The sequence below is a fragment of the Macaca mulatta genome, chromosome 2 (assembly GCF_049350105.2).
Source record: "Macaca mulatta isolate MMU2019108-1 chromosome 2, T2T-MMU8v2.0, whole genome shotgun sequence".
Classification (NCBI taxonomy): domain Eukaryota; kingdom Metazoa; phylum Chordata; class Mammalia; order Primates; family Cercopithecidae; genus Macaca; species Macaca mulatta.
Window position 1 is genome coordinate 194,565,718 of NC_133407.1, and position 72,089 is coordinate 194,637,806.

Here is a 72,089-nt window from a genome sequence, read left to right on the forward strand (position 1 = left end):
TCTCACTATATGCAAAAATCAACTCAAAATATCAGACCCCAAATCATGAAACTACTGGAAGAAAACTTTGGAAAAACACTTTAGTACATTGATCTGGGTTAAGCTTTTTTTAGTAAGATCTCAAAAACGGAGTCAACCAAAAAAAAAAAAAAAAAGGTAAACAAATTAAAAACGTTCTTCATATCAAAAGTAACAGTCAGCAGAGGAAGGAGACAACTTGTTGAATGGGAGAAAATGTTTGCAAACTATCCATTCAATAAGGGACTAATATCCAAAGTATACAAAGAATAGAGACAACTGAATAGAAAAAAATTCCAAAAATTGGACAAAGCATGTGAATATAGATTTTTCAGAAGTTATACAAATGGCCAACAGATATATAAAAAATGCTCACTATCACTAACGATCATGGAAATGCAAATCAAAACCACAATGAGATGTCATCTCTCTCCAGTTAGAATGACTATTACCAAAAAGACAGACAATAACAAATGTTGCTGAGAATATCAAGTAAAGGGAACTCATAAATTGTTGGTGAGAATGAGAATTAGTACAGCCATTATGAAGAAAAGTTTGGAGGTTTCTCAAAAAACTAAAAGTAGACTATTATATCATCCCCCAATCTCACTATGGCTATTTCTCCAAAGGAACAGAATTAGTAAATCAAAAGGTTACCTGCTCCTCCATATTTATTGCAGCATTATTCACAATAGCCAAGATATAAAACCAACTTGTGTCCATTACCAGACAAATGGATTAAGCAAATGTGGCATATGTGCACAATTGAATACTCATCAGCCATTAAAAATAATAAAATCCAATCATTTGCTGCAACATGAATGGAACTGGAAGTCATATTAATAAGTGAGTTAACCCAGGCACAGAAAGACAAATATCATATGTTCTCACGCATATATATAGGAGTTAAATATTTGATCCCATGGAGGTGGAGTAGAAGAGCTGCCAGCGGCTGAATAGAACAAGGGAGAATGAAGAATGGGTGCATAATGTGCACAAACATTAGATAGATGCAATATGTTCTAGTGTTCAAAAGTAAAGTAGCATGACTATAGTTAATAACAATTTATTGTGTATTTCAATATAGCTAGAAGAGAGAATTTGAATTGTTCTCAACCCAAATATATGGTAAATGCTTGAGGTGATGGATAGCCTACATACCCTAGTTTGCTCGTTATACATTGTATGCATGTATCAAAATGTCACTGTACCCCATAAATATGTACAATTATGTATCAATTAAAATTTTTAAAAATTAGATTGACCAAAAAGATAATAACAGGAGAAAAACAGACAAAAGTTTATTAACATGTGCATTGTGCATGTACATGAGGACCCTCCATGGGGTGGTTAGAACTTGAGCTTATATAGCATCTTAGCAAAGAACAATAATTTCCACAAAAAGGACAAGAAAAGGAAGATGACTTGGAGCTTCTAGGTGTGGCAAATTGTGGGAAGGTAAATATTTTGGGGAGCCAATGTTAGACAAGGGCTGGTTAGTAAGGTTTGTTATATAGATTCCTCTGTATATTCCTCTGTTTGCCATCTTTTGGCTGATAAGCATCTAGAGTTGCCTCTAGCTGTTAACTTCATCTTTTCTGGTAGAGAGTAACAAGATACCTTGACAAATTTGTGTCTTGCTTTTTGCACAAAGGGGAAGGCAGAGAAGTTTTTTCTGTATCAGCTTCTTCTTAACTGCCTGTAGCTCAAAATAAATCTTATGCCAAAGTAGTGTATTTTGGGGTGCCACATTGTGTTACGTTTTACACACAAATAAACATAAAATTTTTGTTTATTTTCAAATATATATTCTAGGCTAGCTACAGTTCATAGCACAGGGCTTTGTAGGTACTAAATGTGCAATGAATAGGTATTGAGTAAATGAATGCATAATATTTTATTATTTCTCTATTTAACCTCTACTTCTGCCCCACCTGTAGAAACAGAATGTTTCTTTATTTGACTTGAAATAATAAAATTTGCATTAGCAAGCATTGAGACCTGTGCATTTTCAACATGTCTATACTGGGTCAATCAATATTGTAAAATAGAGAGCCTGAATTTGAAGACTCAGTCATATCATCTATGAATAGGTTTGAAGTCTTAACTTTTTTCAGCTGCAGTGAAATTGTGACGTTATGGTTATATTTGTCTGACAAGATTAGGGTGAAGATTAAATGAGATAATGTAGTTAAGCAGCCCTTGCTAAATGATAAACATGCACTAACTTTTACTGCTATTGAAAAAGTATTAATAGGAGATAAAACTTTCAAATCAAGTAATCATAATAGCATGTAGATTATTCAAAATGGAGGAGAATAAAAAGTTCAGGAAGAATCTATAATGTCTAAAAATGAAGGCTACTTTAACATGTTATGACAGTTTTATAAAGGAAACATAATTGAGGCATTACAAAGAATGAGGAGGCAGATCTTTTCATACCAATATAGAAGTATTATGAAGGAAAATTAAGTGAAAAAGTGATACAGAATTGTATGTGTAATATATGGTCTTCTTTGAGATGGATCTATGTCTATTTGTAAGTACATGTTTACTTGTATAAGCATGTTTTGAACAATATGTAAGGAATTGATTATATATATATAATACATATATATTTTATTCTGGGCAAAAACGTGGTTGGTTTAGAAAAGGAGGAAGGAATAAGAATTTCTTTTACTATATATTTTGAACTTGTACACTGTTGTCTAGAGGTTAGCTATACATAATGCTGAATAACAAACCACCCCTAAATTTAATGGCTTAAATCAATGATCATTTATTCTATTTCAGGTACCTCTGGTTTGGCTAAAGTTCAATTGATCTAAGCTGGGCAGAGTCAGGCTTGAGTCCAAGATTCAGGTTGGGTTTAAGTGTATTCCCCATGTTTTTAATTTTTTGTAGACAACCTGGCTAGTCAGCACATTATCTGCCTATGGTGATGCCAGAAACATGAATCAATACCTCATCATGCCAGTATGCTTCAAGTGTTTGCTTGTGCCACAACAGTAAATATTTATTTGATTAAAGCAAGTGACATGACAAAGCCTAAAATTTAGGAGATTTAATCTACTCACCATAACACAAAACAAAGTTACGTGGCCAAAACCAGCACCTGTTGGGAGGAGAAATGTAGTCCTACTCTCTTTTCATGTGGAGGAGGGAATGATTAGTAACCTAAGCAATCATCTACTATATTTATGACTGCATCACCTGTTCAAAATATATGTAAATGAGAATTCACAAGAAAACAAAACAAAAGGGGTGGAAAAGTGTGCATCTCCAGGTTAAGCACAAGAAACAGAATACACCTAATGGCAGCAGTATCAGAATGAAGATTCATTATGTAGTTTTTTCCAGAAATGAGAAAAGCGTATTATTTAATAAACTCACCATATACGGACATTATCCAAGTATTGAGGATAACGTAAAGAGAAAATTAAAAAAGAAGGGATTTTAACTTTGAAGATCCATTGTTTTCTTCCTCTGATCTTATAGAGAAAATTAACTCTCACTAATACACAGCTACAGAATGATTTTTGTCCTTATTTCTTTAGCGTATCATTTATTATGTAAACCATTTTCAGCCTGTTTTTTGTAGGGCGTTCATTTATTTATTTCATGTTTCTACAGTTGGACATTGTTCTAATGCCCAAATTTGCATTTGTTTGTTTCTGTTCTGTTTGCAATTAAAAACAAAGCAAGAACAATAGAGATACCCTGCAGTTTCCAGACCATTTTGTGTTATTTTTCTTCCACTGTGTTTTTATTAATCTTTATTAAAGATTAAACAAATAATGGATTCATTTCAAAGGTATCTTGATTTTCAGTATTTTAAAGTGTATATATTAGAATTAAAAAATCAGTCAATTATATCAATACCATTATAGTATTTGCCATCAGTCTGGGAAATTTGTTTTATCTGAAGGGAATTTGAACAAATTTTCTCCGGAAACCATGTTATGCTGAAGGAGCTCTCTCCTCCATAGCAACTCTATCAGAGGGGACAGAAAATTACTTTGTTTAAAGATGCAGAATACCACACATGAGGCTAATCTTTGCTCTACTTTGACCAAGTCACTTAGGTTATCTTTACTGCAGCATCGTCTGCTAAATGAAGATAAGAAACTTTGTGTCCCTTCCCTAATTTTATATAAAATTATTCTTTAAAATGTGGTACATTCAGAAGGGAGTCCATATGGTAACCACTTTACCACAGTAGATGACCCAGATTTAAAGTGTTAAATAGATAAGTAGAAGAGAAAAGGTGCACCATGCTACCCATGGTGCAGCACAAATTTGTTGGCAAAATCTGGTGGCCATATGGACTTCTGTAAAGCTGTCAAAAGTATAAGTAGAAAATAAAAAAGAGTCACTATGCCCATGATATAGGCACAAATCATTCAAAACCTGTTGACCTCATAAACAGAAAGGACTAAAGAATAAATAGACTACCTTTTGGAGTTTGAATATACTAGATCCAATTTAAAAAATACACTAGATGCAATATACTAGATCCAATCTGTAGTCCCTCAATATATCTGCCTATTCCCATATCAGTCAACAAGAGGAAAATAGTCACCTGTAATGGAAATTTACAGGAGGGATGTATCAAATACAAATTTTATCAGAGAGAGTGCAGGGGCAAGGAAGACTTTATTCAAGACTATTGCAATAGAGGAGAGAGATTGAACTCAACTCTGCAGAAATAAAAGACAGGAGGGTTTTAATCAATATGTAGTCTGGTAGAAAAATACTGGAAAATTTTAATGGGAGGTTGGTCAATGTGTTTAGGCTGTGTTTGCAATTTTCCTTTATAGAATTTAGGTTCCTCCCCTCCCCTCCTGCTGAGACTAGGAGATGGGTATTATCTTTCTTGATCATTGCATTTCAAAGGAATGGCTTGAAGAAGGTCCTTCGGAAAGACATTCCTGGGTTGTAAAATTGTCAAGAGTCTGAGAGAAGATTTATATCTCAAAGAAGCAGAGATAGAATTAATAGTTACAAGTTTTGTGAAGTAGATCCTCTATAAAAGCAGATCAGGGACTTATAGTCGGGAACAAAAAAAACTCTATGAAGTTCAGACAAGCTAAAGAGAATATTAAGGCTGTCTTGGTCAGATGATAGGGTTAGTTTGATTGATAAAATAGGATGGAAGAAATCAAGGAAGACTGAGGGTAAAGAACGGAATTAACTCATTTGATTATTATTATTATTATTATTATTATTATTATACTTTAAGTTCTAGGGCACATGTGCACAATATGCAGATTTGATACATACATATACATGTGCCATGTTGGTTTGCTGCACCCGTCAAGTAATTGTTTACTTTTGGTGTTTCTCCTAAAGCTATCCCTCCCCCAGGCCCCCACCCACTGACTGGCTCTGGTGTGTGATGTTCCCTGCCTTCTGTCCAAGTGGTCTCATTGTTCAATTCACATCTGTGAGTGAGAACATGCAGTGTTTGGTTTTCTGTCCTTGTGATAATTTGCTGAGAATGATGGTTTCCAGCTTTATCCATGTCCCTGAAAAGGACATGAACTCATCCTTTTTTATGGCTGCACAGTATTCCATGGTGTATATGTGCTACATTTTCTTAATCCAGTCTATCATTGATGGACATTTGGGTTGGTTCCAAGTCTTTGCTATTGTGAATAATGCCGCAATAAACACACTTGTGCATGTGTCTTTATAGCAGCATCATTTATAACCCTTTGGGTATATACCCAGTAATGGGATTGCTGGGTCAAATGGTAATTCTAGTTCTAGATCCTTGAGGAACCGCCACATTATCTTCCACAATGGTAGAACTAGTTTACACTCCTACCAACAGTGTAAAAGCATTTCTATGTCTCCACATCCTCCCCAATATGTGTTGTTTCCTGTCTTTTTAATGATTGTCATTCTAGCTGGCATGAGATGGTATCTCAGTGTGGATTTGATTTGCATTTCTCTGATAACCAGTGATGATGAACATTTTTTCATGTGTCTGTTGGCTTCATAGACATCTTCTTTTGAGATGCGTCTGTTCATATCATTTGCCCACTTTTTGTTGGGGTTGTCTGTTTGTTTCTTGTAAATTTGTTTGAGTTCTTTGTAGATTCTGGATATTGGCCATTTGTCAGATGGATAGATTGCAAAAATTTTCTCCCATTCTGTAGGTTGACTGTTCACTCTGATGATAGTTTCTTTTGCTATGCAGAAGCTCTTTAGTTTAATTAGATCCCATTTGTCAATTTTGGCTTTTGTTACCAATGCTTTTGGTGTTTTAGTCATGAAGTCCTTCCCCGTGCCTATGTCCTGAATGGTATTGCCTAGGTTTTCTTCTAGGATTTTTTATGGTTTTAGGTCTAACATTTAAGTCTTTAATCCATCTTGAGTTAATTTTTGTATAAGGTGTAAAGAAGGGATCCAGTGTCAACTTTCTACATATGGCTAGCCAGTTTTCCCAGCACCATTTATTAAATAGGGAATCCTTTCCCCATTTCTTGTTTTTGTCAGGTTTGTCAAAGATCAGATGGTTGTAGATGTGTGGTGTTATTTCTGAGGCCTCCATTCTGTTCTATTGGTCTGTATATCTGTTTTGGTACCAGTACCATGCTGTTTGGTTACTGTAGCATTGTAGTATAGTTTGAAGTCAGGTAGCATGATGTCTCCAGCTTTGTTCTTTTTGCTTAGGATTGTCTTGGCCATGAGGGCTCTTTTTTGGTTCCATATTAACTTTAAAGTAGTTTTTTCCAATACTGTGAAAAAAAGTCATTGGTAGCTTGATGGGGATGGCACTGGATCTATAAATTACTTAGGGCAGTATGGCCATTTTCATGATATTGATTCTTCCTATCCATGAGCATGGAATATTCTTCCATTTGTCTGTGTCCTCTTTTATTTCATTGAGCAGTGGTTTGTAGTTCTCCTTGAAGAGTTCCTTCATATCCCTTGTCAGTTGGATTCCTAGGTATTTTATTCTCTTTGTAGCAGTTGTGAATGGGAGTTCATTCCTGATTTGTCTCTCTGTTTGTCTGTTATTGGTGTATAGGAAAGTCTGTGATTTTGCACATTGATTTTGTATCCTGAGACTTTACTGAAGTTGCTTATCAGCTTAAGGATATTTTGGGCTGAGATGCTGGGGTTTTCTAAGTATACAATTATATCATCTGCAAACAGGAACAATTTGACTTCCTCATTTCCTACTTGAATACCCTTTGTTTCTTTCTCTTGCCTGATTGCCCTGGCCAGAACTTTCAGCACTATGTTGAATAGGAGTGGTAAGAGGGGGCATCCTTGTCTTGTGCCAGTTTTTAAAGGGAATGCTTCCAGTTTTTGCCCATTCAGTATGATATTGGCTGTGGGTTTGTCATAAATAGCTCTTATTATTTTAAGATAGATTCCATCAATATCTAGTTTATTGAGGGTTTTTAGCATGAAGGGCTGTTGAATTTTGTCAAAGGCCTTTTCTGCATCTATTGAGATAATCATGTGGTTTCTTTCATTGGTTCTGTTTATGTGATGGATTACATTTATTGATTCGTGTATTTTGAACAAGCCTTGTATCCCAGGGATGAAGTCAACTTGATCGTGGTGGATAAGCTTTTTGATGTGCAGCTGGATTCAGTTTGCCAGTATTTTATTGAGGATTTTCGCATCAGTGTTCTTCAGGGATATTGGTCTAAAATTCTCTCTCTTTTTTTTTTTTTTTTTTTTGTGTGTCTCTGCCAGTGTTTCCTATCAGGATGATGCTGGCCTCATAAAATGAGTTAGGGAGGATTCCCTCTTCTTCTATTAATTGGAATAGTTGCAGAAGGCATGGTACCAGCTCCTCTTTGTATCTCTGGTAGAATTCGGCTGTTAATCTGTCTGTTCCTGGTCTTTTTTTGGTTGTTAGGTTATTAGCTATTGCCTCTATTTCAGAACCTGTTATTGGCCTATTCAAAGATTCAACTTCTTCCTGGTTTAGCCTTGGTATATGTATGTGTCCAGGGATTTATCCTTTTCTTCTAGATTTTCTAGTTTATTTGCATAGAGGAGTTTATAATATTCTCTGATGGGAGTTTGTATTTCTGTGGGATCAGTGGTGATATCTTTTTATTATTTTTTATTGTGTCTATTTGATTCCTCTCTCTTTTCTTCTTTATTAGTCTTGCTAGTGGTCTATCAATTTTGTTGATCTTTTCAAATAACCAGCTCCTGGTTTCATTGATTTTTTGAAGGGCTTTTTTTGGCTCTCTATCTCTTTCAGTTCTGCTCTGGTCTTAGTTATGTCTTTCCTTTTGCTAGCTTTTGAATTTGTTTGCTCTTGCTTCTCCAGTTCTTTTAATTAGGATGTTAGGGTGTCAATTTTAGATATTTCCTGTTTTCTCTTGTGGGCATTTAGTGCTATAAATTTCCCTCTACACACTGCTTTAAATGTGTCCCAGAGATTCTGGTATGTTGTGTCTTTTTTCTCCTTGGTTTCAAAGAACATCTTTATTTCTGCTTTCATTTCATTTTCTACCCAGTAGTCATTTAGGAGCAAGTTGTTCAGTTTGCATGTAGTTGTGTGGTTTTGAGACAGTTTATTAATCCTGAGTTCTAATTTGATTGTACTGTGGTCTGATAGACAGTTTGTTGTGATCTCTGTTCTTTTACATTTGCTGAGGAGTGCTTTACTTCCAATTCTGTGGTCAATTTTAGAATAAGTGCTATGTGGTGCTGAGAAGAATGTATATTCTGTTGATTTGGGGTGTAGAGTTCTGTAGATGTCTATTAGGTCTGCTTGTTGCAGAGCTGAGTTCAGGTCCTGGATATCCTTGTTAACCTTCTGTCTCATTGATCTGTCTAATATGGATAGTGGGGTGTTAAAGTTTCCCATTATTATTGTGTGGGACTCCAAGTCTCTTTGTCAGTCTCTGAGGACTTGCTTTATTAATCTGGGTGCTCCTTACTGGGTGCATGTATATTTAGAGTAGCTAGCTCTTCTTGTTGAATTACTGCTTTTACCATTATGTAATGACTTTCTTTGACTCTTTTGATCTTTGTTGGTTTAAAGTTTGTTTTATCAGAGACTCTGCAACCTCTGCTTTTTTTGCTTTCCATTTGCCTGGTAGATCTTCCTCCATCTCTTTATTTTGAGCCTGTGTGTTTCTTTGCACATGAGATGGGTCTCCTGAATACAGCACACTGATGGGCCTTGACTCTTTATCCAATTTGCCAGTCTGTGTCTTTTCATTGGGGCATTTAGCACATTTACATTTAAGGTTAGTATTGTTATGTGTGAATTTGATCCTGTCATTATGATGTTTGCTGGTTATTTTGCCCATTAATTGATACAATTTCTTCATAGCATTGATGGTCTTTACAATCTCACATGTTTTTGCAGTGGCTGATACCAGTTTTTTCTTTCCATGTTTAGTGTTTCCTTCAGGAACCCTTTTAAGGAAGGCCTAGCGATGACAAAGTCTGTCAGCATTTGCTTGTCTGTAAATGATTTCATTTCTCCTTCACTTATGAAGCTTAGTTTGGCTGGATATGAAATTCTGGGTTGAAAATTCTTTTCTTTAAAGATGTTGAATATTGGCCCCCACTCTCTTCTGGCTTGTAAGGTTTCTACCGATAGAGCCACCGTTAGTTTAATGGGCTTCCTTTTGTGGATAACTTGACCTTTCTCTCTGGCTGCCTTTAACACTTGTTGCTTTATTTCAATCTTGGTGAATCTGTCAATTATGTATCTTGGGGTTGCTCTTCTCGAGGAGTATCTTTGTGGTGTTCTCTGTATTTCATGAATTTGAATGTTGGTCTGCCTTGCTTGGTTGGGGAAGTTCTTCTGGATAATATTCTGAAGAGTGTTTTCCAGCTTGGTTCCATTCTCCCCATCACCACTCAAACCTAGATTTGATCTTTTCCCATAGTCCCATATTTCTTGAAGGCTTTGTTCACTTCTTTTCACTCTTTTTAATCTAACTTTGTTTTCTCGCTTTATTTCATTAATTTGATCTTCAATCACTGATACTCCTTCTTCCACTTGATCAAACCAGCTATGGAAGCTTGTGCATGCATCATGACATTCTCATGCCATGGTTTCAGCTCCGTCAGGTCATTTAAGGTCTTCTCTACACTGTTTATTCTAGTTAGCCATTCATCTAATCTTTTTTCAAGATTTTTAGCTTCCTTGTGATGGGTTCATACATCCTCCTTTGGCTCGAAGAAGTTCGTTATTACCGACTTTCTGAAGCCTACTTCTGTCAACTCTTCAAAGTCATTCTCTATCCAGGTTTGTTCCATTGCTGGTGAGGAGCTGCAATCCTTTGGAGGAGAAGAGATGCTCTGATTTTTAGAATTTTCAGCTTTTCTGCTCTGATTTCTCGCCATCTTTGTGGTTTTATCTACCTTTGGTCTTTGAAGTTGGTGACCTACAGATGGGGTTTTGGTGTAGATGACCTTTTTGTTGATGTTGATGCTATTCCTATCTGTTTGTTAATTTTCCTTCTAACAGTCAGGTCCCTCACGTGCAGGTCTGTTGGAGTTTGCTGGAGTTCCACTCCAGACCCTGTTTGCCTGGGTATCCCCAGTGGAGGCTGCACAACAACAAATATTGCAGAATAGTAAATATTGCTTCCTGATCCTTCCTCTGGAAGCTTTGTCACAGAGGGGCAACTGCCTATATGAGGTGTCTGTCGGCCCCTACTGGCAGGTGTCTCCCAGTTAGGCTACATGGGGGTCAGGGACTCACTTGAGGAGGCAGTCTGTCTGTTCTCAGAGCTCAAATGCCCCGTTGGGAGAATTACTGCTGTCTTCAGAGCTGTCAGACAGGGACGCTTAAGTCTGCAGAAGTTGCCTGCTTCTTTTGTTCTGCTACGCCCTGCCCACAGAGGTGGAGTCTAGAGGCAGTTGGCCTTGTTCAGCTGTGGTGGGCTCCACCCAGTTCGAGCTTCAAGGCCATGGTTGTTTACCTACTCTAGCCTCAGCAATGGCAGATGTCCCTCCCCTGCATTGCAGATTGATATCAGACTGCTGCACTAGCAGTGAGCAAGGCTCTGTGAGTGTGGACCCCACCAAGCCAGGGACTGGAGAGAATCACCTTGTCTGCCGGTTGCTAAAAGTGCGGCATTTGGGCGAGAGTGCTCTGTTTTTAAAGGTAGTCTGTCATAGCTTCCCTTGGCTAGGAAAGGGAATTCCCACAACTTCTTGCACTTCCCAGGTGTCGCGACGCCTCGTCCTTCTTCAGCTTGCCTTCTGTGGGCTGCAACCACTGTCCAACCAGTCCCAATGAGATGAACCAGGTACTTCAGTTGGAAATGCAGAAATCACCCTTATTCTGCATTGATCACGCTGGGAGCTGCAGACTGGAGCTGTTCCTGTTTGGTCATCTTGAAACACCCAGCAAAAGTCATTTGATTTTTGAAATTCATTCTATGAAATAAAATTACTCAAAACTTAATTTGCTATGTACTTGTGTCATGCATTATAAAATACAATTGGATAAAGGAGAAGTGGTTCTCATCTTTTTGGACTTTACTTCATAAAAAATGTGATACATGCACACACACACACACACACACACACACACCATACACCCCTATAACTTTAAAACCAGGTAAAACTGGGTAAGAATTCTCCCACAAAATGATACAGAAGTAAAAGGCATAATGGTTTTCAAGATGATTTCATGAGGTTAGGTAGATTTTTTACAAAACTGATTTGAACTTGGTGGTAAAAATGTTGGTTAGAGTTTCCAAAAGAACGAAATTACCTTCTACAAATATTTTTGAGAGTAAAACTTTTTTAAAAAGAAAATTTTGAATGCAATTTCAAAAATTAAGTGTCTTTGCCAGGCACGGTGACTCAGGCCTGTAATCCCAGCACTTTGGGAGGCCGAGGCGGGTGGATCAACTCAGTTTGGGGAGTTTGAGACCAGTCTGACCAACATAGAGAAACCCTATCTCTACCAAAAATACAAAATTAGCAGGTGTGATGGTACATGCCTGTAATCCCAGCTACTCAGGAGGCTGAGGCAGGAGAATCACTTGAACCCAGGAGGCGGAGATTGCAGTGAGTCGAGATTGTGCCATTGCACTCCAGTGTGGGCAACAAGAGTGGAACTCCATCTCAAAAAAAAAAAAGTGTCTGTGAGGAAAATTTATTTTAGCATCATCTTTTGATTTATTTATGTTTGAAAGTTCCTTGGAGTACCACATGTTATGCATCTGTTATCCATTGTGGATTCAAAGATAAATACTACACTATCTCCTCAAAGTACTCATGGGTGCAAGTGATAACAGGCAAATGAACAAAAAATTACAAGAGAAAATGGTAGTTGTTTTGATAATGGTGAAAATCATAAGTAGTAACACACAAAAGGAGAGATCAAATGCCTTTGTATTACAGAAAGCTTCAAAGAAGTTAAAACATTCAGAGAAGGACAAAAGTGATTTTGTAGCACTGTGCTGACAAAGCAAAGGATGAAATTCTGTTACTGCTTCATCCTAAACCATTTTGTGACTTTCCATTTTATTTAAAAATTTTAAAATTAATTTGTTGGTCTGCAGGTTCTCTATTTCTCAACCATCCTACTGTAACTCCTTTCTTCCATGCTACAAATTTCAAATTCACTGGCCTGCCCTCAGTTTCTAGAATGTGTCACACATATACCCTTGTCTGCTTTCTACATAACTGGATTCTTCTCATCCCTCCTGTCACATGATTCATGTCATAATCCCTAAGGTATCTTTCCAGAACATCCTATCTAGGTATCTCCATCACTCATTATTCTCAGTAACAACAAAGTAACATCTCTGTTCAACTTATCATCATTTATCTTTATTTTAGTTATTATTTAATTTTAACCATTAATTACTCCTTCTTCTGAAAGAGGACAGTTTTCATTCTTTAATGGAGATTTCGGGAAAAAATAAATATACAGCTTTGTCTGGTGTCTACAGGGGAAACAAAAATAAGAAGCAGAGTATTGAATATAATATAGTAACATTTGTGTTTATATTTGTGAAAAACAAAACAAAACAAAAAAAAACAAAACTGGAAAGCCAAAATGAAAACTAATAAAAACGTTTGTTTATACAGGTGGCAGGGAACAGAGGGAGAGGATAATAATGAAAGTAAGATGTTTCTGAACATATGTTGTTATTAATTCTGACTTAAGACACGCAAGATTTGTGTATATTAAAAATAAATTACATAAAAGTGCAAGTCTTAAAAATTGAGGACAAACTAAAACAATTGAACATATCAAGTTGGTGATGTAACCACACAGGCAAAAATGATTAATTTCCACAAGATTCAGAACATAGTATTGTAGCTGTACATCCTTAAAGGGGAAGATACAAAGGAAACCTAAGGCAAACTTTATTCAGTTTTATTGTTCTAGTTAGGATATCACTATGGTTATTTAAATGTTATTTTATGTGTTGTAGAGTAAAGCAAATAAAAGTTTGTATTTTCAGAATTTTTCTTGTAGGAGAAAGGAGGTAAAAGTATAAAATTCTTAAAAGTTAAGGACAAACTATAATATTGAATTTAATGTTAAGTATAAATTCAGTTTGTTGTTGTTGTTGTTAAAATTTTTCCCCAATCTCTGTCCATTGAAAATGCAATGTCAACTCAGTAGCTCTGAGCACTCACCTGTACACATCATGTTCTCTAAATATTATTCCTTACTAAAAGTATTCAGGGCTGCTTGGAAAAATAACTTGTTTTCAGCCTAGGGCAGGATATGAACAAAAAGATTGTAGAATAGTTTGCTGTGCTAGAAGTCAAGAAAGCTATCATAAGCTAGTGTTGTTGTGCCGAAAAATCACTGTGACAACTTTAAGGGGATCTTGCTGCCAAAGATTGAATCATTTAAAAATAAAAAATAATAACAACTGTAATTAATTTTAATAACAATTAACAAGTGATAACTATTAATTATATATTTTATATCCACTTAGCTAAAAATAATTTTCAGTAATATAAAAAACTGAAAATGGTGAATCTCTTTTATCATTATTGAGGATAGCGAGTGCATTAGTTACTTTACTCAGAAGATCAATAATGAAGAAAAAAAATTAGATGTTTTCCTCTTTTTTCCTCCTAGAAGTGTATTTTAACTAACAGAATATCCTTGTTTGAGAAAAAAGTTACTTTTATATTTGATTCAAGTTAATATTAGTACATATACGGGAAATACAGAAAGTCACCATTTTGGCACCACTACTTAATGATTATATTAAGCAAGAATAATAAAGTACTTAAGAAGAACACTGTTGTAAAAAGTTGATAGGGGATGCTTACTCTCAAAGATGATAAGTTTCAGCCCAAGGATTATTTATAGATTTCAATATTTAAACCAACACCAACCAACCAACCAACCAACCGTGAGTTCACAATGGAGGGAACAAGCTGCCACTTCCTGAAATATCTGGTCAATCACCAATAATGTGACAGCCAGACACCATGTGTCTCATGATGATGCAATGTGCTACCTAGAAGACCACCTCAAAAATGATTCTGCTAGAATGCTAATGTAAATCTAATCACCTTTTAGAGCTTAAAGGCTTAAAAAAGACTAGAGAAAAGTAACAGCCAAATACAATATGTAGAACTTATATGGAGCCTGATTTGAACATCAAGTACAAAGAGATATTTTTGAGAAAACTGAGAAATTTTAAAACATGAAATTGGTATTATATGATATTGAAGACTGCTGTTTTTTCAAAACATGTCCTCAAATTTATTTTACATTCCTTCCATACTCACTCCCCTCCTTGCATGTAGACTGACTTGCGGCTGCTTTCATCAATAGTGACTTCTGAAGTTAGGTCATTAAAAGTTAAGCATTCTTTGCCTAGTAATCTTGGGTTACTCACTCACAAGAGGCCGAGCTCTATCTAGGAAGTTCAAATACTCGAGACTGTCATGCTGGTGAGGATACACATAGACACTCCATTTGACAATCCAGATCGTCCCACCTAAGGAAGGGTGCATATAAGTCAGTCTTGAATAATCTAGACTGGCTCATCACCAGGTGAGTACCACTGAGTAACAATACAGAGCAAAAGAATCACCTAGCGGAGCACTGCCCAAATTTCTGACCCAGAGATCCATGAACATAACGTGGCATTTGTTTCATAACGTGAAATATGGAATGGATGTTTTAATGGAGAATAGATGACTGGAAAAACATAATTGTAAAATTTTTTGTAGGTGGATAATGGTATTAGAGCTAGGAGAATATATTTATTTGTGAGAAATGCAAATAATGTATTTAGGAGTTAAATAATGCCTGGGATTTGGATGAAGCATATATAACTAAATAATTATAATTGTTGAATCTATGTAATGTGGATAGAATAATTTATTGTATTATACTCTACTCTTTTTTGTTTGAAAAGTTTCTTTTTTGTTGTTTGAAGGACTCACAGGGACATGAGTAAAGATTTCTGTTAGAAAATTAAAGTGAGTGGGGGAAGACTATGGCTTCCTGTAATTTTAATCCAAATCCTAGAAGAAAGCACGAATTAACATAGGATTTGAAAAAAAAAGTTAAAAGATAGATTTGGGAAGAATAAAAGGTAGACTGAAAACGAGGAGATCAAAGAACCTTGACAGATATGATAAAATCACTTTGTACTGTAAATCTCTGTTTTATGTGGTGGTTCCTCCCACCACTTTGTAAAATCATTTTGGGCAAGGACATTATCTTCACCTTTGTACCCTTAGAGGCCAGCATATTGCCTGGCATAATTTGGACACTCAGTAAAAGTCACATAAAGGAAAAATAATGTTGGTGGAAATTGGGATTTTAAAAACTGTACATATTAGTTCAAAACCTCAATACTGAATCTATGGGGGAAGATCTATCATGTGTAATTGTCTGTATTCAGGGCTCTGCGCACTGGCCTGTTGGCGTGGATACTATGGAGATTCCGGATATGGCATTCATACTGTATAATGCATAACTAGAAAGGAGAAATAGAGAGAGAAATAAACATTGTAAATTAAAGTAACTTCAGCTTTCATGTAAAACAAATACAAAATATATTTAAGCATATAATAACTTCTTCACATTTTTTAAAAAAACAAATATTAAGAGATCATTTTAGCCCTCAGAATAAACAGTGAAAGATGAATCATGATAATTATAGTCATCAACATTGACAATACCATTATTTATTGAATATCAGATACTTTATAATCATTGTTGCTAAAATATGCAACATCCTCTGTAAGGGAAGTATTATTTTTTTATTTTATAGATCAGGAAATGAAAAGTCAGAGATTTAAGCATCATGTGAAATACCTCACATGCAATAAATAGGTCCGAAATGTGATAGGAACTACAGAGCTAACAACAGTTAGCAAAAACAAAGTTAATATTATCTCTTTTTCTCCATGAGAAAAATGAGATACAGAATCATGCAGTTTATAAGTGGCTAGGATATGAAGTCTGCCTAATTTGCAAATACTTGCCAATAAAGTCAAAGGTGTAACCCTATCTGTGTTACCAGATTGAATGATACTAATTTAAATATACATGCTCACAGTTGCAAATATTAATGAAAAAGTCCCAGGAAAAGTGTGTCAAAGGAACTGATAGTACTTTTATACAAGGGAAAACAAAGGCTGTAAAATATAACGTGAAAGATGGTGGCTTTCCTGAACCTGCTATGGTAATAGCTGAAATTAATTTCTCAAAAGTTGCGAAATTTGGTAGAGCCTTTTGGAGGTTGAGAATATCCCTATGAGAACAGAGGAAATTAAAAAATATAAGAGAGATGATCAAGGGTAGAGAATCCCTTCTCACCTTTCCAGATGTCACAAAGTGGTGGTTCATGTTTAAAAAATGGTATAAAGAAAAGTCCCCAGGGAAGGAAGCAAGCCAACAGCTTTAAAGAGCAAAACAGCTGCAGAAATGTTTAAAGGAGTACACAGACAAGAAACCAGGGTGAAGACTTGGATGCAGAAATCCATACAGAAATAACAGGTCTGTGAAGATAGTCAGGGTGATGAGAGAAGAGAGAGGAAGCCAGACAAAAATAAAAGCACTTCCCACAGACACCTGAGGTTGCACAAGGAAACGAGACAGAATAAAGAGCAAAAAAGGCACAGGTTAAGTTGGCGCTAAAGGAAAACAACGGCAATGCTTGTGTTGTCTGAATAATGAAAGTGGTATTTATAAAAGAACTTCAGAAACAAGAAAGGAGAAGAAACTGCGCTGATGCAGGGTGCCAACAAAAGAATAAGAAAGTGATTTATTGGAAATGATCACAGCTCAAGTAGCGAGGAACTCAAAGAAGAAATTGCTCTAATGACATATTGCAGTCAAATTAAGCACATTCTTAGATATTAATTATGACAATATTTGAAAATACTCATTACAGTGGAATTTCTAGTTGGTTATTTTTTAAGAATTGAAAAATGTGTTTTGAAAGTTGGAAATCTATGAAAGTAGACATTGATGTCAAGATTTTTTGAAGCATAGCATAGAAGACATGTGATAGGTGTTGTGGCAGGAGGGAAAAAAGCTTAGGGAGGCTAAAGAGACAGCATGATGAAGGATGAAAGTGGGAAGAACATTAATTTTATTTCAATGAAGCAAATGTTTGATCAGAAAAACAACAACACAAACAGTTTCTCTTCAAGACCATCTGTCTGAACATTGTTGAAATATGTGAAGACATTTCCCAACACCACCATCCACAGCCCATACTCAGTGGTGGGAGAAAGCGTGTGAAGACTGTGTTCTTCAAGGTGCTGGAGAAATAATACAAAACTACTTTTCTAGCTTCTCTGTGTGTGTATGATCTGAAAACTCTTTCTATGAAGATATTTATTTTATTATCATTATTTTGAGATAGGGTCTTGCTCTGTCACTCAGACTGGATTGCAGTCTCAAGCAATCCTCATGCCTCAGCCTACCGAGAAGCTGGGACTACAGATGCATGCCACAATACCTGGCTTTATTTATTTATTTATTTATTTATTTATTTATTTAATTTTGAGATGGAGTCTCTGTCACACAGGCTGGAGTGCAGTGGTGTGATCTTGGCTCACTGCAACCTCTGCCTCCTGGGTTCAGTGATTCTGCTGCCTCAAGCTCCTGAGTAACTGGGACTACAGGCATGGTTAGTCCCAGCTACTAACTGGGCCTTAGTAGCTGGGACTAACCATGCCTGGTCAATTTTTGTATTTTTAGAAGAAACGAGGTTTCACCATGTTGGCCAGGCTGGCCTCAAACTCCTAACCTCAAGTAATCCGCCTAACTCAACCTCCCAAAATGCTGAGAGAAGAGATGTGAGCCACTGTGCACTGCCTTATTTTTTATTTTTTACTTTTTAATTTAAATTTTTTAAAATTAATTTTTAGAGACAGGGTCTTGCTATGTTGCCCTGACTAGTCTCAACTCCTGTCCTTAAGTGATCCGCCCAGCTTGGCCTCTCAAACTGTTGAGATTACAGGTGTGAGCCACCACACCTAGCCCTAATTTTTTTTTTTTTCTGTGTTGCCCAGGCTGCCTTCAAACTCCTGGGCTCAAGTCATCCTCCTGCCTCAGCCTCATGAGTACCTGGGACCACCGGCTCATGTCATCATGTCTGGCTAAATACTTTTTATAAGGAGATTCTTAGGAACTTTCAGGGAAGTAAAATACAAAAATGAAAACAGGATGCTAACATTAGTGTGAAATCAATTTTATTTCGTGCAGATGACACCACTCTTTGAATTATGGGAAGAGCACAAGGATGTACAGAAACATAACTAATGTTCTCCAGAGACCTGAAGGAGAACATTTAAACAGATCAAAGCAGCAAAATCATAAACATAGGCACCAGATGCAAAAGTGGCACTGTGACATGTAGAATTCAGAAAAGAGCTCAAGGAGAATTATTGGCCTGCACTTTATAAAGGAGACAATTATGCAAAATAAAATAAGATATGGAAAAAGAAAAGAAAAATCAGTGAAGAAACTAAGGAGAAAGTTGGTATTGGAAAATAACACTAGGCTGAGTGTATGGCTTCCAGTAACAGCTTTTGTACCTTATTTCTATATACTCACCTCACAGGTATGTGGTACTTCTGGCACTGGATTTTTCAGATTCCACTGGAAAAGTAGGAAGGAGTTAAAAAAGGGCTCATATATCTGACTGAGGAAGAACTGCACAATTTACTATTGTGTTTCCGTGTTTCAAAGTGAACAGTAACAATACAGTGCTTTGGGAAATAAACTTCAAATTCTACCAGCTCATGTGAAGGAATGAGGGAGTGGGGGTGCTTTACTAAAGATAAAATATTTTTGAAGGAAGAAAAGGGCAAATTATGAAAAGGATATAGTGAAGTACATGACAGTGTAGAGTATAAAGCCTAAGACTTAAAAAGGAAAACTAGGAAAGGTACCACACTTAGAAATATCAAAGGCGATCTATATGTATAAAATAGAAATTGATGATCTTGAGGATGAAGATGTTAAAAAAGGTTTTTAAACATCTAAAGGAAGTAGTGGAACTGGGTCAAGGTAAAGATGTCTTTTTGGAATGAAGCAAACTTCTGGCTGAAATACATATAAAGTTCTTCCCAAGAGAACTAGGTATAGAAGAGACCAACAAACACACATTCACTGACTATCAAAGGCTTGGGAGTCAGATGGCTCAGGTTATACAAATGATAGTCATAATAATGGCATATGCACACATATATGCATACACATGCATGTAAATATACGTATATATGTTAGTGAACTACATACATCTTCTTTCACATATTGAATTAGTCCATTTTCATGCTGCTGATAAAGACTCACCCAAGCACAGGCAATTTGCAAAAGAAGAGGTTTAATTGGACTTACAGTTCCACATGGCTGGGTAGGCCTTACAATCAAGGCGGAAGGCAAGGAGGTGCAAGTCACATCTTATGTGGATGGTGGCAGCAAAAAGAGAGGGCTTGTGCAGAGAAACTACCATTTTTAAAACTATCAGCTCTCGTGAGACCCAATCACTGTCATGATAACAGCACAGGAAAGACCCACCCCTATAATTCAGTCATCTCCTACCAGGTCTTTCCCACAATGCATGGGAATTATGGGAGTTACAAGATGAGATTTGGGTAGGGACACAAAGCCAAACTATATCGCATGTGTTGTTTGGTGTTTACACTAATCCTTCCGGCTGGAAAGACGGTTACTTTAATTTCCATTTTGCAGGTGAAAACACTGAGTTTCCAAGAAATGTATCAACATTTCTAAGAAACAAAATAGCTGTAATCCTCCACCTCATTAGCTTTGCTTACTTGCTGGCTTAGTCTCCCTATTCCCCAGGGAAAAGCAAATCTGGGAGTGTAATAACCCAGTAATCACACTTGAGTGATACTCTGGGGGTGTGTGTGCCCACAAAGCTGCAGCTCTTTCCTGTAACCTTTCCTAGATTGATGAGTCTTTATTTGGGCCTCAGTCCCAGCTCTAATTTTCTCTCCAGTTCTGTGATGACCCTAGATCCTGCTTGACTGGGTGCCTGCTCCCTTATCCGGGTATGGATGGCTTCTTATCTTTTGAGGGCTGGGTCTTACGCCTGTCTACAAACTATTGTTTGAGGTTCTCTTTAACCAAGACAGCGTGTTTAGAACAAAGACACTGGAACATAACTGACAAGGAGTACTGCTGGTCACCCAGTATGCTGCACATTTTCATAGGGCCTACATTTGCCATGCCCTCTTGAACACAGTACATACATTTTGGGTTGCTGTCCTTGAGACAAAGACAGTTCATCACCTTCCCCAAAAATAATCCATGAGTACAGTTTATTCTGTGCCTTGCTAAGTAAATGTCATTTATACTACAAATATGAGATAGAGACAACTGTAGTGGCAGTGGAGGGAAAAAATGGACAAGTAACCATGGTAGAAGAACGACTTGGATACTTTATTGAGAGAGAAAGATATATAGAGAAAATGATGTGGTGGGAACAAAGAATCCACAAGAAAGCAGGAATGCTAAAACAATGCTACTCAAAGTGGGGTTAGTGGGACCATGCTTGTCTGCTGTTTGTTACCGTTCATCAACTAGATAAGAAATTGAGAGTAAGTATTTAGAAATCAGTCAATCAAACTTAGATTGACTAAGTAAACAAGCAAAAGTAAATTCATTTGTTGCATTTAAACTTGAAAAGCTAGGCAATACCATTCCGGACATAGGCACGGGCAAGGATTTCATGAGGAAAATGCCAAAAGCAATTGTAACACAAGTAGAAATTGACAAGTGGGATCTAATTAAACGAAAGAGCTTCTCCACAGCAAAAGAAACTATCATCCGAGTGAACAAAGGTCCTACGGAATTGGAGGAGATTTTTGCAATCTATCCACCTGACAGGTCTAATATCCAGAATCTACAAGGAACTTAAACAAATTTACAAGAAAAAAACAAAAAAAAAAATTAAAAAGTGGGCAAAGGACATGAACAGACACTTCTCAAAAGAAGACATGCATGTGACCAACGAACACATGAAAAAAAGCTCAACATCACTGATCATTAGAGAAATGCAAATCAACACCACAATGAGATACCATCTCATGCCAGTCAGAATGGTGATTACTAAAAGGTTCAGAAACAACAGATGCTGACAAGGGTGCAGAGAAAAAGGAATGCATTTTCACTGTTGGTAGGAGTGTAAATTAGTTCAACCATTGTGGAAGACAGTGTGGCAATTCTTTAAAGATCTAGAAGCAGAAATACCATATAACTGGGTATAAACCAGAAGAAATAGAAATCATTCTATTATAAAGATAAATGCACATGCAGCACCATTCACAATAGCAAAACATGGAATCAACCCAAGTGTCCATCAGTGATAGAGTGGATAAAGAAAAATGTGGTACATATACACCATGGAATATTATGCAGTGATAAAAAGGAACTAGATCATGTCCTCTGCAGGGACATGGGTGGAGCTGGAAGTCATTAACCTCAGCAAACTAACACAGGAACAGAAAACTGAACACCACATGTTCTCACTTATAAGTGGGAACTGAACCACGAGAACACATGGACATATGGGGGTGAACAACACACACGGGCCTGTTGGGCATGGGGGTGGTGGGAGAGCATCAAGAAGAATGACTAATGGATGCTGGGCTTAATGCCTTGGTGATGGGATGATCTGCACAGCAAATCACCAAGACACATGTTTACCTATGTAACAAACCTGCACATCCTGCAAATGTATCCCTGAACTTAAAATAAAAGTTGAAGAAGAAAAGATATTATATATGGATCTATATGGTGCTTGTTCAAAGTGTGAACAATATGCAAACTTATAACTCTTGGTTTAGTAAAAGTGGGAATCACGTTATGAGTATAATAATGGTTCTTTCAATGAAGAAATTTTAGAAACTTCATAATTATTTTCTTTTTCCTAATGTTTGATATGATATTTACGGGAATGGATTTTGTGGTTTTAAATGAAATAGAAAAAGTTTGGGTTTGTATTTGGTATGTCTTTTTTAATATTCCTTTTTGTTTGTTTGTTTGTTTTGAGGTGGAGTTTCTCTCTTGTCGCCCAGGCTGGAGTGCAATGGGATGATCTCTGCTCACGGCACACCCTGGCTCCCAGGTTCAAGCAATTCTCCTGCTTCAACCTCCCAAGTAGCTCGGATTACAGACATGTGCCACCACGCCTGGCTAATTTTATATTTTCAGTAGAGAAGAAGTTTCTCCATGTTGGTCAGGCTGGTCTCAAACTCCCGACCTCAGGAGATCCGCCTGCATTGGCCTCCCAAAGTGCTGGGATTACAGGCGTGAGCCACGGTGCCCAACCTAATATTCCTTTTTCTAACGATTAATTCTTACTATAATTTATGGAAGTATTGATCTACAATTGAATATAAATCTAGAAATAAAACAAACTTGTTCTTTACCACTGTATTGGGAGGCACTGAATTAGAATACAGATCTCGTAGGAGGAGGATTAATAAGAGAAGTAACTTACATTGTAAAAAGAGAATAAGTCAGTTGGACACAGTGGTGTGAGTCTGTAATGCCAGCTACTTGGAAGGTTGGGACAGGAGGATCATTTGAGCACAGGAGTTCTAGGCAAGCCTGGGCAACATAGTGAGACCCTGTGTCTAATAAATGAACAAACAAACAGACGATAGATAGATAAATAGATAGATAGATAGATAGATAGATAGATAGATAGATAGATAGAACAGTAATAGGGAAAATGATGAAACTGGAGAGTATGAAATTTATAGCAGTAGATAATTTTAACATGTTTATAGAAGTATAATATACATATAATGTTCAAAACATTTTTATGAGATGACAATGAGATATTGTACAGGCAGATCCAATTTATTGTAGATATCTGTTTCCTATACCACACCATTGCTGACGCTATGGCAAACATCCTGAGAAACGTGGAGCAATGAGATCATCTGTGTTTTCAGAAGTGAATGGAAGGAAGCGGATATCATACACAGATCAGAGGGTTTAACTATAGCTAACGTGTGCATTTATTTTTCATTTAGTTATTTCATCACTCTTTTATTAACTCATGAATCATTCAACGAATAATTGATATATTTAGTAATATTATATCTACTCATAAAAATTATCCATCATATTTATAGGTTTAGATGAAACAAAGAAAAACATAAAAAAGAATCAAATTTCCAATACCTCAGAGATAAATTGTGTTAACGTTTTTGTGTACCTTATTGCAGTTTTCTACACACACACACACACACACACAAATGTTGGTATATTATAATTTAAGAGGTTTTTGGCCAATTTATAATCATGAACAATTTCCTGATCATTTAATCATGCTCTATAACGCCATTTTAGTGGCTGCATATTTTTTTCAGTGGAGATGTGTGTGTTGTCTGACGTAAGCATTTTTTTCAGTGGATATGTGTGTGTTGTCTGACACAAGCGTAAGTAATCTGATCATTTTTTCTTTTTTGGGTATTTGCATCACTGACAATATATCATTATTTTGAAAATGCTGTGCTAGGTATACTTGAGGTGAATATGAACATATCTGTAAATATTTCTTCAAATTAATTTCTGAAAGTCCAGTATTTTGCACAGTTTGCGGGTTTCTAATATGTATTTCTATTTATAATGCTAAATTGTACTTGAGAAAAGTTTGAAACATGTTTTCCTGCTCAGCTGTTATAAATGAGTGTCCATTTCTTCATACACTTGTGAACAATGGGCGCTATTAAATTGATTTATACAAGAACAAAACAAAGACTAAAAACTCAAGGAGAATGCATGTGCGTACTTTTCAATCATATTCTCACGGGCACTTTTCTCTCTCTCTTGGCATATTAGCTGCTATGTGCCGGGTACTGGGCTCTGGTCTTTTGGTGACTCCTGGCCACTAGACTTTTCTGCAGTTGTCTTGGGGATTGAACAGAAGGTATTTCTGGGAAGAAAACGTTGGGGGTGAGGATAAGAGTACAAGATCCTGCAGGTAGAGATGATCTAGGAGGAAGGCTGGTGGAGAAGTCTGAGGAGGTGGCAAGTTTGGAAGATCACAGGCAGAGGTCGGAAACTGAGAGTCTGTGGTTGCTAGCAAGCCTTCTGTAGAAAGGGGAATTAGACGAGGAACAAGCGGTTGCAGAGAAGTGGTCCTGAAGGCAGCAATACTGAAAACAAGTTTCCTAGTAGAACTCCTTGAACTTGAAGGTAACTAGAGCAAGAAAACAACTTCTGCATCTGCTTGTGTATTGTTATTTATAACATGGAGCAGTGCTTGGAATTTTACGAAGAGAAAATCTACCATGGCCAGCATGTACCTTATTTTCCAGTATAAATGAACAGAAATGGTGTGGGGATATTAATCAATCACCTATTAATGCAAATAAATGTGTGCCTGTTGCTTTTTTTTCCGATAAGAGATACAAAATAATTTAGTCTTAAAAAAGAGAAACTGTAATTTGGTCTGTGTTTACAATTCTTTCGGATGTGGGTTACACTGGAATATCAGAGTTCCTCTTTCTTGTTCCGAAAATAGAGACCTGAGGAAATATATTGGACATAGGGGAAGGAAAACACCGACATTTGTAAGAGGATTAGGGACTGGGGCTGGTATTGCCAGGTTGGCATACCTTACTTCCAAATAAGGTTTTGCCTGAGGTTGTGGCTTAGCGGAAAATGAGAAGACAACAGCATCCTCCTTAAACTCTCTGGACAGCCACTCCTACCACTCGAACTTCAGGTTATGACCTTTATCACATTAATTTCACTATAAATCATTTACATGATCTTTTTGGTGAAGGCTTAGTCTCTACCATTTGCAATAAGCATTCTATGGAAAAACGTCTTCAAACATCACATGGACAGATATATTTTGTCTGTCCTCGCTATTTACAAATAGCAGTTCTAGTTATTAATGGCATTATAGTGAAAACAATTTAAAAGTCTCTTCCAATTAACAAGAAATGTTCAGTCTAACTTAGTGGCAGACTCAATTATAATACAACGCATACTAAAATACGGTGGGGATTTATAGGGGCAGGGAACACCAGAAAAAAGTGTGAAAACACTAGTTCACAAATCAAATCTCAGGAGATCATTTCACCAAAAACTAGCATCTAAAGTCTTTGTGTGTGATTTGAAAAATAGGACCCAATACTAATTCAGGGTTGAACTATTTTTATTGGAAGAATACAAATAAGTCATCTATTTTTTCAGCCATTACCAAATAATTAATTATTTAACTGAGAGGCATGACTAAGGATCATATTTAGATCGTGTTCACACAAAGGTGTAGAGATTACCTATTTGCAAACAAGTCCAAGGTTTTTCAACACACACACACACACACACACACACACTCTTCCATTTTCTAACCACTTTCTTTGCCATTGGCTACAGCTGTTTTGAGAAATAATTTCTTAAAGTGAGTATCTTTCTAAAATGGGTTAAAAACGAAGGAATGATGCTGGAGGGGAATGACAAAGATGAGCAATTATTTGAGAAGGGGGGCTTTTGGCACCGTAAGTAGACACATACAATGCAGGGAAAGTAAAAATTTCAATGTCCTTTTGGAAAGAACATTTTTCATTTTGTGATGTTTCCTTCACTGTGATCTTTATCCCTCCCTAAAGACTAAACCTATAAATAGATTCACAGGATGGTGGTTTCTGCACCAGCATCAAACTAAGTATGAGTTCTTTGTAATGATTTCAGAACCACTGGTTATGATCCTCTCTATGTATATGTGCATGTGTATCTGTCTGTGTGCTAGAGAGAGAGAAAGAGAGAGAGGCAGAAAGAGACAGGGAGATGGAGATGGAAAGAATGAGATTGTTTTGTTTATAAACTTGGAAGCAGTGTGTCTCTGGGCCCTAATTTATTAGTGTTATTTTATTTTTCTTCTTTGCCATATCACATTGTTTAATTGCTTCGTTTTTGTCTGTGATACCTATAATACATGCCAGCATATCTATTAACACTTATTCATTTTCAAAGGTGGCAAAATTACTAAATAGGCAAGGTCTCATAGCTTAGATAGCAGCTGGCTTGTACTGCATCCAGCAAATGGACCTACACACCTGTGAGTACTTAATAGACTCTTTTCCCCCTGGATTTAAAAATCATTCCATACTAAAATATTTGGTATTTGGAAACTCATTTTAAGGTTACCCCTGAAAATCATGGAATCTATATGCATCACCTTCTGAATAAAATAAGCCAGGATGATTTATCATTTCTGTTAAAGTGGAAATCCCTAAGAAATAAAAAATTTAAGATTTCCTTCTGTAAAATTGATTCATTGAAATTCTGAGGCTGAGTTTGCATGATTTAATTTCTTTATAGATAGACAAATAGATATTTATAATGATCCTCCTCTTTCAACTTCCCCATCTGAGGGGGAAAACTTTCCAGACAAGCATGTAAGCATATTGGTCAATCCGGCTTGATTGCTTTCCTCCAGCAATGGGCAGTTTTAATTTCCTATCACATTTATAGTCATCATGTTTGAGAAAGGGCAAAATAGGTTAATGAAATCATTATAATTTCATTCAAATGATATATATTTTAAAAGCTCAATTAAAGAAACAGATACCAGGGTACCACATTTTATTTTGCCTTATGGAGACCATTGCTCTGTAGCATCTGTAAAGATACAGAAAAACACATTTCCCAATGCTAAAATGAATGTAAAGTCATTACCATCACTGAGCATATCTATAAAGTAAATTTATTATGAAGATAAATGATGTTTTATTGAAAATTCATTGTTTCCTTCTTTATTTAATGCATTTTTAATCAAATTCCTGACAGTTTTGAGGTAACATTACAAAGTGGTTACTGAAGAGTACTGTAATTCGACTGAAATATTACCAGTTACTTGGTTTTGAACAAACTAATAAACCTCTTTAATCAGTGCTTTCCTCTTCTGTAAGGTGAACATAATGACATTACTAGCCCCACCATGATGGGGCAAATAAGTAATATAAAATCACACTAACTGACATCTATAATAAGACATTAATACATTTTCTCTATTATCATTATTACTGCTGTTACTATTATTATTATGTCATATCCTTTAGAAAAAACGGAGCATTCTGGGAGGCTGAGGCAGGCAGACCACAAGCTCAGGAGATTGAGACCATCCTGGCTAATATGGTGAAACTCCGTCTCTACTAAAAACACACACACACAAAATTAGCCGGGTGTGGTGGCGGCGCCTGTAGTCCCAGCTACTCGGGAGGCTGAGGCAGGAGAATGGTGGGAACCCAGGAGGCGGAGCTTGCAGTGAGCGGAGATGGCACCACTCACTCCAGCCTGGGCGACAGAGCAACACTCCATATGGAAAAAAAAAAAAAAAAAAGGAACATTCTGATATGAGTAAGACACTTACTCACTTCTTAATTCCTTGGTGTCCAGGTGGGAAAGCAGATAAGATTATGTTAACATTGTACCAACCTGATCTGGTTCTAAACATTTTATCTATATTAACTCACTTATACTGTCAATGATTATGTTAGGTAGGTTTCACGAGTATTCCTGTTGTACAAATGAGGAAACAGTGGCTTCATAGGATAAAGGGTTGCTCATAGTTACATGGCTAGCTGGAGTTTTGCTGGGACGTGACTCCAGGCAGTTTTGTTCCAGAGTCATTTCTTTTTTCTTTTTTACGGCTCTACAAGTGTATAAACACTTCTATAGAATATTTAAATCCTTGAACAAAAATACCACCTAAGAAAATATGAAATACTTCCGTCTGTCTGTCAGTGCTCGCTTCCGGTCTAGAAATTTTCAGGTGAGGAACACAATTCCAGAAATGGTTGTCCTCAACCATGTTCAATTCTTTTCCCCCAGTAATAATTCAGGCATTAGGACACTTTCCTCTGTGTGCAAAACCTCTCATATTTTTCAGTGTGATAAGCAATTTCTTCACCTTGAACAATTATTCCAGTATTCTTTACCCAGGAGAAGCAAAATTATTGATAGCATTCAGCTATCATCTTTTCACAAAACGCTATTGCTCTTTTAGGCTCCCGCACAAATGAACCATGTTCTTCTCCTAAGTCATTTATGGAACATCTACTTTGGGTTTAGCATCAGGTAAGATAATAAGAGAAATCCAGTGCTACTGTCACAGCTCTCAGGAAGTTTACAACCTTTTAAACAAATATGCAACCATAGTGTATGGCCCTTTTATGGAATTTTGGAAGATGAATAATGTCTGCATATGAATAATGTCTGTAATGTATGTACATACATTTTAGTGTATGTACAGAAATATGTGTATACACATATATACATATATATACACACACATATATATAAATATATGATGTATATGTTTGTTTTGGAGACAGACATTATTAATCTTCCAAAATTCCATAAAAAGTTTATACATTATGTATGTATATATGTGTATATATTCACATACACACAATTATAATATTTGGTTATACATATAGTAAAGAATGCTACCCATTTAAAATTATTTTCTGCCTTCCAGTCAATGATAATAATCCAGACATATTCATTTAAATGGGGGGAGAGAGACACTTACAATTCCTATTTCATCTTGATAGATACAATATATTTCTTTGGAATTGACATGGGAAACAAAGCAAAGAAGAATGACACCCAAAATCAAAAAACATGAGAGTAAGACCCATCAAGATTATAGAAAGATACATTCCTAAAATTAAACATTAAGCAGAATAAAAATAATCCCAGATTATATCGTCTGACATGGCAGAAGAAATAAAAAACTAAGGAATTAGTTAAAGTCTGTGCCAGAAAACAACAACAACAACAACAACAAAACTATGACTAGAAAAAGCACTATTACTAGTAAAAATAATGATAATGAACTCTGGTGTCTAAAATATTGAACCTAATACTTAACAATAGCGTATACATTAAGAGAGAGTGATTGGGATTTACAGGTTCTTAATCCTGCTAATGTCAGGAGTAAGATAGAGATAATGTTAGCAGAGATTTTGATAAATACGTACATTAAAATCTGGAGGATAATCACGGAAACCAAAATGGTGGATATAATTTATCAAATAATAGCAAACAAATCAAGTGAAAAATTACTAAATTGAGGCTGGACTCTGTGACTCACATCTGTAATCCCAACAATTTGGGAGACCGAGGTGGGCGGATCTCCTGAGGTCAGGAGTTCGGAACCAGTCTGGCCAACACAGTGAAACGACCATCTCTACGAAAAATACAAAAATTAGCCAGGCGTGGTGGTGGGTGCCTGTTATCCCAGTGACTCGGACGACTGAGGCAGGAGAATCGCTTGCACCCAGGAGGCAAAGGTTGCAGTGAGCCAAGATGGCGCCACTGCACTCCTGCCTGGGAGACAAGAGCGAAACACTATCTCAAAAAAAAAAAAAAAAAAAAAAATCAAACTATTTCATAAAAGGCTAGAGAGCATGAAAAACTAAAGAGAAAAAAAAATAGCATTCAGCTATCAGAAGTTTGGGTCTAAAGTAAATAAATCTGTTAAATCCAGTAGTCAGACTCCCTAAACTTTGGCCTGCCTCTCCCAGATGAGATTATACCAAAACCATCCTCATTATTACTAAATGATTTGGTCAATTTGAAATTGAAAGGATGAGGAAGAAAACACAACTAAATGGAATTGTACACCCAACATTATACACTAAAGTCAATTCTAGTTTGGGATAAAGAAAAATCTAAAAAATGAAAGCATACAAGTTTTAGAAGTCGTTTCATGGGGATATATTTATAATTTAAAGACAGAAAAAAAAAAAAAAAACACCTTGACACAAAACAAACAAAAAAGAAAACCTCTACTATATGAGAATATAAATTAAAAGTTATTGTTTATCAAGGACCATGAAAAACAAAAACAAGAATTTCAAATTGCGAGAAATTATTTTCAGTGCATAAAAATGACAAGTGAATATTATTCAACATGTATAACAAAAACTTCACAACTACTAAGGGAAAGAAAAATAATATAAAACAGAAACAAAGATTCAAATTGCAGTTAACAGAAGGGGAAATTTGAATTTTTATCGAAAAACTAAAAATTACACTCAAATGTAATAGCAATATGAAAATACAAATTAAAATCATAATGTGGCACCATTTTACATGTAACCACATTGTTATAAAAATTCATAGCCTTCAAATATCAAATATTGGTGTGTGAAATGACAGAACTTTCATGTATTGCTCACAGGCAGGACTCTAAGTAAGTACAAACACTTTGGAAAATTGCTGATATTACCTTAAAAAGTTGATAACATATATGTACGAGGACCAGAAATTCTAATCTTCAGTCTTTATCTGGAAGAACCTCATGTATATGTATTCCAAAACATATATATTTTCATAGGAGTATGTATCAGCCCCTTCTTACACTGTTATAAAAAGAAATACCTGAGTATGGGTAATTTATAAAGAAAAGAGATTTTATTGGCTCACGGTTCCATATGCTGTACAGAAAGCATGACGCTGGCATCTGCTCATGTTCTTGGGGGGCCCTCGGGAAACACAATCATGGTGGAAGATGAAGAAAGGAGAAGCAAACGCGTTTTGTATGGCTGAGGCAGGAACAAGGAGAGGGGGAAGATGCTACACATGTTTAAACAATCAGATCTCATGAGAGCTCTTTCACTATCATGAGAACAGCACAAAGGGGGAAATCCTCTCCCATTATCCAATCATCTCCCACCAGGCCCACCCTCCAACACTGGGGATTACAATTTGACATAAGATTTGGGCAGAGGCACAAATCCAAACCGTATCAGAGTACTTTTTGCAATAGCAAAAAATCCAAGAAAAATCTTAAATGTCCATCAGCAGTAGAATAAACAAATAAATTGTGTTACAACCATACAATATAATACTCTATAGCAATATACATGAAGACCTCAGCTACCTGTAATAACATCGAGGAGAGAACCTAAAGGTTAAGAACCTTAACTGAAGCTAAAAAAGCAAATTCCAGGTAAATATATTCGATTTTTTTGTTTTAATAAATTTTAGAAGCATGGGAAATAAATGATTAGTTGTTTAAAAACTTAAAATGAATAATAACATTTTTCTAAAGCAAATAAAAAATACATTCAAAACTTAAAATAGATGTTACCCATGAAGAGGAAAGTGAAGAGATAAGGGGAGGAGGATTAGAAGAAAGATGTTAAAATCTATGAGACCCATCTTTCTCTTAAACCGAGTAATTTACATGTAGGAATTTATTAGTATTCTTTGTACTTTGTACCTCATTTTTTAATGAATATGGCTTAAATAACACAAATTCACTTTAAAAATGACTGTTTTCAAGTGACTAAAAAGAGAAAATAAAAAATGCCCTAAATGAAAAAGAAAATCTTTATATTTCAAGATTTAATACATTTTAATGTAAAATATTATATAACTAAATTTATATATTTAATTTATACAGATTGTCAATTCTACTACATTGACTGCCGAAATGCTACACAGCTATGAGAGTGTATATATTTATTTGAAAGGTAATTTATGCAAGTTCTGATAATGCATTTTTTATTACATCTGTGTGCAAAAAGGAACTGCCAGCCTTTTTAGATTTTAGCTTAAGAAATACAAATTTTAGATAATGCCTAGCTTGAATCTGATTAACATGGTTTTCAAAGACATTCTGCCTCATTCCATGTAAACATTTCTAATACCGAGATTCTCATAATTTGTATAAAATTTAATATAATACCCACTCTGAGAATTCTGAAGTATCCAAGGTTAGAGCAATAATTTAAATTGTTACTGCTATAGCAACTGATTCGTTTTCTGACTGAACCACAGCACTGGGTGAAATCCCACTTGTAGATTTCATTTTCTCTAGTATTTCTCTACAAATGAACTAGTCTCAGTTTGAAATTTCTATCTTTCTCTCTGGTTATAACTCCATGAGAATAGGCTCTTTGCTGTTCTATTCACCCAGGGTCTAGCACAGTGTCTGATAAGCAGTAGATATTTGAGAACTGCTTATTAAAGGAATAAATAGATCACTGATCACAAGTTAGTGTACAGAAAAAAGGCAAAGATAAAGGACAGCATTTCAAAAGTCATATAAAGTACTGATTATTTCTACTATTTAATGCTTAAGTGCCCACATGCTTTCAGTAAGATTCATTTATTTTGATTAAATTGAATTTTATTTTTTCTTTGATAGTATATTCACATAAGTCAAATCTCAGTAAAAAATATACATTTAGAAAACTTGATTGTGCCCATTTCCTTCTCTACCAAATTTCTCCCCTGCTATTCCCTAAAATGATTTCTTTCCTGATGCATAAGAGTCTTCCAGTGTTTCATGAAACCAATATGAAAATATACTTTTTATTACCTCCCTTTAGATATGTAAAATTAGATATTCTATTTATACTCTTCCACTCCTTACTTTCATCTCTTAAAAATATACCCTGGACATGGTGTGCACCTCTAGTCCCATCTGCTGGGGGACTGGGGCAGGAGGATAGCTTGAGCCCAGGAGGTCAAGGCTATAGTGTGCCTGTGAATAGTCACTATACCTCAGCCTGGGCAATAGGCTTTGGAGATTGCTCCATATTGGCACAGTGAAAGCTACCTTAATTATTTTTATAAATATAGAGCATTCCATTGTGTGAATTTACAGCATCTAATTGAATTCATCCCCTTGTGTTTTTTCCAATCTTATACTCTTAACAATGCTCTGGTGATGTGCAACCTCGTCCATACATCATTTTTGATGTGTGCAGACATGTCTAGCTGATAAGCCCCCAGAGGAGGAATTGCTGTGCCAAAGGGTATATACATTAGCAATTTTGAATAATACTACTCCACAGCAATTGTACTATTTTGTGTGCCACAGTGTGTTATTAATCCAGGTCTTCCAAGAAACAATTGCCAAGATGGCATTAAACATGAAATGATTTTATTTGGTTACATGCCTGAAAGTAAATACAGAGGGCACCAGCTAAGACTGAAAAAGTCTTCAGTGATACGAATTTTACCACACTGAAAGAGAGAGAGGAAAAGTTCAAGTGGAAGCTCCTACTCAGCCCTGCTGTCTAAGGAAGATTTGGCAAAACCATTAGAATATTCTTGAGCCAAAGTCAGTCAACAGAAATCCCAGCTTTCTGCAAAGAACGGATCTGCTTTACTATCTTGCTTGATGTTGTAGGTAGGAAGCAGCCAGGGGAAGCCAAAGAGCAGCAGCAATAGAATGCCGCTGGGTTCTTCCTGGTTGGAATTGTGCTCTGTGTGTAAGACAAAGGCCAATATAAAATCAAAGGCTTAATTCTTCCGGTTGAAAATGGGAGAAGAGGCTTCCCTCCTCTACTTTTTCTTTTACAACACTATCTTCTTGGATGACTTTTAATTATAAATATTTTCCAATTTATTCGAAATGTATATAAATATTTTCAAAGACTATATTGACTTGGTTTTGGCTTTGTGACCTAGTAATATCTTTCTCAAGTGCAGGAAACATCTCAGAAATGCAAACATCAAGGAAGATAGTAATCCTTTTTTCCAGTTTCTGTGTGAGGGTAACAGCCTGACTTTGGTGGTGATCTTGCTCCAAATTATAGAACTACATCCTGTCATGAAGAGAAGTTTGGCTTCTCAATAAAGCCAAGTAGCTAACAGAGATGGTCACCCCAATTACCAGGTAAAGTTAGTATGAATAATGTGTGGCAAATGGTGTTGTCAAGTCCTCTTACTTGAAGACTAGTTATTGTTTATCTTGAAAACATGTCTGTAATTCGTTATATCTTCTTGGCTCTTTAAGAGGGTGAAATTTGTTTCTGTCTTTGCAATCACTTAGTGGACCGCCTGCGATGCACATCACATTTTGTTTTCATGCCTTCTCAATAGCGAAAGTGTTTCTTTCTCTACTGCCTTTGTGGAATAGATTTCTGGGTAGAGAGATTTTACTTTCAATTATATTTCCTCAATAGATACAACAGGCAGGTATTGGTGTCAATTTACCTACAGAATCATGAAAGTGCGTTGTCAAACTTTTCACTTAACTGTTCTAAGTGCTCAGTTTTCCTTCCATTAGATGGGCATAATTATACTTGAATGCTGACCTACAACATTGTGTGCTGTGGAGAGGCTTTGAAAATCAAACAGCTTTGAAAATACAAAGCACTGCGTGGATGTAAGTTTATTAATTTTTGTTTTCATCAACATTCAGTTGAAGGTATCACTTCAGGAAACATTATAAGATTTATTATTATCAATGCTCAGAATAGCATGAAATATACTGGAGAGATTTATATACGATAAGTTTAGCACACTATGTTTACAACATACTCCGAAGAAAGCACACTTGATAGCACTTCAATTTAACATGAATGGAATTTGCATGAATAGATTGGGGGAAGCATTGAGTCCCTAGTAGCAGAGAAATACCAGGAAAAATATTAGTGATTTTGAGCAGCTAAAGAGCTTTGCATGAATTAATAAATAAGCTATTTGGTGATGGTAATTATAGCATTGCTCTCTACCTTTGTATGATACAAATATATCTGGGAAGAGCAAATAGACATGAGTTTTGGAGAAACACAGTATTAATATAACATATCATGTAATAGATCTTAGTTGAAGGATTGCACTCACTTTAAATAGGGCAAGTAGAAAATTATGAATTCCATAACTCTAAAACCTTTTTCTTTGCCCATTTGCCGAGTCCCAGTTTTGACATAAAACGTTTTTCTTCCTGTTTAATTTACTTTCTTCACTTTGCCACGCTTAAACCAGCTTTAATGAAAACTATTTCCTATGATGTGACATAGGAGATCTAGCAGAGGCTTGTTCACTTGTATGTAACATGAATATTGTGCCGAGCAAACACCATTTAGATACTACCATTATTATAAGGCTCATTTAGATACTAGCACTACTAGGCTCAGCAATCAAATAAACATTTACCTAGAGTAGAGGCACTAAAATACATATTCACAACGGAAAATTCTCCATTCAAATTAACGCACAGCTTAAAGACCAAACCTGGCATTGCATTCTATACATCTAGACTGAGATGTGTGCCATTATCTTTATGCCTTTCCTGTTGTGTGTTTCCCTAGGGGTGCATTTACCTATTCTGCATTCTATCTTGGTTACTTTCTTTGACCTTTTCTTGCTTTCATTTTGCTTCTTTTGACTTACAAATCCCTTTCAATCTATAGTAAATGCAATGGATAAATAGCACGATTTTAACTTCTCACCCCTTTATTTTAAATACACTCTTTCTGCAAACTGTGATAGTATTTATAGCAACACACCAATATTCTACTTTTCTATGAGTTAACAGTCAATACTTTTGAAATTTTTCATCTTTTCCAATTCTACACAAAGGAAAACTACTTTGATTTCCATTGAGTAGGAAAAATTCAAATGATAAGCATGTATATACAAACTTCTAAGACACTAAATCTAATTTACTGATAAAAATAGGGGTGTGGTGTTAATCATTTGTATTAATCGAGACAATTGAAACATGTTAATTATTATATGTGTAAAGGTTTCCTTGATTTCTAAAGAAATGCATTTCTAGAAGTTTTATGCTCTAAGGATGCTGGATGTGTAGTTTGACCAATTACGGCTCTTGATATCGACTCAAGTGGTCACTTGATTCCTATTAGCATAAGTATCTGTCTGCAAAGACACTTTATAAAGAAAAGCCTTAATTTGAAAACAACAACACAATAACGATGAATATCTGTCTAATATAGAAATCTGCACATCAGAAAACAAAGCTGTGTATGTATCTGTTGATTTACGAGGATCTGATAAAATGAGCCACTTAATTCCAATTCCTTCCTCTGTAAGAGAATGTTGAAAACAGGACACTTACTGGTAAGCGACAGGTCTCCTCTCTGTCTTGGTTTAGATTCTATGCTTTTCATGCAATAGCTGAAGTGTTCCTCATCTGGAGAAACAGGATCTCTTGTGATGAGGCTTTTTTGTATCACGTATCATATTTCACACTTTTTGTTTGTCAAATCTTTTTCACAGTTTATGATACTCAAATTTTATATTTTTAAAAATATTATGAGCACTTCTTACTTGACTTTCTTTCTTTTTTTTTTTTTTTGAGAGGGAGTCTCACCCAGTCGCCCAGGCTGGAGTGAGCGGCGCCATCTTGGCTCACTGCAAGCTCCGCCCCCCCGGTTCCCGCCATTCTCCTGCCTCAGGCTCCCGAGGAGCTGGGACCACAGGCGCTGCCACCACGCCCGCCTAGTTTTTGTATTTTTAGTAGAGACGGAGTTTCACCATGTTGGCCAGGATGGTCTCAATCTCTTGATCTCCTGATCCGCCCGCCTCAGCATCCCAAAGTGCCGAGATTGTAGGCGTGAGCCACCGCGCCCTGCCAGAAAGACGTATTTACCTACCGCTTTCTCTCTCGTCATGGTGAGCAAACCGCAGGCATAAAGTCAGAGTTTGACGTTGCTCCTCCTGAGGAGGGGCGAGCTGGAGTTCAGGAAGCCTCTTTAGAGCTAACGCTGCTTTCTGATTCTGTGCCTTGGTATTAGGAACCTGATTCAACCCCATATATATTATTTAATAGCAATGCTATCTGGTCTCCATATGACAATGACTTTGCTTTGTCTCGCAACTGGTTCAGTGTTTGGGTTTAATTATTGTCAGAGGCAGTATTATTGGTACACTCTAAAGGTATCAGCTCAATGTATTTGCTGCATTCCCATTTAATACAACATGTTTGGAAAGTGCCTATTGCCAGTTACTTAATACAAGTAATATAATCTCTAATATTTTACAGTCCAAAAAATTGTTTAACTAGTCTTAATTTCATTTATGGGAGGCCCTTTCTGTTTAGACTACTATGTAAATAATTTGATAATAAGTCAACATATTTTTAGTTTTGGTTTTGGTTTTTATTTTGAGACAGAGTCTCACCCTCTCGCTCAGGCTGGAGTGACGCTATCTTGGTTCACTGCAATCTCTGCCTCCCGGGTGCAAGCAATTCAGCCTCCAAGTAGCTGAGATTACAGGTGTGCGCCACCACATCCTGCTAATTTTTGCATTTTTAGTAGAGATGGGGTTTCACCATGTTGGCCAGGCTGGTCTCCAACTCCTGGCCTCAAGTGATCTGCCTGCCTCAGCCTCCCAAAGTTTTGGATTACAGGCGTTAGTCATTGCGCCCAGCCTAGTAAACATATTTTTAAAATAAAAATGTTATTTTATCATTTACATCATATCAAAAACATGTCTGTTGGATACCATCGGCCAAATTCTTACATTCTACATTCTATTTTGCCTGCAATTTGACTCTACTCACTTGCTATTAAGCTCTGGATGAGTTTGATTCCAACTAGTTCAAAAGAAAAATGGAGCATCCTTTAAGAACATAAAACTAATAAAAATCAACTTGCTTATGAATCTAAAATGATAAAAAGCCATACCTTTAAAATAAAGGTTACTTTAAAACATGATTTCATGTCTCATTTTTTCCAACTACTTGGAGATTTTTCTAATATTAACATGCCATTATTATTAGGCTTGACTGCCTGCTGTGAACCACTGTGAAGCCCACAGAAGAATCTCACTACAGGCAAATGCAAATGCTGAGATTTTAATGGCTGTTAAGTAAATTTGAGCTTAAAAATAAACAACAGGCTTAATAGAGCCTTAATTATTGTCAGATGCAGTATTTAAAAAAAAAAATCAAAAACAAAAAAACAAAATTTATCTCCCTACCTGTCATGAAAATATATTTCTTCTGGGAGGAAAATCTTATTTGTATTTTAAAATATGAGACCTGCCAGGCAAGCAGGTACTTCTCTGCTTAATTATTGATTACTTTCCTTTAGATATAAGATCCGTCTTGTAGATGGGATAAAATTAGACCATCAAACTACAAAAATGTAACATTCAGACATACTCCTCTTTGTCATACACACTCGTGTGTCCAGCTTCTTCTCACACTTAATTTAAAATAATGGTTGATTTAGAACTTGATTTTTGTCTTAATTGTATTTGCTTTGGTTTTTTACTTATTCCTAATCTTGTTAGCTTGCTTGTTTAGAACTAAGCTGCTGGATTTTTATTGATTATAATTTCTTATTGATGTGTCTTGAGTACATGTACAAAGACATAAACACATGAAAGAGCATAAATACCTTGTTTCACATTACTGTTTGATCGGTCTCTCTATTTATCTATGTATCCATCCATCTAGCTATGTATATTGTTATGTGTATGTCTATGTATCTGTCATCTATGTATCTAGCCATGTAGATATGTATATAGGTATCTGTGTATGTGTGTATAAATGTGTCTGTGTATCTATGTCTCTGTCTACTGTCTAGCTTGCTAGCTGTGCATGCATGTATGTACCTATCTATGTATGCATCTATCTACCTATCATCTTTCTAAATTATAATTGGCAAGAAAGACACTGAATTGGCAGAAAATAAATCTTAGTAGTTATTTCTCTCAATTTCATCAGTTTACAAATGAGGAAAATGAGGCACGAAGGTATTAATAAACAGATGGTTTGTGATGTAACTACAGCCAAATGGAAGGTTTCTCAACTCTAAGGATATGAAATCCTTACATTTTATCTTCCGCATAATAACCTCTGATGCCTAAATCAGAAGTTGCTTACCATTCTGGTGAGCATTATTTCCACGTAGCGCTAGGCAAAGCCAGAAGTTAGGGCAGATATCTCACTGCTGTAGTGTGCTAGGTATCTTCATTAGACCTTTCATCCATACTTTCCTTACCATTTTCTTGAAAGAAAATCCTCTTTTAAACATTTATTATAAAATACATACACAAAAGTGAACACATTATAATCATTCAGCTTGGTGAATATTTGCAAAGTGAATATGCCTGCATAGTCACCACTCAAATCAAGATATGGAAGATTATCACCACTTTTAATTGTATATAACTTCACATATGCTGTTATATAAATAAATGTCATATAAATTAAAACACACTAATTTTTTTCATGTTTGACTTTTTTCGCTAAGCGTTATTTGTGAGTTTATCCACATTATTGGATGTTTATTTTAATTTCATCATATAAATATGCCGCAGTTTACTCACTGATCCTACTGTTGATGGATATTTGGGTTGTTTCTGCTTTTGACTTTCGTACGTAGTGTTGTTATCAGTATTCTGTACAAATAATTTCTACATGAAATAACACATTTCTCTATATATTGTTTGGCCTTAGGTTGTACCAGTTAGGGTAGAATATAACAAAGTCATATATCAATTGGCACTCTGGAAAGTAATATGTGACAGTTTAGACTACTTGATTTCCTCACCAATATCTGATCATATCAGGTGTCTATTTTTGTTTCACTGTTTTTGGTTTTTTTTTAAGCCATTCTAATGGTGTATGTTAAAATTGTGTCTGGAATCGGTGGGTTCTTGGTCTCGCTGACTTCAAGAATGAAGCCGCAGACCCTCGCGGTGAGTGTTACAGTTCTTAAAGATGGTGTGTCCGGAATTTATTCCTTCAGACGTTCAGATGTGTCTGGAGCTTCTTCCTTCTGGTGGGTTCATGGTCTCGCTGACTTCAAGAATGAAGCCGCAGACCCTCGCGGTGAGTGTTACAGTTCTTAAAGATGGTGTGTCCGGAGTTTATTCCTTCAGACATTCAGATGTGTTTGGAGCTTCTTCCTTCTGGTGGGTTCATGGTCTCGCTGACAGGAGTAAAGCTGCAGACCTTTGCGGTGAGTGTTACAGCTCTTAAGGTGGCGTGTCTGGAATAGTTCCTTCCTCCTGGTGGGTTCATGGTCTCGCTAGCCTCAGGAGTGAAGCTGCAGGCCTTCGTGGTGAGTGTGACAGCTCATAAAGTCAGCGTGGACCCAAAGAGTTAGCAGCAGCACGATTTACTGTAAAGAGCGAAAGAATAAAGCTTCCACAGTGTGGAAGGTGACCCAAGCTGTTGCCACTGCTGGCCAGGGCAGCCTGCTTTTATTCCCTTAGCTGACCCCATCCACATCCTGCTGATTGGTCCATTTTACAGAGAGCTGATTGGTCCATTTTGACAGAATACTGATTGGTGAGTTTACAATAGTTTAGCTAGACACAAGGTGCTAGACAGAAAAGTTCTCCAAGTCCCCACTAGGTTAGCTAGACACAGAGTACTGATTGATGTATTTACAAACCCTAAGCTAGACACAGAGTGCTGGATGCCGAGGCCGAGGAGGCACCAAAAGCGAGGGCTGCTAGCATATTGTCACCTCTCAAAACGTTATATTCTTTAAAATTTTTATTTCCTTGAGGACTATGTTGAATGCCCCTTCATTTTATATGCATATATATTTATGTGTGTATATGTGTGTATATATATATACTCAACCCTATCGAGATCTATTCTGTTACTCTCCATCCAGATGTAGGTCCCTGCAGAATGCTCTATGTAGCATAAATTTATATAACATAACATGTGTTAAGTTATGTAATGTAACATTGTTTTGAGTGGTGACTATGCAGTGGTGTGCTCTATGTTGTATTGACTATACCAACAGACTCTCTTGTCTTCTGGGTTCCATCATTGAGGACCCTTGGCAGGGAATAAAAGGAAGGAAAGGAGATAATTAAATCAACATTTCCTCTCTCTACTCTCTCCTGGCTCTGCTGCAGTCTGTCTGACCTTCCACAGAATGACCTCATCTTCCGCAAGCAGGCTTGCCTCATGGCCCTCTGTAGTTTCCAGGTCACTGTTGCCTCTCTCATTCCAAACACCTAGAGTTGCTATGGGAGCCATTCTAGCCCCAGAGATTTCACTGTTTTGTGGGTTTCCTATTCCTTGCTACAACTATGCGTATGGTTCTTTTACTAAGCCTCTTCAGTTTATTTAAATTTGAATGTGCTATCTCTTTCCTGGTGGAAAGCTATATAATATGCATGGTTATATCTGAATTGTACTGAACATGTGTGGAAAGATGGTATTTGCAAGAGAGGGAAATTTTAAAATTGAGCGAAGGGTATTTAGTAGTAAACACAGGGTTTTAAAGCAGACTTCTCATCAGGACCTTAAGTCGTGAATGTAGTTTGCCAAGGTATCTTGCAATGTTTTAGCAAATGGAAAGATATTCTATTATACTGACATCTAAGGTCAAATCCTTAATGAGATTCTGGTAAGATTTCATCTTTGTTTTGTAGCAACAACAAAATTGTATTTCATACATATTGTGTGATCTCGAAGGTGTGCACACCAGATTTGCCTAATAATCTTACCAGAGTGCCTTGAAGTTCTATTTATTACTTACCCATTTGTAACAAAGTAGGAAATCTGACATTTTGAAATATTATCTTCTGAAAGAGGTGTACCATTGTCTTTTTATGTACTTTTAAGGCTTCCATCAGATACTATTAAATACATTGAAATCTGAGTGAAGTAAAATTCTTGCTTTTCATGAATAATAGCTTCCACTGTAAGTATCAAAATGGTATACAAAAACCAAACCATTCACATAGAGGAGAAGAATTACAGAGATTAAAGTTTACAAATTTCCAGGGAGAGTGAGGGAAATAGTTGTAATTTCAGTTTTAAATGTCTTTAAGCCAGGAGATTAATCACTTTTAAGCATTTGTTTAAAATGGGGCCCATAGTTATGAAAAAAACACTGCCTAACAGCAGTGCCAACTTGGAGCCAACTCAAGATGAAGTATAATAAAGTACTCCCATGATATAGTTAAACAGATCGAATACACAAGATAACAATTGGAGACAATTCCATGAGCTCATGAGTTCTTCACCATTCAGTTTAATTCCCCTACCCACTGTAATTTAGTGTCTGCCTAAATATTCCTTCAAAAAATGCTCAAAAAGTCCACAGTGATGTTTTTAACAGTGACGTCCTCTCCAAATGTCTGTAGCAATTTTTAGTGTAAATCATTTCACTCGTTAAACTCAATAGTACAAAATCTACTCCCTTAATTCTGCTTTCTCCTTTGTGGCCACTCTTTTTTCCTTCTTCCCTGGTGTACCTTTCACTAACTACCTCTTACGTATTTGTGTAATGCAGGGTTCAGTTTTTGGAACTTATCTCTGCTCATTCTATATGATTTTAGAGGGCTAAGTTAATCCCTTCATTAGAGTGATCTTTTATTCCAGTGAATTTTAAAAATCTGTGTTTATAATAACCCCCAATCATATAACCTGTGTTGTAATATAACCTGTATTGTAAAATGGTTACAAGGTATGTTTTACATAGACTTTAGTTTCAATACATACAGGCCAAAGTCCTTATTTTCCTCTCCAAAATCGCTCCTTCCTCTTTAGTTTTCCTTTCAGTTAATGAAATCACTATTCAGCGAGTCACCCAAGCTAGGAAACCTCATTATGATCCTCAACTTATTCATTTATCTCATCTCTCACATTCAGTCAGTCAGCACATCGTGTTAATTCCATCTCTTGAATAGCTTTGGAATCTGTCTTCTACCTTTCATGTCCACAGCTACCTTTCTTGTTTATAGGTTCATCATCCCTTTTTCAGCTTCTAACCATGGCATCCTAACTAACTTCCCCAACTCCTATGATTGGCTCATGATGTCCTGAACTTCCACTGATCTTTGGCATTACTACAACTGTATAATTCTGAAACATAAATAAATCATATCCAACTCCTACTTTAAAAGCTTCAGTTACAGAATTAAATACATGCTTATATGGGATCTGCCTTAGGATAAGCCAGAATTCCAAATGGTAATATGCTCTTTCAAAAGAAAATATAAGAGAAAGTTTCCTTTCACAGAAAAACATAGAACATGCATAAAGAGAAGTATCCTTATTAATTTTTAATACAGTGTTGAATTTTATGGCTTTTAAAATTATACATTGTTTCTATTTAACCCTCAAGGATACAATACAAATTAATTATACTTATTGTTCACTAATGATTTTCTCTTTAAATAAAATTATTTCATGGTCTCTCTCTCTCTCCCTCTCACACACACACACACGCACACACCTTTAAAATTTATACATTATGTAAATGTATACACATGTGTATATACTGCTTAAGCAACAATCTCAGAGAAACAACATTTATGAATTCATAAAATATATGAGTTCATTTAAAATGAGTCTAAATCGGCCGGGCGCGGTGGCTCAAGCCTGTAATCCCAGCACTTTGGGAGGCCGTGAGGGACGGATCACGAGGTCAGGAGATCCAGACCATCCTGGCTAACACAGTGAAACCCCGTCTCTACTAAAAGATACAAAAAACTAGCCGGGCGTGGTGTTGGGCGCCTGTAGTCCCAGCTACTCGGGAGGCTGAGGCAGGAGAATGGCGTAAACCCGGGAGGCGGAGCTTGCAGTGAGCTGAGATCCGGCCACAGCACTCCAGCCTGGGAGACAGAGCGAGACTCCGTCTCAAAAAAAAAAAAAAAAAAAGTCTAAATCATCTAACTAGAAAGATTTTTTTAGAAAGAAAGAACTCTTGGGGTGCATGGAAAAAATGAAAATTGTTTCTAATCAGCACTTTTCCCCTTAATGAATAGGGCCAATGAGTTGGTATTAAAATGTGCATTTATAAATAGGATTCTGCAAGCATGTGATATTACACACCTGCCCGATAGCTTTAAATTGCAAATGCAGTTTTTCTTATCTTTTTCTATTTTGTATTTATTTATAGTAATTGATCAGATTATTTTTCTACGTGATAAAACTTCTATTACTTCTATTACTTCCTGTTATTTAACATTCCCCGTGCTCTGCTTAATAGCAGTGTGCTGGCTAGTTTTGGTTATTAATAAATTATATTAATAATAAATTATATCAAATAGAAAGAACATGGTAACTTGCAACCTTATGAATTATTATTCCACTATATGTCTAGAAAATGCTTCGATTTAAAGAATCTGTTATTGCTAGAAAAGTTGCCTGGCCGGCAACTTTTTTGTTTTAAGAGTTAAAAACAAAATTAATTTTAAAAAAAAACTATGGGCCGGGCGCGGTGGCTCAAGCCTGTAATCCCAGCACTTTGGGAGGCCGAGACGGGCGGATCACGAGGTCAGGAGATCGAGACCATCCTGGCTGACACGGTGAAACCCCGTCTCTACTAAAAAATACAAAAAAAAACTAGCCGGGCGAGGTGGCGGGCGCCTGTAGTCCCAGCTACTCGGGAGGCTGAGGCAGGAGAATGGCGTGAACCCGGGAGGCGGAGCTTGCAGTGAGCTGAGATCCGGCCACTGCACTCCAGCCTGGGAGAGACTCCGTCTCAAAAAAAAAAAAAAAAAAAAAAAAAAAAGAAAAGTTGCCTTTGCTCCTCTTTTTTCTTTGTAAAATATTACAGAAATTTTAGGTTTCTGAATTATGCTTCTAGAGAGGCTGAAAACTCAAGAAACGTGGACTAAGTGTGTGGGCAAGTGTGTCACTGCTGACTAAAACTATGAACAGTTTTGTTTACCACGATTCCCTTCTGTTAGGCAGCAATGTGTTGCAAATTAAAAACTGCACGATTGATAATTATGAAATAAAATAACCGACAGTATTTTTTTCAGTTTCCTCCTTTTCCTTGACTCTATCAATAAAAGGAAGACTATTTTGAAGTTCTAAAGAAAAGTTTTGTAGTATCTCATACATAAGAATGCAACATCCTTATGAGTATCAGTTGGCTCTCAGAGTGACAGGAACTAGAACATGAAAATATTATTTGATACATTTTTGGTTTTGAAATTGACAATCAAAGTATAAAGATCTCACTACAATGACTAAATTACAATCTAAAATCAGTGCTTTAAATTATCATAATCAATGAACAACAATCCTTAGATATGTGTTTAAACTAATGAATGGAAATGGGTAGATACTTTTATTTTGACATAGTTATAGATAATGCTTAGAAACTTAAAAGAGTTTTTCTGACTTTTTCAAGAACACAAAATGAAGTAATATACAGCCAAAATCACAGTTCAGGTAACCAGTGTCTCATTTCTGCATTTGTTCTATGAGGGCCCGAATCTGGCTAAATCTAGTGATGATTTTGATTAACTTAAGAGCTTCAGTGATGGAGGAGACAAAAAATTCTTCATAACATTACATTGAAGAATAAACCTTAGAACATATTTTTACTTGCAGCCAAAGGGAAATACACTGCTCCACTTGGCATAGTTTATAGACCCAACACTTCATTACTATCTATGACTGAGCTTAATTTAAAGTCTAAGATAACCAGAATGTTTGCCCAACATTCCAAAATCAAGGAGTATTATAGATTCGTGGGTAATAAATGGTTCTGCAATAATGGGATGCCTATCTCACATAATGCACAAAAAACAATTTCAGGTAGAATTTATGTTCACCAAAAGACACTTAGAAAATGTGAACGTTTGTCAACAATCCAAAAGAAGAGCTTACAACGCATAAAATTAACATAGCATGTATCCAGAATAGCTAATGAATAATTCTTATGATCAATAGTTCATTATTGATCAATTCTTTGACTCTATCAATAAAAGGAAGACCCTTTTGAAGTTTTAAAGAATACTTTTGTAGTATTCCACACATCAGAATGCAACAGCCTTATGAGTATCAGTTGGCTCTCAGAGTGACAGAAACTAGAACAGAAGGATATTATTTGATAATTTTTTGGCTTGGAAGCTGACAGCCAAAGTATACAGATCTTCTAACTGTAATGACTAAAATACAATCTAAAATTAATGCTTCAGATTATAATAAATGAGATGACGAATAACATAATTTCATAAATTTCACTGAAAAAGCAGCACAACTAGCCCACAAAATTTATAAAAAGATGTTAAGTTAATGAATAGTCAAGGAAATGAAAATTAAAACCACACTGATTTTGGTGTGGTTTTTTGTACTCAGCAGATGGGCAAAGTCAACTAATATCATGTTTGACATGGCTGTTGACTGGTGGGAATTGTTTACTATTTTAGCTGCCTTGGAAATCAGTTTAGTGTGACCTAGTAGAGAAGAATATGTATGCATATATTCTATAATTAGCAATCCTACTCCTAGTTAATCCTCCAGAAAAATTCTTGCACATGTATATTAAGATATATTTACAAAACTGTATCAGCTTTGTAAAAAACTGTTTTGTACAAAACTCTCCTCAAGACCTACAAATGGCATGATAATTTACAGTATATTTGTACAATCACTTAACAGAACAGTGAAAACAAAGACCTGGAGCCATACACATCAAAATAGATAAATTTAAAATCTAAATTTTGAGCTAAAAGAAGCACCTCACAAAAAAATTCAAAATAATATTGTATGTCTTGGCCTAAATGATGGCTACTCAGGTATTTTTAAAGAAATTTTTGCTTATGCTCCTACGCCCACTTCTTATGTATGTTATATTTTAGATTTTAAGAAATCCAGTGTCCACAAATGCAATACTGTTTATGAAGGAGAAGAAAGCATAAAAAGGGAAAACATTTGGGAGACTTTTCTCATGGAGTTTATTTTTAACTTCCTTCAGCACCCTAGAATTTTGCTTTCTTTTCATGTCTAACTTGCAAAGCCCTCTATTACCTTAGATCTCTTTCATATAGCTGTGAAAGTTTTAATAAAATAATTAGGAAAAGCAGAAATGCTAGTTCTTTATCATCTCCTCAGAAAATTGAGCTTATAAGGTATCAGTGTTATTAATATTAGTAATCGTCTGTGAACTGTTGATAGGAAGGCAATATCAGCAACGTTGACCACACTGACGTTGGTGGAGGACTGAGTGGTGACAGACGTAAGCTAAACCTTGAAAATAAGTAACTCTAACTGAAGAAGCAATGCTGTTGATGGTTTCTGTTGGTAAGGCTGACAACATAAAATAGATGTATAGTGAGAAAAGGAGAAAAATAGAGAGTAGTCTAGAGTAGATACTACATAAAACATTTTAGGATTATTTCTTAAGGCCCAAGTAAAACAGTTCTTGGAGACTCCCAGTACGATAAGAAATTTGAAATTGTTTTGTTAAAAACAAACTGGATGGAGTAGCATCAGGTTTGGGAGGAGCTGCTGCCAATGAGATATATATATATATATATATATATATGGTTGTTAAATGTATGTATTTTCTTACTACTTATAGATTGCTTACATCCAAGTCACCATAGTCTTAGAAATATAACTTATAACAATTTAGAAAGATAAATGCATTTCCAGATTAAACATGTTATAATGGTTTGGCTCCATATAGCCAAATAATATTGTTCAAAAGTTTTGTCATTGGCTTGATTCTATATACATAATTATAATGTTGTTACCAGAAATAATGCATTTTGGGCATTAACTGAATTTATGAATGAATATTTGAAATATACCATATTTACAAATTGGGAGATGACCATACATGAACATGGAAATTTACCTAGGGTATAATTTGTTGATAAACATTAAATAGAAAACTGGTGAAGCAGTAATGCATTGTAGCAGGACACAAAGAAAAAGCAATGTGCTGGTTGAATGGAGCTTGTCATAGTCAGTTCGGGCTGCTATAATAAAGTATCATAAACTTGGTAACTTATAAACAACAGATTTATTCCTCACATTTCTGGAGACTGGAAGTCCAAGATTATGGTTTCAGCATGGTCAAGACTCTGGTGAGGGTCCTTCTCTAGGCTGCAACTGCTAACTTCTTGTTATATCCTCATATGAGAGAAAGAAAGTGAGGCAACTCTCTGGTTCTTTTATAAGGTCACTGATCCCATTAATAAGGGCTCTGATATGGTTTGGCTCTGTGTGCCCATGCAACTCTCATGTCAAATTATAATCCCCACATGCTGAAGGTGGGGTCTGGTGGGAAGTGATTGGATCCCAGGGGTGGTCTCTAATGATTTAGTGCCACCACCCTGGTGCTGTCTTGTGATAGAGTTCTTGCAAGATCTGATGGTTAAAAAGTGTGGCACCTCCCCCCTTGCTCTTTCTCTCTCCTGACATCATTTAAGATATGCCTTGCTTCCGCTTTGCCTTCTGCCATGATTGTAAGTTTCCTGAGGCTTCTCAGTCATGATTCCTGTCAAGCCTGCAGAACTGTGGTCAATTAAACATCTTTTCTTCATAAATTATTCAGTCTCAGGTAGTTCTTTATAGCAGTGTGAGAATGGACTACTACAGAAAATTGGTACTGGAAGAGTGGGGCACTGTTATACAGATAACTGCAAATGTGGAAGCAACTTTGGAACTGGGTAACAGGGCAGTGGTTGGGACAGTTTGGAGGGCTCAGAAGAAGACAGGAGGATGTAGGAAAGTTTGGAACTTCCTAGAGACTTGTTGAATCATTTTGACCAAAATGCTGATAGTGATATGGACAATGAAGTACAGGCTCAGATGGTCTCAGATGGAGAAAAGGAAATTATTGGGGCCTGGGGCAAATCTTGCTATGCTTTAGCAAAAAGACTGGCAGCATTGTGCCTCTGCTGTAGAGATCTGTGGAATTTTGAACTTGAGAGACATGACTTAGGGTATCTGGTGGAAGAAATTTCTAAGCAGCAAAGTGTTCAAGATGGAGCCTGGCCACTCCTAACAGTGTACAGTCACATGCGTTCAAAAATTTATGATCTGAAACTGAAACTTATGTTTAAAAGGCAAGCAGAGCCTAAACGTTTGGAAAATTTGCACTCTGACCATGTGGTAGAAAAGAAAAACCTGTTTTGTGGGAAGAAATTCAAGCCAACTGCAGAAATTTGCATAAGTAATGAGGAACCAAATGTTAATAGCCAAGAAATTGGAGAAAATGTCTCCAGGACACTTCAGAGTTCTCTGAAGCAGCCCGTCCTATCACAGGCCCAGAGGCCTAGGAGGAAATAATGGTTTTGTGGGCCAAGCCCAGGGCCCTGCTTCTCTATGCAGCTTCAAGACATGGCACCTTGTGTCTCAGCCACTCCAGCTCCAGCTGTGGCTAAAAGGCACCAAGGTATAACACAGGACATTGCCTCAGAGGATGCAAGCCTCAATCCTTGGCAACTTTCATGTGGTGTTGGGCCTGTGGGTGTGTGGAAGGCAACAGTTTGGGAACCTCTGCCAAGATTTCAGAAGATCTATGGAAATAGATGAATGTCCAGGTAGAAATCTGCTGTAGGGGTAGAGCCCTCATGGAGTACCTCTACTAGAGCAGTGCAGAGGGAAAATGTGGGGTTGGAGTCCCCACAGAGTCCCCACTAGGACACTGCCTAGTGGAGCTGTGAGAAGAGGGCCACAATCCTTCAGACACCAGAATGATAAATCCACTGACAACTTGCACCATCTTACTGGAAAAGACATAGGCACTCAATGCCAGCCTGTGAAAACAGCTGTGGGGGCTGTACCCTGTAGAGTCACAGGGGCAGAGCTGCCCAAAACCTTGGAAGCCCACTCCTTGGATCAGTGTGGACTGGATGTGAGGCATGGAGTCAAAGGAGCTTATTTTGGAGCCCTAAAATTTAATGACTGCCTTGCTGGGTTTTGGACTTGTAACCCAGGAACCTGTAGCCCTTCTGTTTTGGCCAATCCCTCCCATATGAAATGGGAGCATTTACCCAATGTTTATCTCTCCCATTGTATCTTGGAGGTAACTAACTCATTTTTGATTTTACAAGCTCATAGGCAGAAGGGACTTGCCTTGTCTCAGATGGGACTTTGGACTTGGACTTTTGGGTTAATGCTGGAATAAGTTAAGGCTTTAGGGAACTGTTGGGAAGGCATGATTCTGTTTTGAAATGTCAGAAGGACTTGAGATTTTGGAGGGGCCAGGGGCAGAATAATACGGTTTGACTTTCTGCCCCCATCCAAATCTTACATCAAATTGTAATCCCCATGTGTTGAAGGTGGAGCTTGGGGGGAGGTGATTGGATCATGGGGGGTGGTTTCCAATGGTTTAGTACTATCTTCCTAGTGCTGTCTCAAGATATAGTTCTCACAAGATCTGATGGTTTAAAAATGTGGCACTTGCCCCCTTGCTCTCTCTCTCTTTTGCTGCAATGTAAGATGAATCTTGCTTCCCCTTTGCCTTCTGCCATGATTGTAAGTTTCCTGAAACCTCCAAGCCATGCTTCCTATTAATCCTGCAGAACTGTGAGTTATTTAAACCTCTTTTCTTCATAAATTACCAAGTTTTAGGTCATTCTTTATACCAGTGTGCAAATGAACCAACACCAGCTCCAACCTAATTTGGAAATGACCTAATTTCCTCCCAGTGGTTGGGGATCAGGACATCAACATATAAATTTGGAGGGGGATGATAGACCAATATTCAGTCCTCAACAGCACACCTTCTGAGGAATGGAAGTGATTGCCTCCCATTAAAAAGGGGAAAAATGAGACATTTACCTAAAAAGGGAGAAGAAGATATGCTGAATGTTGTAAACTCTCCACCCCCAGATGAGATGAGGAAGTGTTCACTGACACAAGTCCTGGATTCAGAAAGAGAGAATCAAAACCAGGAAGCTAAGGCAGTATAGAACCCACAAATGCCAAAACAGCAACAATTAAAAAATCAGTAGTGATTCTGAGAGATATTAACTGTGATGAAAGCTATGTTGCTTATTTTTCTTTTCTTCTTATTTGTTTTTGTTTTAAAGAAATCTAAAATAATTTCTCACATAACTAACAATGGTTAACTTCACATTTTATAGACTCTCGTAAGATTAGGTACTTGACAAAATGACAGCAGTTAGCTTTGCCAGTTTCATAAATGCAAGTCACTGAAAAATTGTTGCTTCTGTTAATTAAGTTTATTAATACAATTTCATGGTAAGAATACCTGTTCTGAATTTCAGATTTCTATCACTACCAGAGAGATAGAGGGTTTTAGAAAGTAAAAAGATATGCCAATTTGGCAATGTTTCATGAAACTAAATGCCTGTGTAAATGCAGGAAAATAATATACTAACACAGGAATGATCCATGTAGACACATTAAAATTCAAGAAACATATTAGCACAATTACATAGGACTGATTAATAAGCATCACACAAATACAGAGAAATAGAAGTGAAATTAAAATAGTATTTACTATGGCTCTTACACATAATATTACAATATTAAAATATTCATATTTAAAAGTTAATATGGTTATGTTATCCAAATATTTTTAGTTTCCTAAACAACAACAAAATAAGCTACTTCTTTTAAACTACTTTCATTTAAATGGTATTGATTATGAAGCAGTTTTATCTCATTATTATTTAATTTGTAAAACAAGTATGTCTGTATCATATAGATTTTAATGTAGATCAGAATTCAGATTTATATTATTTGTGGTTAGTTTTTTAATATAACTGTGAATGTACATGTGTTAACATAATTATTTCTACACATGTTTATTCCACAAGTGTATACTTAAAATTAGACATGATTTTGTATGTTCATGATAGAGTAGTGAATGAAATAAATTCCCTCCCTTGTATATTTTATACTCTATTTTAAAGTTTTTCTTAACTTGTATTTTCTTAAATTTGTAGTCTTCTATAGTGTTTAAAAATTGCAAGTAACAAATCACCATCTATAACAAGGAAAAGTACAGAAATGTTATTTTTCTTTCTTTTTTTTTTTTTTTTTTTTGAGGCGGAGTCTCGCTCTGTCGCCCAGGCTGGAGTGCAGTGGCGCGATCTCGGCTCACTGCAAGCTCCGCCTCCCGGGTTCCCGCCATTCTCCTGCCTCAGCCTCCCGAGTAGCTGGGACTACAGGCGCCGCCACCACGCCCGGCTAATTTTTTTTTTTGTATTTTTAGTAGAGACGGGGTTTCATTGTGTTAGCCAGGATGGTCTCGATCTCCTGACCTCGTGATCCGCCCGTCTCGGCCTCCCAAAGTGCTGGGATTACAGGCTTGAGCCACCGCGCCCGGCCCAGAAATGTTATTTTTCATTGTTAGCATTAACATAAAGAATAACAATCACAATTTGCTCTTACATAGTCACTTTCATTCATGACTCTCAAATAATAACATTTTAAGGCACCCAAGAGAGACAGGGAGGTATTATTATTTCAATTTTACAAATGAAGAAAATGTGTCATGAAAGCTGAATTCAGAGTTTCCTCCATACCTCAACAGAGCTCTTAAGAAACCCCATAGCTATGGCAAGATTTCAGTTTATGTATTGTTGTGTATCTCTGTGGCTATGGCACTGTTTTCATTGCTCAAGGTAGACATTCTTTGGTAAATGAAACAGAGCAAGTCTTTATGGGGACTGGGTTTTCGAACAGTGTTATACAGTTGATGGAACCTTCCCAGCAAATTGTATAGTAAAGGTGGACTGACCCATGCTCATTTCTTATGTCATTTCCACATAGAAATGTAAAGCCAGATATACATTTGGTTCAGAGAAAACAAGATCATTTTGCCCATGACCTTCTGATTTCATAACTTGGAAAACCCAAATAAGATTTTAAATACAATTTCCTCAACACAACACAAAATGATAAATAACAACCAACAAAAGAACAAACAAGCAAAAACAACTAAACCTTTTTTACAATAAACAAATACTTGCTCTATCCTAAAGAATATATTAATGCTCAATTAACTCATAGTATAAAAAGGTAACCAATTGTATTAGTGAGCAGACAGAGATTTCAAAACAAACAAGCAACAAATAAACATACCAGGTGATTCAATAAAGAGACTATTGTAACAACTATTATAATAATGTTAGAACAGCTGAAACCAACCAGGTAGGATGGAGAGGCAAGCAGAAGTCATTGAAAGAAGCCACTAAACCAAGCTCTGGAGGGATGCTGGGAGAAGCTTGTATAAAAGCCTGAGCTGGCAGGCTGAAGCCATGGAAGAGACACAGCCAGTGCTGTTTGGTAACAATTCAAATAGGACACAAATAGCTTCATACTCTGTCCTCTTTCTGAGAGGTCAAAAACAAATGCTTCTCCTCCAGATCTCCTTGACACAAATCTTCGAACTGGGTTTCTCCAAGTTCCTCACAAATTAACCAAACGATTAGCCAATTCACATGAATAAGTACTATGGAATATCTTTCCTTTCATGCCAAATAAACAACTAGATGTGTTGTTGAAATTTCACCTCGCTGGGAGAGTTTTCTTTTAGGGACACATTGATTGGGTTATTGAAATAGGGTTTTAACTATGAACTGGTTTTCTCCAGATCGTGCCTCATATGTCATTTTTCCTCCTTGATTTTGCTTTGTATCCTTTCACTGTATATGTCTTTCCTGTTTCTACCTCTTTGTCTTATTCTCCACATGACAGCCAGAGTCATCATCTTAGAACATAAACTATATCATGACAGTCCTGTGCTCACAACTCCAGAGAAGTTCCCACTCAAAAAAAAAAAAAAAAAAAAAAAAAAAAAAGCCCGAATCCTGACATGGTCAAAAGACCACTTGTAATCTCACCTTTCACTATCACTGAACAGTCTCGTAGCACAGGCATACCTTGGAAATATTGCAAGTTTGGTCCCAGACCACCACAATGAAGTGAGTGTTACAATAAAGTGAGTCACATCATGTTTTTTTGTTTGCTTGTACATATAAAAGTTATGTTTATACTATACTATAGTCTATTATAGCAGTCCCCAACATTTTGTTACCAGAAACTAGTTTTGTGGAAAACAATTTTTCCATGGATGGTGCAAGGGGGATGGTTTTGGGATGAAACTGTTCCACCTCAGATCATCAGGCACTCGATTCTCATAAGGAGCACACAACCTAGGTTCCTCGTATGTATAGTTCATAGTAGGGTTTGCTCTCTTTTGATAGTCTAATGTCGTGGCTGATATGACAGGAGGCAGAGCTCAGGTGATAATGCTTGCTGGCCTGTGACTCACCTCCTGCTGTTGAGGCCCAGCTCCTATTAGGCCACAGACCAGTACCCATCTGCTGCCCAAGGGTTGGGGACTCCTGCTCTGTTAGGTGTGTAATAACATTATGTCTAAAAAAGAATGTACATACCTTAATTAAACATACTTTGTTGCTAAAAACACTAGCAATCTTCTATGCCTTCAGTATGTCATCATCTTGTTGCTGGTAAAGTGTCTTGCCTCCAAGTGGATGGCTGCTGACTGATCAAGGTGGTGGTTACTGAAGATCTGGGTGGTTATGGCAATTTCTGAAAACAAGAACGTTGATGAAGTTTGTCACACCAATGGGCTTTTCCTTTCACAAAAGACTTCTCTTTAAAACTTGATGCTGTTTGGTAGCATTTTACCCACTGTAGAACTTCTTTTCAAGTCCATCCTTTAAAGCCTTGCTGCTGCTTCAGCAACTAAGTTTATGTAATAGTCTAAATCCTTTGTTGTCCTTTCAACAATGTTCACTGTATCTGCACCAGGAGTAGATTCTATCTCAAGATACCACTTTTTTGGTCCCTCATAAGAAACAACTCCTTATCCATTCAAATTTTATCATGAGATTATAGCAGTCACATCTTCAGATTCTGCTTCTAAATCTAGTCCTTATGCTATTTCCACCACATCTGTAGTGACCTCCCCCATTGAAGCCTTGAACCCTTCAAAGTCATCCATGGGGGTTGAAATCAACTTCCCCCTAATTTTATTAATGTTGACATTTGGATCTCCTCCCCCGTGAAACACAAAAGTTCTTAATGGCATCTGGAAGGATGAATCCTTTCCAGAAGGTTTTCAATTTACTTTGCCCATATCTATCAAGAAAATCACTATCTATGGCAGACATAGCCTTGCAACTTTTATTTTTTAAATAATAGACTTCAGAATAGAAATTTTTCCCAGATCCTTGGGCTGCAGAAGGGATGCTGTGTTATCAAGCATAAAAAGGACATTAATCTCCTTCTACATCTCCCTCAGAGTTCTTAAGTGATGAGGTCATTGTCAATGAGCAGTAATATTTCAAAAGAAATATTTCTTTCAGAGCAATAATTCTCAAGGGTGGGCTTAAAATATTTAGTAAGCCATGCAGTAAACAGATGTGCTATCCCCAGGCTTTGTTGTTGTATTTATAGAGCAGAGGCAGAGTACATTTGTCATAATTTTTAAGGACACTAGCATTTGTGAAATGGCAAATGACCATTTGCTTTAACTTAAAGTCAACAGCTTCATTAGCTGCTAATAAGAGAGATACCTTTTCCTTTGAAGATTTGAAGCCGGATGTTGACTTCTCCTCTCTAGCTATGAAAGTCATAGATGGCATCTTCTTCAAATAGAAGGCTGTTATATTTTTTTTTAGTGTAGCAATGTTCATTAATAATCTTAGCTACATCTACTAGATAACTTGCAACAGTTTCAACATCAGCAATTGCTGCCTCATCTTGCACTTTTATGTTACAGAGACAATTTTTTTCCTTAAAACTCATGAAGGATCCTCTGCTAGCTTCAAACTTGCCTTCTGCAACTTCTTCACCTCTCTTAGCCTGCGTATAATTAAAGAGAGCTAAAGCCTTCCTTGGATAAGTCTTTGACTTAAGTGAATGTAACTTCTTTAATTTTCTATCCTCACCATTAAAGCTTTTCCCATATCAGCAATAAGCCTGTTTCACTTTCTTATCATTTGTGTGTTCACCAGAGTAGCATTTTCAATTTCCCTGAAGTTTCTGCCTTTGAATTCACAACTTAGCTAATCGTTTGGCTCAAGAGATGTAGCTTTCAGCCCATCTTGGCTGTTGACATGGCTTTCTTACTAAGCTTAATCATTTTTAGCTTTTGTTTTAAAAGTGAGAGACCTGCAACTCTTCCTATTACTCAAACAGTTAGAGGTGATTTTGGGGTTATTGATTGGCTTAATCTCAATATTTTTGTTTTACAGAGAATAGGGGGCCCAAAAAGAGAAAGTGAAATGATAGAAAGGCTGGTAAGTGGAGCAGTCAGAGTACACAGCACTTACTTATTACGTTTGCTGTCTTAAATGGGTGTGGTTTGTTTTTTCGCACCCAAACAATTAAAATAATGACATTAATCACTGATCATAGATTACCATAACAGATATAATAATAACAAAAAGTTTGAAATATTTCGAGAATTATCAAAATGTGACACAGAGACATGGCAATCATGTGCTGTCAGAAAAAATGGCACCAATAAATTTGCCGAATGCAGGGTTGCCACAAACCTCCATTTACAAAAAATACAAAATTTGTGAAGCACAAGAAAACAAAGTATGCCTGTACTGTCAAAGTAAAACTTGAACTAGACAAAGTTAAATAGACAAGGAAGATTTATTTTATCTTATTTTATTTATTTATTTTTGAGACAGAGTCTCGCTTTGTCACCCAGACTGAAGTGCAGTGGTGTGATCTCTGCTCACTGCAACCTCTGCCTCCCTGACTCAAGCGATCCCCAACCTCAGCCTCCCAAGTAGCTGGTGATACAGGCTCACATCGCCATGCCTGGCTAATTTTTGTATTTTGGGCAGAGATGGAGTTTTGCCATATTGCTCAGGCTGGTCTTAAACTGAGCTCAAGTGATCCACCCACTTCGACTTCCCAAGCGTTGGGATTACAGGCATGAGCCACCGTGCCTGTCTGGAAGACTTTATTTAACACTCCTGCAATAGGTGACAGTGAACTCTGCTGAAACAAAGGTCTGTAGAATTTTTAAGAGCTGAGGTAGGTGGAATCATAGACTACCTGTGCTTACTGATTAGCCTTACCCAAAGGAAAAGTAAACCTTCATCTATTTTCACGACAGGAGGTAGTTTTGCAATTTGGGGTAATGTGCCTGCCCACTGCAGTTAAGCCCCTGTTCTTCCACAGAAACTCAGAAGTAGAAGTGTTGCACCCTTCTAAGTTGACACATCAATGAGATGGCTCCCAGGTCCTTGACAAAGACATTTCTTGGGTTTTAAAACTGGCAAGATGCTGGACGAAGGTTTACCTACATTTCAAAGGGGCAGAGAAAGAATGTACAACTGCAAGTTTTTTTTAAAAAGAAATGCTCTAAGGAAAGTCAGGGGCCTTATGTCGGGAAGAAGCCTGCCTAAAATTTAGTCACGTTGAGAGGAGCATTAAGGTTGTATCTTGATCAGTTCTTACTCTTTTTATAACTTCAGACTCAGAAACATTAGTTTCCTTCCTGTTCCTCAAAGACACCAAGTATATTTCTGCTCTATAATCTTTGCATTTGTTGGACTCTCTGGAACAATATTCTGCTGGCTTACTACATGGCTTATTCTCCTATTTTCTTCTGATGTATACTCAAATGTCAACTTACCACCAGAGTGGTATTTCATGACCACCCTATTTAAAACAGCAACCTTTCTTGCCCTCCCTATATCCATTACTATGCTTTATTTTTCTATATATCATTCAATAACATCTGATATATATAACTGAAGTGCTAAGAACCTAATGATATAGCCTGAATTATTTTCTCATATATTACTAGAACTAGCATATCATAGGTGCTCATGGTAGGTGCTTGATATGATTTGGCTGTATCCCCATCCAAATCTCACCTTAAATTGCAATAATCCCTGCATGACATGGGTGGGGCTAGGTGGAGATAATTGAATGATGGGGGCACTTCCTCCATACTGTTCTTGTGGTAGTGAATAAATCTCACAAGATCTGATGGTTCTATAAGTGGGAGTTCTCTTTCACAAGCTCTCTCTTGCCTGCCGCCATGTAAGACATGTCTTTGCTTCTCTTTTGACTTCCGCATGATTGTGAGGCCTCCCCAACCATGTAGAACTGTGAGTCCATTAAACCTCTTTCCTTTATAAATTACCCCGTCTTGGGTATGTCTTTATTAGCAGCATGAGAACAGAGTAATACAGTGCTCAATAAATTTGTGGTAAATACATGAATTAATGAAGTAGTTACATTTCAGTTTTCAAAATGAAGAAAGTGAGGCATAAATATATTAAAGTACTTAGGTTCATACAGGCATTCAGTGTCAGAGTTATGTATTAATCTACAGCAACTTTGCTGACCTTAAATCTAAATATGTAGCTAGCAATTAAAAGACATATTGGGAGTTGTAGTTTTTGAACAAATTCATGGAAATGATTTAAATATGTGCAACTTAATATGGGAAAGCAGAGTGGCCATTCAGCCCAAATGTGATTTTTGCATTGTTTCAACAAATTATCCATAGCACCCACTACAGTGCCTGGCCCACTATTAAAACTATGTAAATAGTCAATGAATGAATGAATAAATGAATGACTGGAGTTAGCAGTCTAGATTTTTGACAATAGTTATGTAAATTGAGATATTTGGCTATTTTTTTTAAGCCTGAAAATTATTATTGGCAAATTGAGAACAGGCTAGACAGTCTCCTTAGTATTGATGACATGCTAGCCACCACAATCATACTCCCTTTTTCACCCAAAGAGAGTTGTTGCTGAGAAGTAGCTACCCAATCAGAGACAATATTTTCCATATTTGCATCTAGGGCACATTCCATTACAATATAGTTGAAAGTCATTTATATCACTTCTGAGCTGAAGTTCAAGAAGAAAATGTGTCCCTTCCACATTTCCTTTACTTATTTGCTGGATGAATTTAGAGAACTTCAAGGCTGTAGTGGGGAATACAGCTAAAAGATGAAAACAGCTCATTTCTCTGAATTACCGTGTGGAAGAAAGCCACTCACGCACCAGCAACACCTAAGCAGTTATTTACCTGAGTGTATAATAGTAATCTGTGGTATATAGTCCATAAAACAGTTGAGTTTAATTATTATAGCCCCTAACAATAGCCTTAATGTTATAACCACAAATGTTTATTTTAAATACAAAATTCCATGTTCTATACTCATATCAAATTAGTAATTTTTTTCAGACATTAAACATAATTTCCCAGATATAAGGCAGAGAACAATAGTAATGTACTAATTATTTTCCGTTTTCAGGGCCATAACCCTAATTCTATTCCTAGTTAGCTAACACTTTTAATGACCATATCGTTTCCAAGTGGTCTGCTTTCTTCTATTTTATTCTCCTTCAAATGATCATTATAAGTGTTGTTTCGTAGTTATTTTTCGTTCATTCATATATTGACCTTTTTATATAACATAAACTCAAATGTTCACATCTGACTTTTAATCTTTTTCTAAAATTCCTATCTAGGGTTTATCTTCTAGTGGTACCCAATATAAATCTGCTTTAACCGGATCTCTAGCCCACACCTCTTTCCATCAATTATGCTTAGTTGAGTCTCTGAACTTTTACCATTCCTTCCCCTGGGTTACTTTGTTTTTGTCTGTAGTACTAATCTTTTAAGATCTATCCAGAAGTTTTTTTTCTTGAAAACTTCACTTTCCCTTCTGTCAGATTAATGTTAATTTCATGTGTGTACACTTTGGTTCTTAATATTTTATGTCAGGAATGGAAGATGCTTAACTTATTTTGTCGCCTTAGACCTAACCCCGTTTCTATAATTATATTGTAATAATCTTTCCCAGTTATTTTATAAAAACACTTTGCACAGGAAGGGCTCAGGATGAAGACTTTAATTAGATCAACTGACCCATTCTTGTTTTGAAATATAAGCTTATATCATTTAATTATATTAAATTATCTTTCCTATATATATATACACACATATACATAATAGTTCTCCTATTAGACTACAATATTATTAAGAAAAGTAGTTTCTATAATTGGGCAAAACACAGAGTAGGGTTTTTATTTTTGGCTCTTAGTGATGGTTAATATTAAAGAATAATCCCTCAACATCTGAAAACAAACACGAAGTAGAATGTAAGAGTCCAAATTTGCAAATACAGTTCTAATAGTAAAATGTTCAAAACAAATCAGTCTGGCAGCAATGTGGTATAGCATTTTAAGTTCTCTGTACTGTGCGGCATAAAAGTAAAAGATTTAAAGTTTACATTTAGAGGCAATACATTTGTCAAAAAGATGTAGAAGTTCCTGTTAAATGATCACAATATAGAAAACATGTTATTACTTTGGTTCTATTTAGTATGAAATTTTTAAAACAGAGAAGGCAGAGCAGAGGAAAATTATGGTATTAGGGTAATGTTATTTATATTTTTATTTTAGAAAAATAAGATATGCGATGTTTAAATGAAGCAAAATAATAAATTATAATGTTTAAGAAATGCTAATGGCATTCATGATCACTTTGGGAGGCTGAGGTGGGTGGAGCATTTGAGGTCAGGAGTTCAAGACCAGCCTGGCCAACATGGTGAAACCCTGTCTCTACTAAAAACACCAAAATTAGCCAGGTGTGGTGGTATGTACCTATAATACCAGCTACTCAGGAGGCTGAGGCAGGACAATTGCTTGAACCCAGGAGGCGGAGGTTGCATTGAGCCAAGATGGTGCCACTGCACTCCAGTCTGGATGATGGAATGAGGATCTGACTTCGTTTAAAAAAAAAAAAAAAGAGAGAGAGAAATTGGCTGGTAAATGAAAGAGGAAGTAAATTATAAATCAAGAGTAATTTCTAAAGTTTGGCAAATTTCTTCAGGCATAGGCAAAATAAAATTCCTACAAAGTTCATTGACATTTCCTCTCAGTTACACCATAACAAGGCAGTATTTCTTTCTACAAAATAATCTTAAGAAGTTAGAAAGAAATGGTTATTAGGTTATGGCTTCTTTCTTACATTTCTCCAAATTTATTTGATGCAACAATTTTTGCATAATTTGATAGAGGAGTCTAAAATTACAGATAAGCAATGTGTGTGACAAAAACTAAGCAATACAAAACTATTCATTATTATAAACATAAAACATAAATTTCAAGTCTTTTTTGTGTTAAATTTTCAAGTATGTAATATATATTTTTAAAACCCTGTTACTAGTATTATATATTCAATTATTAAGAAAAATAAATACAGTTGGTTTAGCATAAAGGTTTGAATTTTTTAATGAAAGCTTTTCAAACTAATATTTGAAATTAAATAAAAAAACTAGCCTTTATTATTTACATAAAAAATTATTCAGTGATTAAAATTTTCCTCTTCTAAACATGTACAGAAATGCCAACAGCAGATAAAGGTATAAATACAGTTTATTTAGTGTTTATCCTTTCAGGCAAGTTCAAGTATTCTGTCAATTAGAACTTAAACGAATTCCAGACATCTGCATAGTATGTTCTTATTGGTGCTGTAAGAGGAATCAGGGTTGATAGATTCAGGAACATAGTGGCAGGATAAACATGAGTTATGCGACCAGGTGGTATGCAGAATGCTAGGCTTAAATTGGGAAATTTCAGAGATGTTTTAGTTATATAGATGGCTATGATTAAAGATTTGCATTAGAAGAGTAATTTGTAATAATATGGCCTGGAAGAGGCCTGCGACTTGAAATAAAGACAATACTTACCAGAGGAAACACATCTATTCTCACTGGTCTCCTTCAGACTCACTTGTTAACAAAGCTACTGGTTGGGGAGGGGTAGAGTAGACTGTTTAAAATGTAAATAGCTCCTCCAACAAATTGGGGAGATTTCCATTACTTGCAAGTTGTTCTAGTTCCCTGGAGTTGGCAGGGAGCCAGAGCAGCAGGTTGAGGAGCCTGTTATATACTCACTTCCTTAGTTGCTGCAGCTGCTGAGTGCAGATCCGGTCTATTTACCTGGTCCCCATGGGATTCTCCCTCTTGCTCACCCACCTGGCCGACAACAAACCAATCAATCCTAGCCTCCATTTCAAGGCTTTTCTAGGGCTTCAAAGAATTAATACCTCTCTGAAAGTACTTTATATTCAGGGAACACCTCATTAAATCATGAGGGTCAAGCATAATATATGAGATGGTCCATTTGGAAGGACCAGATCATCACAGACATATCTAGGGATGGGAGTTCTAAAAGGTTATGCCTATCAGAGCGTGCCTTGAGTGTGATTAAATGTGTGTAACTAAAGGGAGAGGGGTCAGCACACCCTATTGACCTTTGCTCTCTGAATTCCATTAGTCTTGAGGTCAGCAACTGGACTACCTGTACATCTCTATTATGCATATGTGATGTGGTTATATTCCAGGCAGCCAAGAAAAGCTAATCTGAGACCAGTGTAGATATATTATCCTCACTTCCACTACTCCTTTTGTATTTACCCAGAAAACTTTTCTCTTAAAAAATAAAATACAAAATTTCAAGGTTGTCCTTGAAAGAAGGAATGGAGTAGGTAATGCCCACTCTTAGTTTTTATTGTCCTTAATGTCTTCCCCCATCACAGAAGTTACATAAAATTTATATTGTTTTAGGTATTACGCTGTGACTTGCTTTTTTTTTTTCATTCAACATTCTGCATTTAAGCATATTCATGTTGGCTTATATAGAGTCTACATGGCTTCTTTTAAATGCTCTGTAGTATTCCATTGTATAAATAGACCACAGTTTATGTATCTATTTCTTGACTGATGGAGATGTTTGGATTAGTGTCAATTTTTTGTTCCAAAAATTATGTCAGGGCTTATAGCTCTGCATGTCTTCTTTGTAGGAGAGACTTTCAGTAGGGTATATAATAAAAGTGTAATGGTTCCATCACAGACTACGCATGTGTTCAATTATCCTATAAAGATTGAGACTTTTATCCCAAATGATTTTACCAATATACCATTCAACAAAAGGTGTATGGGTGTCTTCTTTTCCTAATGTCTAACAAATACTTAATGTTGCCAGATTCATTTTTATTTTGCTAATCACCTGAATATGAAAAGAATCTAATTTTTCAAAATTTGCATTTCCCTACAGAAATGCAAAATGGTTGCGAGCCTTTTCATATGTTTATTGGCCATTGTGCTTCCTTGTTTACTAATTCCTGTTTATACCCTTTGCACATATTTCCTTTTGAGCTATTTATTTCATTATTGATTTGTAGCACTTACTTACATTTTCTCAGTACTTTTTCATTTATTATAAATGATCAAGTTATGTACTCCAAGTCTATGGCTAGTACTCTAGTTTTATTTGCAGTATACTTGTCAAACGGAAAATTTTTAATGCCATCATATTTAACCAGTCTTCTGGTTTTGCTTTGTATGTTTTGTATCTTGTAGAGTGCTACAGACTGAATTGTTTTATCTTCAAATTCATATTTTAAACCCCTAACCTTTAATGTGACTGACTATATTAAGACATAGAAGGACCTCTGGGAGGTAATTCAGATTAAATAAGGTGAAAACAGTGGTGGTTTAATCTGCTCAGCCTGCTATAACAAAATAACACAGACCTGGTGGTTTAAACAACAAGTTTATCAGAATTCTGGAAGCTGGAAAGCCCAAAATCAAGGGGATGTCAAGATAAGGTGCATTCCGATGCTTCTCCTCTTGGCTTGCAGTGATAAAGACTTTTTGCTTGTCCAAATTTTAATCAGTTTTCTGAGCTTCTCCTAGGTCCACCTTTGCACTTCCTTGTACAATTCAGTTTTAGCAAAGAACCCTGCTAAAACAGTTTAGCCAGAGTCCCATATCCTCAGTATCTGATTAGGTTCCTTAACCTCTACCATCATCCCAGATGATGTCTGATTATCCTGGCCCGTCTTTGGCAAGAATCCTGTTAGGTTGGTTTAGCCAGAATCCAGCTCACCCCTGATATTTCCTCTTAGCAATTTCCCATCTACTGGCACCCACGTGGCTCTTTGACCATAAATTCCCATTTGCCAATGCTATATTCAGAGTTGGGCCTAATATTTCCCACATCCCGTTGCAGTGGTCTCTGTACCTATTGTGATGGTCGTGAATTAAGACTTCCTTACCATGTTTTAACAAGTACCACTGAGTATTTTGTTTTTCCTTTAACGGTCGGTGGCTTACATCTCGCTATGCGCTCCTCACATGACCTCTTGTTCACAGGCAGAGAGAGGTCGAGCTCTCTGATGTCACTTATAAGGACTCTGTTAGATTAGGGTCCAGCTCTTATGGCCTCATTTAATCTTAACTATTTTTGTAAATGCCCTATCTACAAATAAAAGTCACTGTTATTTGGTGGTAAGGACTTCAACATATGAATTTTGAGAAGAAAAAAAATTCAGTCTATAGCAGGTGGGACCATAATTTTATAGGATCAGTGGCCTTATAATAAGAGGAAAAGACCTTTCTGTCTCTCTCTCTCCCTACATGGGCTGAGAGGAAAGGTCATGTGAGGTCAAAGAGACTGTGTGGAAGCCAGGAAGAGAGCCCTCATCAAAAAACTGAATCAACTGAAACTTTGATCTTGGACTTCTTGCCTACTGTACCATGAGAAAAGAAATTTCTATTGTCTAAGCCACCCAATATATGGTATTTTGTTATGGCATTCTGAGTTGAGTAAGACATATAGTAATCCCGCCTTCTACAAAGCTCATAAGTAATTGCTATTATTTATGTAATTACTTATAATTACTTATAATGTGGCATTTGACCCATCCGGTATGTATAGAAATATATGCATATATGAAATGAAAATGCATTGGCCCAAAAACATTTATTGAAGGGATGACCCTGTCACCACAGATTTGTAATGGTCCAACATTACATTGGGTGGGTGTGTCCCCACCCAAACCTCATCTTGAATTATAGCTCCCATAATTCCCATGGGTTGTGGGAGGCACTCTGTGGGAGATGTTTGAATCGTGGGTGCAGTTTCCCCCATACCATCCTTGTGGTAGTGAATGAGTCTCATAAGGTCTGATGAGTTTATAAGGGGTTTCCCCTTTCACTTGGCTCTCATTCTGTCTTGTCCGCCACCATGTAAAATGGACCTTTCACCTTCTACCATGATCTTGAAGCCTCCCAACCATGTGGAACTGTGAGTCCATGAAACCTATTTTTCTTTATAAGTCACCCGGTCTCGGGTATGTATTTATCAGCAGCGTGAAAATGGACTGTATGTAAAATATGGTTATTCTAATTGTCTATTTTGGTCAATTTGTCTGTTTTGGTTTATTGTTCATCCATGTAGTGTATCAGGGCCACTTTGCCTTGACTGCCATCCTGGTAATAGTGAGTCTTGATATCTGGTAGGTCAAGGGTCCTCCTTTTGTTTTTTTTTTTTTTTGAGAGTGTTTTAAAGGCACCTGTGATCTAGGTGGTTTAGTAGGTCTGGAATGGAACCTAGATTCTGCATTTTATTTACAGCATGTAGATTTTCACATTGAACAACAGGCTTTTAATAATAAGTTTATAACAAGTTTTGTTGAATAAAAATAAAGTTGGAAGGCTAATGTAAATACAATAATTCATGAAATAATCTGTTAAGAATTAATTGTGATTTAAAATATAAAGTCCTCCCATTAGAGAACATAGTACTTTTTTCAGATACTTATGTCCTTCAACAATATGTTTTAATTTTCTTTATAAAAAGGCACTCTTTGTTAGGTTTCTACTCTTTGTATTATTTATATTGTTTATTTATATTGCCTTTATAAATTGTATTCTTCTTCCCTGTTCAATACTGAAATATGGAAAATTGGTGTATGTGAAAGCTGTTCATTTTTATATGCTGATCTTGTATTCAGCAACCCCAGTGAATTATCTCATCAGTTCTAGTAGTGAGATAGATAAAATGTGCTTTCTTTAAAAATAGCTTGCCTGAGTTAGGATGAAGCACACAGGGTCCTTACATTCCTTTTTTTCTATTTTCTCCAAGTTTTGGATTGCCTGTTCTTGATAGATTGGTAAAATTTATCTAGATGCAGTGTATTCCCTGTCCCCATTCCTTTTGTGGGTGGGATTGGCCCAGGGTTTTAATTGCTGACTTTGTCCTTTAATGGTGACAGATTTAGTAATGTTTTCTATTTTTTCTTGATTCAGATTTGTTTCTATTTTTTTATAAAAGATCTTGTCTCAAATTGTGGTCCAAAAACTCCTGTGGTTCCTGGAAAAGCTTTCAAGGAGTTCATGAAGTAAAAAATATTTGTATAATTGCACTATACTGAAATATTATTGTTTTTACTCTCACTCTTTCACAAGTGTACAGTGAAATTTTTCAGAATTTCAAGGATTAAGGTGTGGTATTTAGCAGATTTAATGTAATATCAAGTGAAATTTTAAAGAAACATGACACTATTCTACTTTTTTGTTTGTTTTGTTATAGTTATCTCATGTAGTTTATATTTATATTAGCATGCAATGAGCTGCTTATTGTTGTATTTTAAAATGTATCAATAAATGCATATTTTAAAATTGATTTAATTTTTAAGTGATAAATGTTGATATATAAGCCTGCATAAATACAAGCTCTTTGAGGTCCTAAATTTTTAAAAGCACAGAGTTCCTGAAACCAAAATGTTTGAAAACTACTATTCTAGAAAATTTTTTACTTCGTCTAAAGTGTCAAAGTCATTGATATAAAAGTTTTCATCACTTACACATCTTTTAAAAATATGGATGTACTAATCTATGTTTATACTGAATTCCATTTAAAATTTGTTTATTTTCTTACAAGTTTCAAATAATCATATTTAAATGCTTATTTTTTTCATTCTTCTGTTTATTGAATATTAACATTTGCTGTTTCTGTATTCTCTTCTTTTTGTGCACCTTTGGCTTACTTTTATGTCATTAATCTAGGCTCTTGAATAGTTTCCAAATAAGCAATCATTTTTTAAAGAAAGACTGCAAATAGATTTTTTTAAGTATCACTTAAACTTTGTGTCACAAGTTCTCTGATGCAGAATTTGCTTATTACTTAATTCTAAGCATTTAAAATTTGTCATTCTTTTAAAATTCCATTTTTACAAGCTTTTAATTGTTGGAAAATTAATTACATGGACATTCTGTGCAGTATGCATGGTTTTAATTCATTTGGTTTTGTTTTAAATTTTCTGTGCAACCTAGTATGTGGCTAATATTTGTAAATATCTAGATGCACTTCAACATTGTTGATTACATGAGTACGTAACCATGAACATGTACAGTAGCTTTGGCTTTCTTTGAATTTTTTTGATTAATCATTAGCAAGTATTAATCAGCTTGATCTATCAGTTTCTGAGATGTGTACATTTAAGTTTTATGATTGATAATTTATCTGTTTCTTCTTGATATTCTGTCAGTATTTTCAGTATATATTTCGAGGCTATATTATTGAGTGCATGTATATTTATTATTGCAATATATTATTGACTGGTTGTGTCAATAATTGTAAAGCAACTAAAATTTATTGTGCATGCAAGCTCAAAAGTTATTCTTGTTGAAATCCAGAAGACACAAGACTCCTGGTTTAGAGCAAACAGACAGTTTGTTATTCACAACAATAGCAGCAGTCACAACATTTTCATATTCTTATGCCTGTTCTCAGATCTCAAATTCCCATACAGTGATGTTACAAGGGCCCAATAATGCCTACATGAGCAGTAAAATGTGTTATAAGAGAATTTTAAACTTAAGAGATCCTAATCTTTTATAATGTGCTGCAATCAAATAAGTCCAAATTCTTCTGTAGAGGGAGATACTATCTTTTATTCTACTTAGCAGTAAACAAACCTACCTCTGCTCTGGAAAAATAGCCTATCTCTATTTTTCAAACCTGTTTTCTATACAAACCTCTTTAAAAAGATAGTTGAGAAAAAATGCTCTGAGAAAAAATACGTCTGTTTGTGAGCTGTACAAAAATTCAAGAGACCCTTGGTGAATTGTCTTCTAATAGGTTGTTTTTATTTATCATTAGAAACAATCTAATTTGTTACTAGGAATATTTTTATTTATTAACTAAAGGTAATGAATATTACATAATTGTTATTGGTAACAATTACATAATTGGTATAATTGTTATTGGTAACAATTATGTATTGGTAACCAATAATTTGTAATAATTGTATAATATTCATTCTTTTTAGGTAATAAATATTATAATGTGGTGTGAATATTTCCATGCCAGCATTAATTGTTAAGTGGTTGACAGATATACTTTTTCAACACTTTTATATTATTTTCAACTTGAGTTTTTATTTAGATTTGAAGGTAGAAGTGTATGAATTTTAAAAATCTGATTAGAAATATTTGAATTTTCACAGCAAAAAATTATACACAATATTAAAATATAAAAGTACAGTTTCTGCTGTACTTTGAATGTGTCCCCTACAATTTATGTGTTGGCAAGTTAATCCCCAATTTAACAATGTTCATAAGTGGGACCTCTAAGAAGTGATTAGGTCATTAGGGCTCTGCCCTTATAAATGAATTACTGCCTTTTTTTTTTTTTTTTTTATGGGAGTGGGTGAGTTTTCATGGAAATGTGTTCCTGATAAAAGATGAATTTGGTCCTCTTCCCTCTTGCTCTCTTACCTTCCACTATGGGATGACACAGCAACAAGGCTATTGCCAGATGCTAACACCTTGATATTAGACTTCCTGGTGTCCAAAACTTGATAAATACATTTCTTTTTGATAATAATTTACCCAGTTGTGGTACTCTATTATAGCAACACAAAATGCACTAACTCAGTTCTTGTATACTGTATACAGTTGTCCCTCTGTATCCATGGGTTCTCATTCATGGATTTAACTGAACATGAACTGAAAATACTGGAAATAAATTGTGTCTACTGAATGCCTACAAAGTTTTTCTTCTTGTAATTATTGCCTAAGCAATGCAGTATAACAACTATTTACATAGCATTTACATTGTACTAGAAATTATTAGTAATATAATGGTACTTTAAAGTATATGGGAGGATGTGCATTGGTTAAATGCAAATGCTAAGCCATTTTATTTCAGGGACTTGAGCATCAATAAATTTTGGTATCCAAGTGAGGTCCTGAAACCAATCACTCATGGATACCAAAGGATGACGACTGCACAATATTTATATTTATTTTTATCATTTAAATTTATGTTTTCCCTCCTTTGTCTTTAACTTTTTGCCATTCAATAATGACATGTTAAATGTCCCTTCTATCTGTAGTTGGTTTCAAAAAATATATTTTCATATGTCAATTCATATGTCAATAAGACTTTCTTTTTTTCTCCAAATCTACTTAATTGTGCTTCCTTAGACAAACAATAACTCAGGAAATCAAAACTCTATCTCCTTACCTCTTCATGGGTGGTGATGTTAACGTTATTCACCTTGGTTTTATGAAGTGGTTCTCTTTGGTGATCATCCAAGGGAACTATTTGGGTACCATTATCCTAATGGAGGAAAATTCTTAGCTACCTCTTCATTTCCAGTTTCAGGTCTCATAAGTCTCATGAGAAGCTAAAAATCTTATAAAAACTCAGTGAAGTCTGGAAGAGTTGTCACTGGATGTCTAGTTATTGTTGTCATAGACCAGGGAATGCCAAGAAGATAAGGTTTCTGAAGGGCAAACTTCAGTCAGTCTCCCCTTCTTAATTCATAACTCAAGTTGTCATGATTTTTGAATAATTAAAGTGAGCAGAGGAAACAGAATGGAGTGGATGATAACATTGAAATGGAGACTGCACTTAGTTATAAATATTTTCTAATTTCTTTTTCCTTTGGTCAGGCCTGACATAGAGTTAAGCTTGCTTGTTATGATTAGGCTACATGAGATTAAAAAAATTCTATATAATTTGGGAGGCCAAATGGATTTTTGTTTGCTTTATTATTTTGACAAAATTCTAAATGGCTGTAACTATTGAGAGGAGGGTTTTGCTGCTTCAGTAAGTTTTATAGTATCCTTTGCCATTGCTGATTTTATTTTATTAATGGACATTTAATCACAAATGGTGACAACAGAGACATTAGAAATAAATTTTAAAGCACACTTTAGAAAAATGAGATTAGTCAAGTTATGTCTTTTTTATGTTTTTTCCCCTAATAAAACTAGCATCATCATTAGATTTTCTACTCAGCAAATTTGTCAAAAGCATCCAGAAATGCACTGGCAGGGTGCTATATATCTTCAGAGAAGTAGAAAAATCACTTTTAGTTTGAAACCATCTGTGATAGACAGACTTGTAATATGGCCTACAGTGATCCTCTACCTCCTAGTTTTCAAACCATCTTGTAATTCCTTCTCCTTCAATGTGGCCTGAATATCGTGACTTTCTTCCAACCAACATAAGATAGCAAAGTTGATGAGATGCTACTTTGATGATTGCTACAAAGATGGTGACTTTTACCTTGTTAGCAAGACTGTCCCTTGCTGGCTTTGATAATACAAGCTACTATATTTGAGAAGCACATGTAGTAATTTTCTGAGGGCCACTTTTGGCCAATAGCTACTAGCAAAGAGATTTTCCATTCAACATCCATTGAAAAACTGAATACTACCAACAGCCACCTAAATTAGCATGGAAGGAGACCTGTACCCAATGAAGCCTTGAGATGACTCCCCATCCCTGGCAACATAGACATGCACATTCATTGCAGTCTTTTAAGAAACCTTGAAGTAAAAGACTCAACAGGGCAGTACCCCGATTTCTGATCTGTAGGAATGGTGAGAGAATAAATGTGTGTTGTTTTCAGTATTAAGGTTTAGGTTTAGGGTAATGCTTTGCACATTAATAGATAACTAATATAAATTCTATGAACTTCAACATAAACATCATATTGTTTTCTTATGAGTGCTATAGGGCTATTTATTTATAATGCTAGTATAACTCTTGTCATATAATATTATGTCCCCAGAGTACTCAAGTTGAAGTCCTGGAGGCTTGATTAACATCCCAGCAGCACAGGCTTAAATCTAGCAAAAGTTTTATTCAGATTTTGGATCCATTCTCCTCTTTATTTGGGAGAGGAGATACATATGCATCAGTCTGGGTTCCATATGTAAAGATGATTGCCATAACCTAGACTAGTACCCAGGATAGATATCTATTATGCCGTATTTCCTTTCATAAATTTATATATGAATTATGTAATAAACACGAGTTTCACTTGATTGTCACTGTGCTTGGTTGGTTAGTTTCTGTTTTTGTGGTACTTTTGAGATTTTGGCCTTAATTTTTCCTGATCAGCTTTATAGGGATTCTTATTTTTTCTGTGTCATTACTTCTTGGGAATATGTTAAGCCACAGAAGGAAAAAACTCTTTAAAAATGATTAAAATATAGTTTCCACCAAGATATCAACTTTATACATTATTTAGGCATTTCTGTTCTGGCTTCAATTAGTTGATTGTGCCCTTTTAAATCACAGTTTTATAAATGACATTCCTGTGTCTAACAATTTGTGATTAATTTTTTTCTGTGACAGAAACTGAAGCCTGAAACTACTCCCTGTGGTTCCCTTTATTTGTTACTCCATGATTCTGTCAGTGATGGGTACACAGAATTGAAAATGTTCTAAGCTAACTAAACCTGACTCAGCAGGGTCTGGGGAATCTAGCCATGAGGGATAAAAGGGAAAAAGCTGGAGACTCTGTATGCCTATAGGAAAACACCTGTTTGAATGTCTCTTCTTAACTGACTTTGTCTGGTTTTATGCAATAATGAAAGCCATTTGAATGCAAAAATCCTAGCCTAAAAAGCAAAGAGAAGAAATTCCTGAGACTGTCTTCTTTGATTTTAAATAAATAATACAAGCAAACTCTCTGAGCTAGAAAAAAGTGAGATCCATGAAAATGAGGCCAGTTGTGGGTTACAATTTGCTTTCTTTTACACACAGTGTTGGAAACTTCGAGAAACAGGATCTTGGAGACAGTGTTCACTTTACCTGTTTCTCTAATACTAGATGAATCCACAAACAAATCTACATGTTTATTTTACATTCACCACCAAAGTTGTCACATGATTCCAGGTGATTTGCTCTAATAACAATTACCTGTTTTCAGCTACAGAAACTTTTTTTCTGTTGCTTTTTCACCTTTTAATGCCTTCATCTTCAATTTATGCTTTCTGCCACAGGTGGCGGCAGAGTCTCATGGGTACAGGATAGTGAGCATGCTGATGTGAGA